At 45.3% G+C, this 60948-nt stretch overlaps 2 pseudogenes; one reads left to right on the forward strand and one right to left on the reverse strand.

Moving 5' to 3' along the window:
• Window positions 1-38297: 38297 nt before the first annotated feature.
• Window positions 38298-38416, reverse strand: LOC135052064 (5S ribosomal RNA; annotated as a pseudogene).
• Window positions 38417-38545: 129 nt separating this feature from the next.
• On the forward strand, window positions 38546-38664 carry LOC135052065 (5S ribosomal RNA; annotated as a pseudogene).
• The last annotated feature ends 22284 nt before the right edge of the window (window positions 38665-60948 follow it).

Here is a 60948-nt window from a genome sequence, read left to right on the forward strand (position 1 = left end):
TGCTCTATGCTGTGTCCTGCTGTGCATTTGGAGAGAGAGTGGGTGCTCTGTGCTGTGTCCTGCTGTACATTCGGAGAGAGAGTGGGTGCTCTATGCTGTGTCCTGCTGTACATTCGGAGAGAGAGTGGGTGCTCTATGCTGTGTCCTGCTGTACATTGGAAGAGAGAGTGCTCTATGCTGTGTCCTGCTGTACATTTGGAGAGCGTGGGTGCTCTATGCTGTGTCCTGTTGTACATTTGGAGAGAGAGTGGGTGCCCTATGCTGTGTCCTGCTGTACATTCGGAGAGAGAGTGGGTGCTCTATGCTGTGTCCTGCTGTACATTTGGAGAGTGGGTGGGTGCTCTATGCTGTGTCCTGCTGTACATTTGGAGAGAGTGTGTGCTCTATGCTGTGTCCTGATGTACATTTGGAGAGAGAGTGGGTGCTCTATGCTGTGTCCTGCTGTACATTCAGAGAGAGAGTGGGTGCTCTATGATGTGGCCTGCTGTACATTCGGAGAGTGAGTGCTCTATGCTGTGTCCTGCTGTACATTCGGAGAGAGAGTGAGTGCTCTATGCTGCGTCCTGCTGTACATTCGGAGAGAGAGTGGGTGCTCTATGCTGTGTCCTGCTGTACATTTGGAGAGAGAGTGGGTGCTCTATGCTGTGTCCTGCTGTACATTCAGAGAGAGTGGGTGCTCTATGCTGTGTCCAGCTGTAAATTTGGAGAGAGAGTGGGTGCTCTATGCTGTGTCCTGCTGTACATTCGGAGAGAGAGTGGGTGCTCTATGCTGTGTCCTGCTGTACATTCGGAGAGAGTGTGTGCTCTATGCTGTGTCCTGCTGTACATTCGGAGAGAGAGTAGGTGCTCTCTGCTGTGTCCTGCTGTACATTCGGAGAGAGAGTGGGTGCTTTATGCTGTGTCCTGCTGTACATTCGGAGAGAGTGTGTGCTCTATGCTGCGTCCTGCTGTACATTCGGAGAGAGAGTGGGTGCTCTATGCTGTGTCCTGCTGTACATTCGGAGAGAGTGTGTGCTCTATGCTGTGTCCTGCTGTACATTCGGAGAGAGAGTAGGTGCTCTCTGCTGTGTCCTGCTGTACATTCGGAGAGAGAGTAGGTGCTCTATGCTGTGTCCTGCTGTACATTCGGAGAGAGTGTGTGCTCTATGCTGTGTCCTGCTGTACATTTGGAGAGAGAGCTCTATGCTGTGTCCTGTTGTACATTTGGAGAGAGAGTGGGTGCCCTATGCTGTGTCCTGCTGTATATTTGGAGAGAGAGTGGGTGCTCTGTGCTGTGTCCTGCTGTACATTTGGAGAGAGAGTGGGTGCTCTATGCTGTGTCCTGCTGTACATTTGGAGAGAGAGTGTGTGCTCTATGCTGTGTCCTGCTGTACATTTGGAGAGAGAGTGGGTGCTCTATGCTGTGTCCTGCTGTACATTTGGAGAGTGGGTGCTCTATGCTTTGTCCTGCTGTACATTTGGAGAGAGTGTGTGCTCTATGCTGTGTCCTGATGTACATTTGGAGAGAGAGTGGGTGCTCTATGCTGTGTCCTGCTGTACATTTGGAGAGAGTGTGTGCTCTATGCTGTGTCCTGATGTACATTTGGAGAGAGAGTGGGTGCTCTATGCTGTGTCCTGCTGTACATTTGGAGAGAGAGTGGGTGCTCTATGCTGTGTCCTGCTGTACATTTGGAGAGTGAGTGGGTGCTCTATGCTGTGTCCTGCTGTACATTTGGAGAGAGAGTGGGTGCTCTATGCTGTGTCCTGCTGTACATTTGGAGAGTGGGTGGGTGCTCTATGCTGTGTCCTGCTGTACATTTGGAGAGAGTGTGTGCTCTATGCTGTGTCCTGATGTACATTTGGAGAGAGAGTGGGTGCTCTATGCTGTGTCCTGATGTACATTTCTAGAGAGAGTGTGTGCTCTATGCTGTGTCCTGCTGTACATTTGGAGAGAGAGTGGGTGCTCTATGCTGTGTCCTGCTGTACATTTGGAGAGAGAGTGTGTGCTCTATGCTGTGTCCTGCTGTACATTTGGAGAGAGAGTGGGTGCTCTATACTGTGTCCTGCTGTACTTTTTCCATCTGTCTAGTGTTGCAACAGTGATGATTGGTTTTGGCAGGTTGGAAATTATCTCTGTGAAAACATATTAAGGCTTTGACTTAGAATAGGCTGCAGCTCTGGCTAAAATGCCCACAACATACCTACAGAACGGCTGTCTTACGTGGGAATGCACAGATAACACCCGTTAACGATAAAAGTCGCTAGATGCGCCCGCATTCGGACAACTGAGAATCAGGCTCACTATCCTTCATCTACTCAATGATTTCATAAAGGTAAGTATAGAAATTAGCCAATTTTCATTATTATTACATTTATCTACAAGGGCTAGCCAGTAGCTAGTACATAGTTACGTTGTATACTCATTCCTACAAAGAAAAGAAAAACACTGCTTAAAGCGAAATTCATCGCATTTCTTGCTGAGCGCGCAACTTTTCACTGTTTCACGCCACTTGTCATCCTCTATAAAGTAAATGACACCCAATACAAGTCAACAGTTAATACAATAAACTTGATTTTGTGGCTTCTCAATATAAACTTCAATTACAGGGAATGGGCAGACTGACTTGTGATTATTACCAATCATGAAAGTCACCGCGTAGCAATAAACACCCCAGTGAGACGGCAATGTAATGCCCGGGTAATTGTACGCTTATATCAGATTTATATTGATTTTTAACAAGTATGTTTTAAAATTTACCCCACTTCAGGCATCAAGTCATCTATTGCCTGAGCATTATAACACCTCCAGGGTAATGACAACTATAAAACAACTTGGTTTTATTACAGTTCTGAATTACAGTAGAATGGGGAGGGGGGGGGGGGGATTATGAAGTTATACTCTCCTTCTATAAGAATACAGTATACATTGTATATACGGGACATTGGTTGCTTGCCTATTGACTTCTTTATCTGATTATTTACCCGGTTCTCTGTAGCCCAGTAAACTTGGGGAATTTGGGCCGAATCCATTTGCCATCCCACAAGTCACAAAATGCATAGAAACCCATCTTATAAACTTGACAAGTTCCATTGTACATTCATTGATGGCATTCATGGAAGATACATTTGGAAGAGCCACAACATCAAAAGGATTGTCTGCTTGTAACTGTTTTCTAAGCCAAATTTTATAGAAAAAAAGCCAAACAAGCAACAAACAAATATAATTTCTTATTTACTGTCTGGCCCTAAAAAAATAAGTGGGGAGACGGTTGGGATTCAGGGATGATTAGAGTCATTGTTTATGAAGAATACAATTCCTGAGGAAATGCAAAGTGTAGTTTACCAGGAACTTTACCATGTAAAGTGGTCCCACTAATCCGGGCAGTCAAAGCCGTCGTTGACAAGCCCTATGTAGACCAGGCACTTCTGAAGACTGTGGGTGCCCTTGCTGTCCATCCAATCATTTAGAGATCATCTGAATATAAAAAAAAATCTTTGCTCTCTGACAATCATTTCCCTGCACCATAAAAACATTCACTCATGTACTGCAAACTGTGAACATACACAATGTAAAATACCCACCAGGGCCGTGGCAGAGCATTAATCCAACTTGTGCCAACCCAGCCCCTGAAAAATGTGACATTGTCACCGGGACAAGGAAATAGCTGACCATCCGGGGCTTTGCAGTGGCTTACTAGGCTGCACGGTGTGTCACCCTGCTTGCCAAATGCAGGTGCCGAGAAGGCAACGGTTCTGCCTCCTAGGCCTTTGTGCCCTGGACAGCGGCACTGCTTGCCCACCTCTAGTTACAGGCCTGAAATCCAGTTTGCATTTTGTAGAGCCGGCAGGAGACGTTGGAGGAGAAAGCAAACCTAGTGCTCGCTGTAAATAGTTGAGGATACTGTATTTGGATATTTGGAATTTTTTTTTTATTTTTTTTATCACAACTGTCCATTAGAAAATCATACAGCACCAGGGGCAGTGCAACTCCTTTTACACCAAAATAAATCAGAGTCATGCTGAAAAAGGGTTATTAATATATTTCCTACAGCTGTAATGCAGTCGGTGATAAAATAATTTGAAAAATCAATATAGCTTTTATTTTTTATTGATTTCCCATTAAAATAGAATTCCATTATTCTGTTTTCATACCAAGAAAGATGTGATAAGAATTGAAAGGGTAAAAAAATATATAGATATATAACCTATCTTGATTGAATAAGCGGCAACAACAATTGAGCGCGTTTAAAATAACAGCGGAAAGAAAATGCATTTAATCTGTTGAATTTTCAGCGTGCCTTTGCAAAGCCGCCTTTGGTATTATTCATGTCAGGCCAATAACAGCTGTCACGGGTAGCAAGGAAACCTTGTTTAGCAATGCATGTAGCCAGAATACCCAGCAAGTCTGAGGCCAAGCAAGGTTATTTAATATCTATGCTAGCATTGCAAGTTTGTTTACAATGTAATGCGTGGCTCGTGGGCATACAGCGGACCCTTACACTTCACAAGGACATCAAGCTTTTCTGAATTTCTTGGAAACATAAATAACTTTTCGCTGGTTATAGGCAAGGTCGCTGCGTGAACTTCCAGTGCGTCTGACTACAGAAAGGAATCTGTCTCTGCATTTATAGGCAAAAGAGAGAGCGTAGGGGTAAATAGTTATTTTCACTAGAAGGAAAGGGGCTGAAAGATGTATAAAACAACAAATTATATTGCCACTTCTACATAATAATCATTGCTAATTTGTAAGACCCCCAAAACAGGTCGTAATAAAACACTCAAAATGTTGACACCATCAAGCTGTCGACGCAGTCAACTGGCAACATGTGACATTCCGACGCGAGGTCAAAAAGTCAAATTGTAAGGGTGAGAGGTTAGACTGAAAATTGAGAATCAACATTATGTACCTGTCAACATTTTAAGCGGCGGCATTTTTTCGCGTTGACATTCTGGACATGTCGACAATTTGTACCTAGAATGAATAAGAGAATTAATAAATAATGTGCTGTTTCGATATTGTGAATGTCAGCAAAACATACAGCACCTCTTTGCTACTCCAGACTGAGAGACATGTGTGCAGTTGTATTGGATATGTGTGTATAGCATTGTACCGGCCCTTTAGAGTCAGACTTATCATCGGGGGTCGCACTTACTTCTACCACCAGTCCGGACCACCGGCACATTCCTCACGTCCTTTCTCCCAGTCCTGTCTCCTCAACCTTCAAAATATTGCAAGAATACACCCTTATTGAATTTAATGACAGTTAAGTAAGCTACAATTTTACGCGTCAGTAAGAAGGTGATCAGTAAAATGTATCACTCTAATGGCACTATTATAACACCCAGAAACCTTACACCAGTCATTGTGACATTGTTTTGGCTTGTGAATCCCTTACTGAGGCCCTTGCAGAATCAGCTTTAGCTAATGATCAATAACGATACTAGCCGTCAGTAAACAATTGTGTGTTTTTTTTAAATGTCAGTAAATAAAACATCCCAGAGTTGGCAGCCCTGCAGTGAGTTCAGGTCTTTCCATCCAGCCGCAGCGTAGCGCACACCAGGCAGTAACAGGCTGTAAGGAAGAGATATACTGTAACAACGTGCGCCCGACCAGACTGGTCCTTACATCATACTCAAAGCAAGTCACAAAAGTATCATACGGTCTGTCTGACAAAGTGCCATCCGCTAGCCAGAGTTCTAAATCCCGGTCAGAGCTACGTACAGCTCCAGCCGGCGCGTCTTCACTTCTGACGAGCACTGTCATATCTTGTTTCCATTCCTTTATATTAATATTCCTCGCTCTCCCCATGCTCCATAGCACTTAACCAGCCACTCTGCTCTGAAGCCGGCTGACAGGCGGCTCGGCCTGCTTTACTGCAGCGGGCCTGCTGATTGGGTTTACGGGTCTCCGGGCAATTTGAATAGCTCTCTGCATTTAAGGATACTCCTATTCGCCTACAGACAGACAGTGATCCATCATCTGTAACAAACGTACGGCTAACATCTTTCATGTAACCCTTTCATGAGCACAGAGAATAGTAGTAATTATTATTTAATTTTTTGCACAGATTTATGGTGTTACCTTTAAAATTCATGAGTGGTAAAATGTAAGTGCCTTTTTTCCCCTCTACCAGGTGTTAATCATATGCTAAGAAAGGTACTTAATCTTAATCAGAGGAGTCCTGCTATAATTCCGCTTACTTTAAGAACTAGCTGTGCTCAGTGATGGATGACGTGCCCCAGGGGCAAATATGGACTTATGGCCTTCATTTCGGCCGGCAACTGCCTTTGCCTGGTTTAATCTCTTGCATGTAAATAATAAATGCATAAGGAAGGGTTATGCACAAAAGCAGAGGTCAGTGCAAAAATAACTGCTTTCTCCGTTGTGACGAGGGTGTCCCTATTTTTTTGTGTGGGGGGGAGCGCCATTGTATCGACTAGTACAAATGCACACAGCTAACTAGCATGAAAAATTGTGCTAATTGTGGGGGAGGGGTGGCATATATTTTTCTCATGCCAATAAGCAGATCTGTTTGAACATACTGGTTTATTCCATGTCTAGGTTGGACAGGGCCACCTTTAGGGGGGGACTGCAGGGACTCTAGTCCCAGGTTCAGACTGTAATGGGGCCCACATGGCCATGGTATGGATTGGAGCATACTGCAGGCTGCAATAGAGTGACAGCGCTGGCGGTATTTTGAATTTGAGCCATCCTCAAGCCAACTGGAGCTCATGGACCGGCAGCTAATCAGGAGCGGCCGACGGCGATGTCCCTCTATGGCTGACTGCTTCAGACTACTTCGCTGTGCAGCTGCTGTGGACCTGGCCATCCACGGTCATGCTTAAGGATGTCACTTTATGTCCTGTGGCCTTGTCCCAGGACCGGCAACCGTTGCCCAGAATTGTAAGTTGTGTGTGTTGCCGCAAGAGTGAAAAGTGTGGGTGGTGGGGGGCCCAGCCTATTCTGGAAGTCCCAGGTCCCACATTTTCTAAAGTTATTGTTTTAATACAAAAACGCACAATTTAGTTAGTCGGACAAGATTTGGTGACGGTATAGGAAGATCAGAGATGTTCGGAGTTGTTCCCAAAAATGCATTTTTACACCATCTTGGAGATGGCAGCAATTGGCCCAACTGGAGTTGTTCCAAAAATTCAAACTGGTTTGAAATCCTATTGAATTTGATTTATTCAAAAATCTTCTGCTTGTTTGCGGCACATTTCGCAGTCCGTGGTTGCTATTCTTTAAATTGTTGCCTGTTTGAGCTTTAATTGTGAGTTTCCTGGTTGACTGTTTAAATTGCAATCTTTTTTAAACAAGATCACACAAAGTAGCCATAGAAGGTGTATATTCAAACCCACACAAATGTGGATGAAACCAACTTTGCCCAAATGTAGCTGATATCTTCTAGAAGTTCCTACGCCCATTTGCAACATTAAGGGCGTTTTGATGAAACCACTTTGAACAAGTTTGTGCACCTCCAGCCAGAACTTTTCAATGAGAAGCCCTTTAGAGTGACGGCACATTAGTATGCACACAAATTAATGGAATAAAGAACTTAAAAAGTAAAATGATGACACTTGAAAGGAATGCAGATGCCCCGTTACAATCATAAACTATATAAGACACAAATGAAGAGCAAGCTGAATTGTAGAACAGAGCAACGGAGGTGTTCACCAATTGGCCAGTGACGGCAATCGCACATAAAATAAAAACCCAAATAATGCGGCATGTGAGAACATTTTTTGGTAGGTCATAAATGACCTATTTTGCACCCAAAGTTCAGGTCCATATTTCGTTGACCTCAATTAAACAACTCTTCATGAGAAAAATGTTGCATTCCTTTTTTTAATTTTCTTAATGCGCTTTGGTGTTTGTAAGGATAATGTGCACTTTTTTTTTTGGAAATAGGGCACCCAGAATCTGTACTTGGGCTTCATCCGTCAGCCCATATATTACCATAGGGTGTCTGCGTCCTTTATAAGGCGTCCAAGTTACTATATATAGGCTGAACCTTGTATGCACAACCTGTCAATCACTTGTTAAACAAAGAGGAAAAAATTGAGTGTATGCCGGACGGAGCAGAATTACTCCTGACGAGGGGAAATAAAAACCTAAACATTGCAATGAGATGTTTTAGCAAAGTACCCTGACTGTCAGTCTTCATATAAGTTGCAAGTACTCTCTGTAATAATGCGTCACTTAATTGCATGTGTCATTTCCCCATATAGTAGCACGCTGTGATGTGGTTCAGCATCGGTAACAGAGACACAGGCAAGCGGGCACCGAGTCATTTACTAAACACAGGGCAGAACACATCTCTGATCACTATTCACCAGAGTGCCCGAGAGACCCCATGGTGGCTCTTTATGTTCATCCGTTGGGTTTTAAGTACAGAGCGCATGCAAATAGCAAGCAATATCGTTCATCTGTTTTCTATATGGTAATGCTCTTGATGCAAGCAGAGTCTCCTGTCGTCTCCTTAGCACAACTTTCCATTAATCACCACTTAGTCATCAAATAAGAATAAGAATGAAACAATAACTGACATAAAACAGTAATGCTTAGCGTTACAGAAAATAAAAAGATTGTCCGCAACATTTATTAAACCCTTTAAAGAGTACAAGTAGGGGTGTCAAAAGAGATTAAAGGGTGTATTTTCTCATTTTCGTGTTCTAGATATTCATAGTTCACGTACAGGGATGGGTTCTATGAACTTTTAGTTTCCTGGGACCAGTGTGCTCCTACGAATGTGCCGTCTGATGAAATATCAACATGATTAGAATAATGAAAAGACATAATGTCTCGGTGAAGCTACTTTATTTTATTTGTAGCGGCTGCGGTGTCATCTTCTGGGTCCAGTGGTTAAGTGATTATACCTTCCAAGGGGTGTCATGAACTGGTTCTAGCAGTAACTTACCAGAACCCCTAATCCTACCTTTAACCTCCCCCCCCCCCACAATAACACTATCTCTTCTACTAGTACCTAACCCTCCCCCTAGTGCCTAACCGTAACTCTCCCCTCCCGCAGCCTAATTCTAACTTTCTCCCTAGTGCATAACCCTAACCCTCCTCTCCCATTTCCTAACCCAAACCCTCCCCTTCCATATCCTAATTCTAACCCTCCCCCAAGTGCCAAAACCTAACTCTACCCTTCTGCAGCCCAACCCTAACCATGCCTCCCGTAGCCTAACCCTTACCCTCCTGCAGCCTAACCCTAATGTTTCCATTAGTGCCTAACCCTAACCCCTCCCTCTGGTTGGTTGGTTGGTTGGTTGGTTGGTTGGTTGGTTGGTTGGCTGGTTGGTTGGTTGGTGGGTTGGTTGGTTGGTTGGTTGGTTGGCTGGTTGATTGGTTGGTTGGGAAATGAAGTGATTACTGTTTGCCACCTTGAGATGGAGCAAAGTACCCCTCTTCAGATCTTTGGCCTCTCACCGAAGTCCTCCTCATACACTCATGCAGGAGGCAGTAAATGGTGACCACAACATACTGACTAATCAACAAATATCTCCTATATATCACTGGGTAGGCAGCATTGGGAATCAGGGTTGGAGTTACAAAGGAAGTAGGGATTACATCTAGTTTGCCCTGCCAAAAACCAAATGCAGTGCAGTGGGGCTGCATCTTCTCACCTCTTCCAACTTACTGATGCTCCCAGTAGTGATCAGGCAATGGCTGAATGTATACCTGGTTATCTGTGTCGGTTGCTTATTGGTTACTAAGGGGTCTATTTACTGAGCATTGGATGGAGCTAAAGTGGACTGAGATAAAGTACCAGCCAATCAGCTCCTGTCATTTTTCAAACCCAGCCTGTGACATGGCAGTTGGGAGCTGATTGGCTGGTACTTTATCTCCGTCCACTTTATCCCCATCCAAGGCTTAGTAAATAGACCCCTAAAAGAGCAATTAAGGACCCAGTAAAGGGAGCTTCAGTAAACCTGAGAAGGTGGCAAATCGCTTCATCTATATGCAGGCCCTTACAAAATGTTGTTATGGGGCTTATAACAGTCCAATTCTAATATTTTTGGTTTGTGTTTCGTTTTTTTTTAGGGGAAAAATAATAATAAATTCTTTATTTTCCTATGTGGGGCAAGTTTCTCCCATAATTTCACAGTAGAAATGCCAATCAACCACACAAAGTATTTTAAAGAGAATACAAGCCAAAATCTATAATCACAATGGCCCTAATTCGGAGTTGATCGCAGCAGCAAATTTGTTAGCAGTCGGGTAAAACCATGTGCAGTGCAGGTGGGGCGGATGTAACATGTGCAGAGAGAGTTAAATTTGGGTGGGGCGTGTTCAAACTGAAATCTAAATTGCAGTTTAAAAATAAAGTAGCCAGTATTTACCCTGCACAGAAACAAAATAATCCACCTAAATCTAACTCTCTCTGCACATGTTACACCTGCCCCACCTGCAGTGCACATGGTTTTGTCCAACTGCTAACTAATCTGCTGCTGCGATCAACTCTGAATTACCCCCATATATGTACATATTAATGATGCATGTGACCTGCCAAAGCTGGCTGCTATAGAGGAATCGCAGAGACCATACTGTCAGGGGTATTTGCTGAGGCGTCCATTAGCTGATCATGTGCATGAGAGGTAATAAATATATCAGCAGTCGTACAGACGATTATGCAGATGCAAAAATATTGGTTGATTACTTGTTCCCCGGAGAGGCGCGTATATGTTCCAAGCTGTAATAACTGCCATGCAAATGAGCACATCGCACCTCTTTATATATTCCAGTAGGTGCGCAGTCATTACCGCCTAAGACTTATCACCTGCTGAAGGTGCGGATGCTGACACCAGCTTGTTAGCATTTGGGAACTTGAGGGAATAAACTTAATGTGGTTACCTGAAGGCGGCAAATAACATTAATGAAGAACTATAGGGTGAGCCTGAGCCGTGAACGGCTGAAGCGAAAAATCACTTCCTTCTGAAAAATAACATAAAATCTGGCACCTTCTAAGGAGGACCAGGGAAGCTGTTGCCATAGTAACCAACCAGCTTTCAGCTATCCTAAATCTAGTACATCATTTAAAATGATAGTTGAAATTTTATTAGTTGCTATGAGCGACACCAACCGGTCAGTAGTGCCTTGTGTCATAGTGATGTCACTATTCCGGGGCAGACCTAGGAGATGGCGCCTGGCACAGTGCCAGAGTCTCTGCTATATTTCCAGCTAGTCCCTTGGAAATAGGGCACTGACGGCCACTCTGCCAGATAGAAAATCAATGGGACCACCAGTTCCTGGAAAACTGATATTGTGGACATTGGTTCAGCACACAAAATGGCTGCCTGCAACTGAAGCACCTTTCCCGGGCATGTAGTCAGTATGTCAAGAATCAGACTTTCAGCATTCAGAATGTAGGCACCAGCACGTCAGCATCGACGTCATGTCAATAATAGACACGTCGACAGTCACAGTGTTGACATTATAGATTTAGGCTCCGGTTTAGAGTTAGGGTTAGAGGTAGGCTATGGTTAGGGATATGGTAAGGCTGTGATTAGGGTTAGGGTATGGTTAGGACAATAAAACTAGGAAAATATTATGTTGACATTCAGACTTTGTCGACATTCTGGTGTTAACATTGTGATGTCGACATTTAGTGCAACACCCCATTTTCACAGCAGACACAAGTTATAATCTTGCTTTTAAATGAATGCGGGGGTTACAGGGAGATAGGAGCTGGAAAGGGATAAGGTTATCTGTGAAAAAAATATTTCTATCCAATTATATTGCAATTACTAATCCTATCTAATTCTGCATTTATGATAAATACAATTAAAAGTGTCTATTTACAGCCAACAAATTATAAACATTTAACATTTCAGCCGCGTCTCATTACTTTCATCAGAGGACAGTATTAATCATTTTTGTCCTAATGATTTCATATTCCATTTCTCTCTATCAGCAATTGTGAAAGTTAGACTTGTTTGTGAATTACAACAGTTTCCAGGTACTGTGATACTTAATAGGGTATTCAATTATCCACAAATATGCGCGCTCCCGTTTTTTGACCTATTTAATTCCAAACAGGTTTCATGTGAAAATTGTTGCAGTGAAAAGTATAGGTGAAAATGGGGAAATCAGCCTGTACCCCAAAAAATGCTAAACTAACATAGGAAAACAGAAGAGAAGTATAGAGATCACATTTGGGGGACTTAAATTGTGTGAAATGGCTGTTCTATGCATTTTTTTTTAAATGCAAAAAAAAAAAAACGATAGAAAGCAAGTTTTTTGTGCAAAATAAATGCTCTTATTAAATTTGAGGTACATGAAAATGGGTATAAGTATATATTTGGGTCATTTTAGGGTACTTTAAAAAAAAAGTGGAAACAGACCAATTACTCCCACCTGCAAGCCTAAAAACACCTGTCCCACTCATAAAGCACCCCAATATACTTGTCCCATACCTTGAACCCCAATTTCCATCAAAATGACATGTCATTATTGGCCAATTAAAAATAATTAAAAACTTCACGTACCTAATTAGTCATTAAGGGGAGTGTCCCAGGGGTTCTGTACCATATCCAAACATTTTTACCTTAACATAGTAACTTTTGCCAACTTTTCACCTGCTCAGAGTAGGTGAAGTGAAATTTGTGAAAAACTTATCACCGATAAATATCCCCCAAAAATTGAATAGGCTGTAATTGCGTTTCGCAGGAGATGATGAAGCAAATGCCAGTGAGTTGGTCGTAAAATCAGTGTAATTTAAAAAAAAACACGCAAAAATAGTGTCTCTGCGAATATGCTGAAACGTGCATCCCAGTCTTATTGCAAAGTACGCATTCGCTTTTAGCAGTCAATAAAACGTTAAGACCTCTCCATCTCACGTGCAAAATGATATTGCTGAAATACCGTGTGACTCAAAATGGTAATTTATGGCGTACATCGGAGAAAGCGCCAACTTGTTGATTCTGCGTGGCGCACAACGTGGCTGTAATGCGGGCAGCCGGTAAAGCCTAACTTACTACTTTATGCTAATGTGATATTCTGTATGGGTCCGTGTGTCTGCAAGCTGGAAGCCTTGGCGTCCTCGCTTATACACCGGCTGCTGCAGACACCATCATTAGTAGCCCCATGCTAGGCACGACAGATCCAACAAACACGGGCTTCCCTGCCCTGTACGCACAACCCGGAGTCACACGGAGCTGAGATACTCGCCGTCGACACTCTCACGCTTCAGGGTGATTATGTGCTGTTGCATTGTCACCGCTCAGTTCCCGCCCCGGAACACCCTAATCACAGGAAGACAGATCTGGCCAAGTGCCGTCCAACTCAGAACAGGCTGGAGCACATGCGCTCTATGCAAAAGCTCGCCATCTGCGCCAATGAACAGAGATGTGTCCGACCCACCCTGCACCCATATAAGTATACTTACCTACCCAGAGTCTCGTTTCGCACGGCGATGTAGACTGAAATCAGTGGGAAAATGGTGCTGCTGCCATTTTCTCTGTGATTTACACATGAAAGGTAGATAATTGCCCTTGGGTCAACACGCTGGCACCATGTTACCAGCAATCTGTGCATTCCCCAGACAGGAGGGGGCCACTCAGAGTCTGCACACCTGACCCCTCATCTCTCAAACCGTCCCTGGGTGCTACCTGATTCAACCACCACACAGTCAATTTCTAGGGGCCCATAGCTGCCTGAACACTGGGGAAGACTCTCTGCAAATTACCCCAGCCTTGACTTTTGCTCTGAGGTCCTTGCTTTGGGCTCCGTCAAGAAGCCTCTGAGATATCATGACCCAAGAGTGCAGTATTAACATCACAATGCAGCTGAGTAGAAGTTTTAGTTGGTCAAGCCCTTCACCTTCTTCGCCAGAGGTGTCTGGACCCAGAGACGTAGCACTGCAGGGTACCACCGAGCATCTTGTGGCATTCACGGTGTCTTGTCACTTCATTCTTGCGATATCACGACCGGATTGGACAAGGACTGCCATAAGGCCATGCCCCCATAACTTGCAGCATGCCCGTTACAACAAGTGGCCACGCCCTTTCCTCTGGGAAACTGCACTGGAGGAGCACGCTTGCAAAGGGCTTATTAGATAGACAAGACTTAGGCCGTCAGTCATTAGGTCGACCACTATTGGTCGACATGCATTAGGTCGATATGGAAAAAGGTCGACATGAGTTTTTCAAAAAATTGTAAATTTTTAAGACTTTTTCATACTTTACGATCCACGTGGACTACGATTGGGAACGGTAACCTGTGCCGAGCGCAGCGGTAGCAGAGCGAGGCACCTTGCCCGAAGCATGGCGAGTGAAGTGAGCCATGTGACCGGACACGGTGCACTAATTTAGGTTCCCCATCACTTTAAAAAGAAAACGACCCCCAAAAAAGATAAAAAAAAACTAATTTCAACCTTTTTTTTCATGTCGACCTAGTACGTCGACCTAATGACCCATACCCCTTGCAGAGAATGCCAGGGCTGCTTCTTGCACCCAGTTTAAGCCTGGCCAATAGAATGAGATGAACTAGGACTTTCAGCTACCATTCCCTCGGTGGATAAATGTCCTTTGAATAATGATCTTTGTTTTTCATGTAAGTAAAGAAGCCGTTGTGTCAGACTGGAGTCAGAGGTTCACTGGGCCAATTGCCACGTTCCGTAATATAGATTTCAGCCGAGCCGGTGTGTAAATATTCCGTCTTGTCATTTGCAAGTGCACGGAGAGAGCGCTTTTACAGAGCACAATTCAACGGTTTCCATCAAGTCATCCGGAGACAATGCGTTTAAGTAGTAAATTATACATTGTTCCTTCTTTAAATGTAAATCAAACCAAACCATGATTTTTTAATTTACAGAGCAAAATAGAGAAAATTACAGTGTCTACCATGTGCGCGCTTTCCCCGCGCTGTCACAAGCCAATGTCAAAAAGAAGTAAATCATCATTTGCGTTGTGTGCGTTTTAGTTGCCGGGCGAAGCTGTCTGAGTCGCTGTGATTAGCGGGGTGGGCTGCCGGTGTCTCTGTTACAGTCAGAATGCATGAAGGTTAATGGGATAAAAAAAAATAATAATAATTGTCTATTCCAGGAGCTGGGGTGGGGGCTTGTCCTGGTGGGAACAGGCTGAGTTGACATCTGTGAGACAAATTATACTCGGGATGATGAAATATGTTTTAACAGTAGGTGTCTGTCAGTTATAATCATGTAGCCCTGGAAACCCCGCTATTAATAAACAGGAACGTGTTTCTTACCAGTATTTGTTAAGAATAGTTACCTAATTTACTAAGAATAGCAGAGAGCAGAATAGTATGGACGCAACGCCGTAAAATATATGTTCACTGCAAAGACATCCGATAATATGTCATCCAAGAACTAGGGCTTTTAACTGTCATTTTTCAAACCAGGCCCAGCCAATCAGCTCCTAACTGTCATGTCACAGGCTGTTTTGAAAAAAAAAATGACAGTCAGGAGCTGATTGGCTGGTCATTTATCTCTCCTTATGCGTCTTGGATTTATCACTTGTTAACGCTTAATACATTTGGGCCCCAGTCTGTAATATGACAGTTAGGAGCTGATTGGCTGACACTTTATCTGTGTCCACTTTATCTCTCTCCAAGGTTCAGTACATAGACCCCTATGTAACATCAATGCTTGATCTATGAGCAGATGCATGTTGTATGTAGGCTACGGGACACAGAGGTGATCGATGAGCTCCCCTGCCCCCCCCCCCCCCCCCTACCCCTCACCCCTGGTCCCAATACAAGGGTCTCATTCTGCGCTTCTGTGCCACTGCTTGTCGTTATACTTTAGGAACACAGTTGCAAGTAAAAAATAGTTCCAAAAGATGGCACTGTATGGGGTAAATTTACTAAGGTGGGAGATTTTTAGAACTGGTGATGTTGCCCATAGCAACCAATCAGATTATATCTATTATCTGCTAGAAGCAGCTAGATAAATGGTAAGTAGAATCTGATTGGCTGCCATGAGCAACATCACCAGTTCTAAAAATGTCCCACCTTAGTAAATTTACCCCTATGGGGTAAATTTACTAAGGTGGGACATTTTTAGAACTGGTGATGTTGCCCATAGCAACCAATCAGATTATATCTATTATCTGCTAGAAGCAGCTAGATAAATGGTAAGTAGAATCTGATTGGTTGCCATGGGCAAAATCACCAGTTCTAAAAATCTCCCGCCTTAGTAAATGTACCCCTATGAGTTTCATATACATTTGAGAAGAATAGGAATAACCACCCCTGAATCTGGGATAGCCACTCTTACTTAAAAGGTGGTCGAATCCAAAAACAAGTCCCAAAGCCTGGATGTACAGATGGAGCCATGCTCATCTATCCCTTTAATAGGAGTAATTGAGCCAGGGCAATCGTACTTAATCCCCTGATTTAATGACTTAATCCCTTGCTGTATTGTTCTCTCTGTATTGTATTGCAGCTGAGAACAATAGATGAAAGGCTTATGCTAATAAGCCTTGGTGCACCTAGGCGCAGCAGGGAAGGCTAGATGAGTGAGGCTCCCTCTGTAATGAAAAGTCCTTTCTATTCACACGAACACCCTGGATTAGAAGAATCTCTCATTCAAATACACCTGGAGTGGTATTTTACAGGACAAAGCTTCACCGTGCATCTATTGCACACCCATCCAGAACAAAAGATCAAAACCAGTCCCGGATACCGATGTAGATGAGGGCATCTACTAGTCCAGAGAGCAGTCCATCAGAGGGTTTTATCAATCAAATAACATGTTTGGACTCGCAGGTCCTTCTTCAGAAATGTCTTCTGAAGGATACCACTCCGTGTGGTTTATACATTCTTGTATATATTCTTAATGTGAGTGTTTTGTGTTATTAAAAATTGATCCCTATCTTGTAACAGTGTTGCACTATGGGTTGTCCTCTGTGTTTTGGATTGAAGGTTTTGTAGTTATCAGTCCGTGTGGTTTCTACAGGCTTTAAAGAAACATTTGAACTGTGAGTGTGCTGCGTATAAATAATCTTGAAAGATCAACCAAATGGAATTTCACCGTGGTCCTGTGTTTTTCTGTTTTTATTTGAGATAAAAATTCATCAAGGAACCAGGTGTATTTGACTGGCAGCATCTTCAAATCTAGGGTGTTTGTGGGAATAGAAAGGACTTTTTATTACATCCAGACTTTGGGACTCCTTTTGGATTCGACCACCTTTTAAGTAAGAGTGGATATCCCAGATTCAGGGGTGGTTATTCCTATTCTTTTCAAATGTATGTGAAACTCATTTGTCGCCATCTTTTGGAACCATTTTTAAGCTCATTGGGGGTCACTCCGAGTTGATCGCTCGCTAGCAACTTTTTGCAGCGCTGCGATCAGATAGTTGCCGCCTATAGGGGAGTGTATTTTCGCTTTGCAAGTGTGCGATCGCATGTGCAGCCGGGCGGTACAAAAACATTTTGTACAGTTTCTGAGTAGCTCAGCACTTACTCAGCCGCTGCGATCACTTCAGCCTGTCCGGGGCCGGAATTGACGTCAGACACCCGCCCTGCAAACGCTTGGACACGCCTGCGTTTTCCCAAACACTCCCAGAAAATGGTAAGTTAACACCGACAAACGCCTTCTTTCTGTCAAACTCACTGCGATCGACTGTGCGAATGGAGTCTTCGCTAAATCCATCGCCCAGCAGCGATCCTCTTTGTACCCGTACGGCACGCCTGCGTATTGTGATGCATACACATGCACAGTTTTGCCGATCGCAGCGCTGCAAAAAGTTGCTAGCGAACGATCAACTCGGAATGACCCCCACTGTGTATATCACTTGGGAATTTGGTAAAAATCCCATGTTCTAATGGAGGCAGCTTGTTGAGATTGTCTGCGCAATTTTGTCAACATCAATTTCACTAAAGTCGCATGGTTTTCAAGTGATGCGTTTAGCGTACTGACACTCGGGATGCCGGCGGTCATGTGGTCAACGCCGGAATCCCGACACCACTTGGAATCCTGGTGCCGGAACACTGGAGGTTAGGGTTAGGCACTAGAGGGGGGGGGGGGGGTGGTTAACCATAGCCGCCAACACCCGGCTCTTAGCCCTAGCCGCCACCCCAGGCGGGTTAGGGTAAGGGACAAGGGAGGGGTAAAATAATTACCCCCATCCCCTGTCTGCATTTTTATTGTCGGGATGCCGTTATCACCATCCCACCCGCCGGGATCAAGTATCACACCCGGTTTACAAATGTATGCTACTGTAATATCTGTTGCGTCACTTGTGTTCTTTATATATTAGGAAAGCATTTTGTGATATCTGCACACTATATAGTGCCATGCATCTCCTATTCCTGTCCCTGCCTCCTCCCGTTCCATTCTCCATAACGCTTGCTCGCGATCCTGTTTTGTCTCTTTGCTGCACCGCCATTGGCTCCTACTTTTTATCAGTTGCCAATCTTATAACAATAGCACAATGCCTGGTGGAATTGGGACTAGATGGCTGTCTTAGTAAAGGTCCAATGTATGTACCGAAACGTTGACTAGAAAGAGTTTTAAATAAACATATACCGTTTTATCTGCGAGTCTAAATTGTATTATGTGGAGCAGCCTGAAGGTGTTGGACCTTGGACCCCTAATGGAAGTCTGCATGTTTACAGGTTTAAATCCTCTTTAACCCTATGGATGTTAGCAGAGGGAGCAATATCCCAGTAATATTAGTAAGAGATTACGGAAATGTACAGGAATATATTTACTGGAAGGTTTCAGAGCCGTATAGATCCTGTTCCTACCTCCTACATTAATGTATACATAGTTATTCCTTTCATGCCCTCGGCAGGTACTGCACAATCTCCCAGGCTTTTCTTTAACCTGACTTCAACAAAATATTTATTCATCCAGAGCCGACAAAGGAACCGTGAGGTGATAAATTCATTCATTAAGGGGCTGAAAAGACTTTGACTGCAGAAAGTAATTTTACTAAATGTAAAAAGGTAACTGTAAATTGTGCACAGTGTGAAATCCATCTAAATAGGTTTGGAACAGAAGAGGGAACCAGCTGAGGGGTCATGGTTTGTCCTAGAAAAGTACAGAGGTATTACCACCAGAGGCACAAAGTGTATGGTTGCTGTAAGAGCCATTCTGGAAGTCACTTTGGAATTTGCAAATTGACAGCTTAACTGTAAGGAGGCAACGTAAGGTCTGCAGCACTAAACTGAAGCAAAGTGATGGGCACAAAATATTCATTACTATGTGCATTGCCGGCTCTGCGACCACCTACCGATGTGTTATTTCATCTTTAGTTAGGCGTAGTGTCAACAGTTCACAAATGTGCACACAAAATAGTCCATTTAGTAAGCAGTGATTGTGGGGTTTTTCTTGCAATTTTCCGTCGATTTTGAATATCAGAGTTTTACTAAACACAAATCCGACGGAAAATCCCAAGTGACCCAACTAGACTGCACTAGAACTTCGGTCCATACACCAATGCAGTGGCAGCATGTCGCATCGTAGGGGGCGGGGCAAAGCATAAAAAAGGTATGGGGGTGTGGTTTCCACAATTGTACTATAATGGCCAGCCCCCCCCCCCCCCCCCACTCCTGATATAACTGCAGAGGGTTATCGTTTTGTACAGCCGGGGGTGTGACTTTAACGAAATTGTGTCACTTGGTAAGTGGGCGGTTAACTAGCAGCAGTAGCTGGCTCCAGGAGCCACATCTCTGGTAGGCTAGGTGCACCATTTGATTTTCGGGAGCCTCGCGGCCATTCTGGGAAAGTAGACAAGTATGATAGAACTGATAGAAGTTGCTGAAACTTCACAGTATAATAATAAAAAACAAATGCTTTGGCCCCCTGACCCCTCTACCCCCCAAATCCATAACCACCCCCCGGACCTCTCTAACTGGGCAGGTGTTGGAAAAAAAAGGAGGTAATTCGGTGTGGGGCTCACCTTACTTTCCAAAAGAACAGCACTAGGAGACACACAAATTGGGGACCCCCTGCAATAACATTAATCAGCCCCAAACTGGTCAGTCCATTAATCCCTTGGAAAGTTAGGACCCCCCCCCCCCCCCAAAAAAAAAAAAAAAAAGGGTTCCACTCTCATGAGGGACAACCACCTGGGCTTTGGGATGGGTGTAATAAAGAAATAAATAGTAAAATAATATTATTCTTTACAGGGAGTCTACAAGTCCTAACAAGTCTGCCCAGGCATGGTGGCACTTGTCGAACCAAAAGTGCCAGCATGCCTGAACATTAAGGGCCTGCTGGTGCTTGTATTCCACCAGTAAAAAAAATTTTTTATGACAAGACAGACACACACATGCACACACTGAATGTTGTATATATTTATTAAATAACCAATCCCTCCACACAGCCTTCGAACATGACCACATCCCTGGATTTTGTATTAAATGGGAGAATGAGAGAAGTGTGGGTTTATTTATTTCACCCCATACCCAAAGCCTGGGGGGGGGGGGGGGAGATAATACAAGTCTAGACAGATGATTCGCTGGTAGCAAGCGAGGGTGGACCAATCAACTCCCCCGATTCTGTAACTCTTTTGATTTGAATTCAAACAAAGTTATAATGGAGACTCAGGGGGCCAATCACAGTGCATGGAATGTACAGAAGCCAATCAGAAAGAATCAACATTGTCACTTGTCATCGTTTTATAACTGACCTGTTCAGCTTCGCGGACTTCATGATGTGGATTGTTCTAGAGAAGAGATAACAAATCCCTTTAATTTGTACCTATAATACCCTGACAATAACAACCTCAAGATCAGGGGTGGAGGTACTGGAGACAATGAAGGGGGGGGGGCTGTGTGCCAAGCTAAAATCTTTGCCCTGGGAGAGCGATAGCCTAGTTCCTCAGTGCTGCTGGGATTGGGGTGTTTGTACTGAATGTACTGTAAGTGGAGGGGGGCACCAACAACTAAATTTTCTCACCTGTGCCACTGGTCCTAATCCCCATTACGACCGCTGTCCCAAGACCATTGCATCACATACGCAGTGCGGCTCTGATACCTGCGCAGTAAAATAACATCATCCGACTGCGAAAATATTGGTATTGCGTCCACCTCTGAATTATGCCCTAGGATATACAGAAGATAAGTGAATACCTGCGGCATTGCTTATCTGTATATGTATGTTTTACCTTGCACAGGAGAACTGTAATTAGGAAGAACACATTTCTAAGTGCAATACGTCACCTTTAATAAAAACATATAGTAATATAACAGAGATACGTGTAACAAAGACAGTCCTAGTGTCCGCACACTCCCTGGCTACAACATAAATATTCAGGATTATTATTAAAGATAAATGAACCTTATCCGAACACTATTTTAATAAAACTTCCCCTGGAGCTGCTCAGTTGACTTCTGAATTATTAAAACGGTGATTACAGGGGACCAGTCCCAAATGCAGATATTTCTGACCTTTGTTCTCTCCCCCCCCCCACCCATAACTCACCCCCACTCCACAGCCCCCTCCTCACACTCCTGGGATTTACAGTATCTTTGGCTAAACTCAGCGAGACACGAGGTTGGCTCCACGTAATATGTTTTAGTGTTTTATTGCTAAGGGACTAAGGGCTGCATTTATTTTATTACAGTCGCAGGAAAAAGTAAGTGTTCTTCACAGCATCAAGCTTTGTATAATGTGCAGATTTGTAAAACAAATCACTGCCGGACTGGTTTCACAGAGCTCCAAACAAAGTCACGTAGCCTTTCTTATAATACATTACTAAGTGCCACCTTCTCTAGTAACCCATAAAACATAGATATAGATTTTATTAAAGCAGTTTGTAGAATATAGACTAACATTTTTATATGATGTCCAAGCATTGCGTTGCACATGCGCTATTCACAGCGTGTCAGACCAGCGGGGGCACCGGGGTCAGTGACACAAAAGCAAAAAATGTGCATGTACAAAAATGAGGCGTGGCCTTGTAGAAAGGGGTGGGGCCCCATGAGAATCCACCCCCCCAACTGATGTCACTGCAGGAGTGTGGACTTACGGGAAGCCCCCCCCGAATACCTCACTTTTGGGGCATACCCAGCAGCACCCCAGAGACTAGTGGCAGGCTCATTCTCAATGACAGGAGCCGGTTGGTGCGGGAGACTGTCACACTGCAGCACCCGGCCCCTGTCACTGCAGAGGAGTCAGCATTTTGGTGTTACCCCTTGGAAGGGTGCGGCCCACACACCCCTCCCCCCAAACCCCACTTTTGATGCCTTTTTGTGCCAAACTTCTCTACATAGCTTTAAACAAGCTCTCCAATGCTATTTCTTCATTCAATTCTTTCAGTTCTCATCCTAACCCCAGCGGTGCCGAGAGAGGGGGGGGGAGAGGGTACAAATTTCTCCGGGCCCAGGTCTGATGGAGGGGCCCAGTGAGGGTCCAGTAGGGGCCCTCCCCCTTACCTGGCAGCAGCAGCTGCAGATCTTCTCCTCAGCCCACCACACGCTGCTGTGTACTGGGCTGCAGTGTGGCCATGGAGGTGCTTAAAATACTATTTTTTCAGTATTTTTTTCTAAGGATACATGACCACACCTCCTGTGATTATTCCACGCCCCTTGAAAAGTACCTGGGCCCAGCCCAGCTCTTGACTGCCCTGCCTAACCCACCACTCTATGTTCCTTGATCACCGTCACTCTCCTCTGTGTCACCTGTATGTCTGCCCCTCCCCTTTAGAATGTAAGCTCTCACGAGCAGGACCCTCTTCCCTCATGTGCTTTTATTTCCTTCATTTATACCATCATCTCCTCCTCACTCTCAACAACAGCAGCAAACCTTTATGTTCAGCCAGTTCTGCATCTAGTGGTACTATGGGGGTGATTCCGAGTTGTTCGCTCGCTAGCTGCTTTTAGCAGCATTGCACACACTAAGCCGCCGCCTACTGGGAGTGTATCTTAGCATAGCATAATTGCGAACAAAAGCTTCGCTAATTTTCTCGTAACGATTACCCCGCAGTTTCTGAGTAGCTCCAGACTTACTCAGCCATAGCGACCAGCTCAGTCCTTTTCGTTCCTGGTTTGACGTCACAAACACACCCAGCGTTCGCCCAGCCACTCCCACGTTTCTCCAGCCACTCCCGCATTTTGGAACTCGAACGCCTGCGTTTTTCCACACACTTCCATAAAACGTCCAGTTTCCGCCCAGAAACACCCACTTCGTGTCAATCACACTACGATCACCACAGCGATGAAAAAGCTTCATAATGCCGTGAGTAAAATACCTAACTTTTGTGTAAAATAACTAAGCGCATGCGCTCTGCGAACATTGCGCATGTGCAGTTAACAGATAATCGCAGTATAGTGAAAATCGGCAACGTGCGAACAACTCGGAATCACCCCCTATGTGGTTATATAGTGGTTATATAGCTTGTGTCTCATGTTCTGTAAGTCTTTTGCTTTTTTATTTCTTCCTTTACATGCACTGTCTCTGCTTACGTACTTTGTAAGGTGGCAAACTTGTGGCACAATATAAATAAATGTGTTTTTTTTATTATCTACAGTATATAATAATTGTAGGAGGCCTGTCCAGTCCTCCCACTGTGAGGAAGACTGGACAGACAGAATTATGAGGGGATGACCAGCCGCAAAAGTAAGAATGGGAGTTGGTGGTGGGGGGGGGGGGGGGTGAAGCAACGTCTGTGTTTGAGGTGGGAAGCTGCTACAGAGCTGGAGGGGGTCAGGGTGCCAGCCACAGAGCGTATGGGGTGGAGCGTGTGGGGACCAGACTGAGATGACCAGGCATATGGCGCCATTATTCTAGTAATAATAATAAGATTTTACTTATGGATGCTGGGGACTCCGTAAGGACCATGGGGAATAGACGGGCTCCGCAGGAGACATGGGCACTTTAAGAAAGAATTTAGATTCTGGTGTGCTCTGGCTCCTCCCTCTATGTCCCTCCTCCAGACCTCAGTTAGAGAAACTGTGCCCGGAAGAGCTGACAGTACAAGGAAAGGATTTTGGGAATCCAGGGTAAGACTCATACCAGCCACACCAATCACACCAAATGAATGGAGGATCGGGCGCTAACAGGTGCTGCGTTTCTAATGCTGCTGCTATAACATTAGGGGGTAGTTACACCCCAAACCATATACTCAGAGAAACACAAAAACAATAGCAGCGCTAATTAAATGTTATAACAATTAAAAATAAGAAGGATTGAGTGGCAAGTTAATTCCACAATTTAATAAAATTAAAAATGTCGGCCTTTTCTATAAAAATGGATATAAATCCACAACCAAACAATTAAAATCAATACATAAGGGTCTGATGGTAAAGATGACTGTCTATTACATTGACATCCGTTCCTGATAAATAACCTGGATATTGTAGCAGATAGAGATAGACTGACAGCGCAGTCACACCAATGCACTTTACCCAAAAACCGCTAGAGGAGTAGTCCCTTTGAGAATGTCTCTGATGTTTTTGCTCAAAATCAACCAGATTCGGGATCCTCATTTAGCACGGTGTCCTCTTGGTCAAGATGGGGTAGATGGTGCTCCTTAGTCGTGGAATAATTGTCTCAATTGAACTGCAGATGGCAAAGTCCAGTGTTTGGTCCGGATGTAGTTTAGCAGTCAAAATAGCGTGATGATTGACCCAAGTAGCCTCCTCCTAACGCGTTTCACTGCAAGGCACTGCAGCTTTATCAAAGGTCACCTTTGATAAAGCTGCAGTGCCTTGCAGTGAAACGCGTTAGGAGGAGGCTACTTGGGTCAATCATCACGCTATTTTGACTGCTAAACTACATCCGGACCAAACACTGGACTTTGCCATCTGCAGTTCAATTGAGACAATTATTCCACGACTAAGGAGCACCATCTACCCCATCTTGACCAAGAGGACACCGTGCTAAATGAGGATCCCGAATCTGGTTGATTTTGAGCAAAAACATCAGAGACATTCTCAAAGGGACTACTCCTCTAGCGGTTTTTGGGTAAAGTGCATTGGTGTGACTGCGCTGTCAGTCTGTCTCTATCTGCTACAATATCCAGGTTATTTATCAGGAACGGATGTCAATGTAATAGACAGTCATCTTTACCATCAGACCCTTATGTATTGATTTTAATTGTTTGGTTGTGGATTTATATCCATTTTTATAGAAAAGGCCGACATTTTTAATTTTATTAAATTGTGGAATTAACTCACCACTCAATCCTTCTTATTTTTAATTGTTATAACATTTAATTAGCGCTGCTATTGTTTTTGTGTTACACCAATCACACCGTATAACTTGTGATAACTTACCCAGTTAACAGTATGAACAATCACAGAGCATCAGATAAACTCTGATGCAACTATAACATAACCCTTATTTAAGCAATAACTATATACAAGCATTGCAGAAGAAGTCCGCACTTGGGACGGGCGCCCAGCATCCACTACGGACCACGAGAAATAGATTTACCAGTAAGTAAAATCTTATTTTCTCTAACGTCCTAGTGGATGCTGGGGACACCGTAAGGACCATGGGGATTATACCAAAGCTCCCAAACGTGCGGGAGAGTGCGGATGACTCTGCAGCACCGAATGAGCAAACACAAGGTCCTCCTCAGCCAGGGTATCAAACTTGTAGAACTTTGCAAAGGTGTTTGAACCTGACCAAGTAGCCGCTTGGCAAAGCTGTAATGCCGAGACCCCTCGGGCAGCCGCCCAAGAAGAGCCCACCTTCCTTGTGGAATGGGTCTTAACTGATTTAGGCAGCGGCAACCCAGCCGCAGAATGAGCCTGCTGAATCGTGTTACAGATCCAGCGAGCAATAGTTTGCTTTGAAGCAGGCGCCCCAAGCTTGTTGGAAGCATACAGGATAAACAAAGATTCTGTTTTCCTGACCTTAGCCGTTCTGGCTGCATAAACCTTCAAAGCCCCGACTACATCCAGTGACTCGGAATCCTCCAAGTCAGTAGTAGCCACAGGCACCACAATAGGATGGTTTATATGAAAGGATGAAACCACTTTCGGCAGAAATTGTGGGCGGGTCCGCAATTCTGCTCTATCCGCATGGAAAACCAGATAAGGGCTTTTATGTGACAAAGCCGCCAATTCTGACACACGCCTAGCCGAAGCCAAGGCTAATAGCATGACCACCTTGCACGTGAGATATTTTACTTCCACCGTTTTGAGTGGTTCAAACCAGTGTGATTTCAGGAAACTCAACACCACGTTAAGATCCCAAGGTGCCACTGGAGGCACAAAAGGGGGCTGAATATGCAGCACTCCCTTTACAAACGTCTGAACTTCAGGCAGAGAAGCCAGTTCTTTTTGAAAGAAAATGGATAAGGCCGAAATCTGAACCTTAATGGAACCCAATTTAAGGCCCAAAGTCACTCCCGACTGTAGGAAGTGAAGGAAAAGGCCCAGCTGGAATTCCTCCGTAGGGGCATTCCTGGCCTCACACCAAGCCACATATTTTCGCCATATACGGTGATAATGTTGAGCCGTCACATCCTTCCTAGCCTCTATCAGCGTAGGAATGACCTCATCCGGAATGCCTTTTTCTGCTAGGATCCGGCGTTCAACCTCCATGCCGTCAAACGCAGCCGCGGTAAGTCTTGGAACAGACAGGGCCCCTGTTGCACAAGTCCTGTCCTAGAGGCAGAGGCCACGGGTCCTCTGTGAGCATTTCTTGCAGATCTGGATACCAAGTCCTTCTTGGCCAATCCGGAACAAAGAGTATTGTTCTCACTCCTCTTTTCCTTATGATTCTCAGCACCTTGGGTATGAGAGGAAGAGGAGGAAATACATAGACCGACGGGAACACCCACGGTGTCACCAGTGCGTCCACAGCTATCGCCTGAGGGTCTCTTGACCTGGCGCAATATCTCTGCAGCTTTTTGTTGAGGCGGGATGCCATCATGTCCACCTGTGGCAGTTCCCACTGACTTGCAATCTGCATGAAGACTTCTTGATGAAGTCCCCACTCTCCCGGGTGGAGGTCGTGCCTGCTGAGGAAGTCTGCTTCCCAGTTGTCCACTCCCGGAATGAACACTGCTGACAGTGCGCTTACATGATTCTCCGCCCAGCGAAGAATTCTGGTGGCTTCTACCATCGCCACCCTGCTCCTTGTGCCGCCTTGGCGGTTTGCATGAGCCACTGCGGTGATATTGTCTGCCTGAATCAGAACCGGTTGGTCGCGAAGCAGGGACTCCGCTTGACGTAGGGCGTTGTATATGGCCCTTAGTTCCAGGATGTTGATGTGAAGGCAAGTCTCCTGACTTGACCACAGCCCTTGGAAATTTCTTCCCTGTGTGACTGCCCCCCACCCTCGGAGGCTTGCATCCGTGGTCACCAGGACCCAGTCCTGAATGCCGAATCTACGACCTTCGAGAAGGTGAGCACTCTGCAGCCACCACAGGAGAGACACCCTGGCCCTAGGGGATAGGGTGATTAACCGATGCATCTGAAGATGTGATCCGGACCACTTGTCCAGTAAGTCCCATTGGAAGGTCCTCGCATGGAACCTGCCAAAGGGAATGGCCTCGTATGATGCCACCATCCTTCCCAGGACTCGAGTGCAGTGATGCACTGACACCTGTTTTGGTTTTAACAGATTCCTGACCAGTGTCACGAGCTCCTGAGCTCTCTCTATCGGGAGATAAACCCTTTTCTGGTCTGTGTCTAGGATCATGACTAGGAGAGGCAGATGAGCTGTAGGAACCAAGTGCGACTTTGGAATATATAGAATCCAGCCGTGTTGCCGTTACACTTCCAGAGAAAGTGATACGCTGTTCAGCAACTGCTCTCTTAATCTCGCTTTTATGAGGAGATCGTCCAAGTACGTGATAATAGTGACACCTTGCTTCCGCAGGAGCACCATCATTTCCGCCATTACCTTGGTGAATATTCTCGGGGCCGTGGAGAGACCAAACGGCAACGTCTGAAATTGGTAATGACAATCCCGTACCGCAATTCTGAGGTACGCCTGATGAGGTGGATAAATGGGGACATGAAGGTATGCATCCTTTATGTCCAGAGTCACCATAAAATCTCCCCCTTTCAGGCTTGCAATGACCGCTCTTAGCAATTCCATCTTGAACTTGAACCTTTTCAGGTATATGTTCAGGGATTTTAAATTCAATATGGGTCTGACTGAACCGTCTGGTTTCGGGACTACAACATGGTCGAATAATAACCCCCTCCTTGTTGAAGGAGGGGAACCTTGACCACCACCTGTTGAAGATACAATTTGTGAATTGCAGTTAACACTGTTTCCCTCTCGTGGGGGGAAGCCGGCAGGGCCGTCGGTGAGGGGGCATCTTCTCAAAGTCCAGCTTGTATCCCTGAGACACAATATCTATTGCCCAGGGATCTAACAGGGAGTGAACCCACTTGTGGCTGAATTTACGAAGGCGTGCCCCCACCGGGCCTAGCTCCGCCTGTGGAGCCCCAGCGACATGCGGTGGATTTTGTAGAGGCCGGGGAGGACTTCTGTTCCTGGGAACTAGCTGTGTTGTGCAGCTTCTTTCCTCTGCCCCTGCCTCTGGCAAGAAAGGACGCACCTCGGACTTTCTTGTTTCTTTGTTCGAAAGGCTGCATTTGATAATGTCGTGCTTTCCTAGGCTGTGCAGGAATATAAGGCAAAATATCAGAATTACCAGCTATAGCTGTGGAGACCAGGTCCGAGAACCCTTCTCCACACAATCCTCAGCCTTCCATATGCCTCTTAAGTCGGCATCATCTGTCCATTGCATATTCTACAGGACACCTCAAGCAGAAATCGACATAGCTTTGACTCTAGGACCCAGTATAATCATGTCTCTTTGGGCATGTTTTATATATATATATCTCTTAAGACAGCATCTTTAATATATATATCTCTATATATACATATATATATATATATATATATACATACTAGGGTCTCAATCTCTGCTGATAAGGTACCTGTCCACGCTGCCACAGCGCTATAAACTCATGCCGACACAATCGCCGGTCTGAGTAGTGTACCAGAATGTGCACGCTATCTGCAGGATCCCTGAGAATAGCTGTTACATCAGGGCTACCTTTTGGGCAACCGTGACACCCTAGGGGAAGATTCCCATCATATCCTGGCCCTAGTGGGGAAAGGATACTGCCTGAGAATTCTTTGTGGGAAACTGCAGTCTCTTGTCTGGAGATTCCCGCTCTTTTTCATCATGAGAGGAGGGAAATTTACCTCAGCTTTCTTACCCTTAAACATGTGTACCCTTGTGTCAGGGACAGATGAGTCGTCAGTGATATGCAAAACATCTTTTATTACAATAATCATATATTGAATACTTTCCTGCCATTTTGGCTGTAACTTTGCATTATCGTAGTCAACACTGGAGTCAATCTCCGTGTCGATATCAGTGTCTATTATTTTGGATAGTGAGCCTTGAGAGACTCTAAAGGTCTCTGCGACATAGGGACAGACATGGGTAGATTCCCTGTCTGTTCTCTAATCTTCTGTGCAATAAATTCACCTTAGCACTTAATTACACATATCCAAACAGGTGTCGGCATTGTCGACGGAGACACCCTCTCACACACATATTTGCTCCATCTCCTCCTTAGGGGAGCCTTTTACCTCAGACATGTCGACACTCGACACACATGTACCGACACACCACACACTCAGGGAATGCTCATCTGAAGACAATTCCCCCATAAGGCCCTTTGGAGAGACACTGGGCCAGATGTACTAAGCCTTGAAAAGTGATAAATATCACGGTGATAAAGTACCAGCCAATCGGCTCCTAACTGTCATTTTTCAAATACAGCCAGTGACATGGTAGTTAAGAGCTGATTGGCTGGCAGTTTATCACTGTGAAATTTATCACTTTCTAGGCTTAGTACATCTCCCCCAGAGAGAGAGTATGCCAGCACACACCCCAGCGCTATTAACCCAGGAATAACACAGTAACTTAATGTTAACCCAGTAGCTGCTGTTTATATTGATTTTTGCGCCTAATTATGTGCCCCCCCCCCCTCTCTTTTTACCCTCTTCTACCGTGTAACTGCAGGGGAGAGGCTGGGGAGCTTCCTGTCAGCGGTGCTGTGGAGAAAAAACATGGCGCTGGTGAGTGCTGAGGAAGAAGTCCCGCCCCCTCGACGGCGGGCTTCTGTCCCGCTTTCATGTACAATTTTGGCGGGGGCTCATACATATATACAGTGCCCAACTGTATATTATGCAAACTTTTGCCAAAGAGGTCTCTAATTGCTGCCCAGTGCGCCCCCCTGCGCCCTGCACCCTTACAGTGACCGGAGTATGTGGGTGTAGTGTGGGAGCAATGGCGCACAGCTGCAGTACTGTGCGCTACCTCATATGAAGACTGGAGTCTTCTGCCGCCGATTTCGAAGTCTTCTTGCTTCTTTCACCCGGCTTCTGTCTTCCGGCTCTGCGAGGGGGATGGTGGCGCGGCTCCGGGATCGGACGACAAAGGGTGAGATCCTGTGTACGATCCCTCTGGAGCTAATGGTGTCCAGTAGCCTAAGAAGCAGGACCTATCTTCAGAGAGTAGGGCTGCTTCTCTCCCCTCAGTCCCACGTAGCAGAGAGTCTGTTGCCAGCAGAGCTCCCTGAAAATAAAAAACCTAACAAAATACTTTCTTATAGCAAGCTCAGTAGAGCTCACTAAGTAGCACCCAGCTCGTCCGGGCACAGATTCAAACTGAGGTCTGGAGGAGGGACATAGAGGGAGGAGCCAGAGCACACCAGAATCTAAATTCTTTCTTAAAGTGCCCATGTCTCCTGCGGAGCCAGTCTATTCCCCATGGTCCTTACGGAGTCCCCAGCATCCACTAGGACGTTAGAGAAAATATAATGTAATAAACCGGGTCCTAAAGTGTTGCTCTGATTTTACTCTGTAGCCTCAAGGGGAAATAAACGATGATAAAGCACAATGGGAAATTTCCTTCTCCTGAATCACAAACAGCAAAGCCTACAAACTTCAACCAATGGGTCATATGCATGGGTCAAAGATTTAAAAAAGTAAAAGCATTCCATGTCAGTTATTCCTGCTGCGACATCAATGTCTACGACCTTGTGTGAAACACGTTATTATATGAAACAAAGTTTATACAATTGATCTTGTTTCTACTAAAAAAAAAAAGATATTTTTGCAAAGCACTGAGCGGATATGAAGCTGTTATCTTGTAAGGTCCTATTGTTCTGCACTGATAGCAGAATAATAGACTGTTATGTACAGTAGCCACCCTGTCTATGGCTGGATAACGATTGTGGCTCTTCTACAAGTCCAGTTAACAATTCAGTGACTGTCACACGGTTATTACTAAATTACTAGCTTTGCCGGAATGTGACAGAATGATGGCGATTTGCTGACATTTGCTGGGCGGTGTTAGCGGCACAGGTCAGCACAATGCCTCTCATTGATTAGCAAAGCAGGGAGGCGCAAGGAGAATGTGTCCTGCCGCAGTCTGGAAATTGTGAAATTAATTGCAGCTGTCTCACATTTCATCGTTTACGTTTAAATTCCGAGGCAAGTGGTAAGCAACTAGACCAGAGAAGACAGCAACGTCCGAATGCTTATCACTGTGCCTGCCAGGCAATACAGACTTTCTGTGCGCTGGGTGGCTGCAGGGAACGTTGCCTGTGAAGGGTTTAGCATGTGTTGCAAAACAACATATCATAAAAGTAATTATTTTCTCTTGAAAGGGAATATGTATCAAACCTTCGCAAGAGTGCAATTGGAGAAGTCGCTCATAGCACCCAATGAGCTTCTAGCTATCATTTATCTACTACATTCTACAAAATTATAGCTAAAAGCTGATTGGTTGTGGTCCCATTCCCCAATTAATACACATATAAAATAGGGTATAGAAAAGGAAACTTTTGTGTCTCTTGCCTGAATGTTGTTGTATTGTTTGTACATAATTGTGGAATTCCTGTATGCATGCAGGGTCACTCAGACAGCCGTGGGTCCAAGTACTGAAGGGGGTGTGGCCAAATCTGGGAAGTGTGGCCAATGCCCCCTCCAAGAAAAAAAGTAGATGGTAAATCCTCTGCTTATTGCCTGCAGTAACTGGCCTGAGCCCCTGCAAGTAGCTTACACCTGGGTAATTAGTGCCCACCTTTCCCCCCCTCTAGGTGCCCCCATATATATATATATATATATATATATATGAGTCAGGTGGCTACAGTAACTAACAAGCCCCCTCTTAGGGAAAATCCCAAACTCCCCAAAATGTACAGATTTACAATCTCTAAAAGTACAATTGGGCAGTACGGATGGTGTAATGGTTAGCATTACTGCCTCACAGCACTGAGGTCCTGGGTTCGATTCCCACCATGTCTCTAACTGTGTGGAGTTTGTATATCCTCCCCATACTTGGGTGGGTTTCCTCTGGGTACTCCGGTTTCCTCCAACAATCCAAAAATATACTGGTAGGTTAATTGGATCCCAGCAATATTAACCCAAGTGTGAATGTACATGTGATAGAAAATATAGATTGTAAGCTCCACTGGAGCAGGGACGATGTGAATGGCCAGATATTCTCTGTAAAGCGCTGCGGAATATGTGTGCGCTATATAAATAACTGGTAATAAATAAATGCTAAATCTCTTGCATCTGCTTATAATACTTTTTTTTGTAATACATATTATGCTTAAATCAGCAAAAATGGGGGGTCATTCCGAGTTGATCGCTCGCTGCCGATTTTCACAACACAGCAATCAGGTAAAAAAAAACAGCAAAACTGCGCATGCGTATGCGCCGCAATGCGCACGCGCATTGTTCGGGCACAAAGAACATCGGGCACAAAGAACATAGTGAAGATTCCATTCGCACAGCCGATCGCAAGAAGATTGACAGGAAGAGGGCGTTTATGGGTGTCAACTGACCGTTTTCTGGGAGTGTTTGGTAAAACGCAGTCGTGCCCAGGCATTTGCAGGGCGGGTGTCTGACGTCAATTCCAGGACCTTCATCGCTGCAATCATCGCACAGGATAAGTAACTACAGGGCTGGTCTTGTTTTGCACAACATGTTTTTGAACCGCTCGGCTGCACAGGCGTTCGCACACTTGCAAAGCAAAAATACACTCCCCCGTGGGTGGTGACTATGCATTTGCACGGCTGCTAAAAGTAGCTAGCGAGCGATCAACTTGGAATGACCCCCTATATCGGGTAGCATGGCTGGCATAGTGGTTAGCATTTCTACCTCACAGCTCTGAGATCATGAGTTCAATTCCTGACCACTGCGCTATCTGTGTGGAGTTTTTATGTTCTCTTTGTGTTTGTGCGGGTTTCCTGCTGTAAATGACTATTCTATGTAAAGTGCTGCAGAATATATAATTGACTGTTAATAATAATATTATGCTGGTGCTTATGGTAGACTGACATCTATGAAATCATACTACTCTTATAGTATTTAACGTGGATTTTTAAAACATAAGCTTTAAAATTATTGAATAGAGTAGTTTGTTTTACGTCTGAGGTGCCGGGAAGGAAATATGGGTTAGTACAGTAAGTGTAACACTCCGTGAATTGGCCCCTAATACTGTACAATTGAATTCAGCACCTTGGACAGCTGCTCAGGAGCTGCTCAAGACAGGAATCACTCCTGAGCAGCTGTCCAAGGTGCTGAATTCAATCGCACAGTGGGGGTGATTCCGAGTTGTTCGCTCGCTAGCTGCTTTTAGCAGCATTGCACACGCTAGGCCGCCGGCCTCTGGGAGTGTATCTTAGCATACCAGAATTGCGAATGAAAGAGTAGCAGAATTGCGAATAGAAATTTCTTAGCAGTTTCTGAGTAGCTCGAGACTTACTCCTACACTGAGATCAGCTCAGCCCGTTTCGTTCCTGGTTTGACGTCACAAACACGCCCTGCGTTCGGCCAGCCACTCCCCCATTTCTCCAGACATTCCCGCGTTTTATCCTGGCACGCCTGCGTTTTTCCGCACACTCCCAGAAAACGGCCAGTTTCCGCCCAGAAACACCCACTTCCTGCCACTCACACTCCGATCACTTCAACGATGAAATTTCTTTGTTTGGATGTGAGTAAATCTACTAAGTTTTGTGCTAAAATAGTTAGCGCATGAGCACTACGTACCATGCGCATGCGCATTTTTGCCTTAATCGCTCCGTTGCGAAAATCGGCAACGAGCGAACAACTCGGAATGACCCCCCGTATTAGGGGCCAATTCACGGAGTGTGGAATGATTTGTCGACACTCATAATGATGACATAAGAATGTAAAACATTGTTACAAAGTCAGAATGCTTAGTATGTCATCATTGACCAAGTCGGCATTCATCATACTGATTAAATGTTGATATGATATGTCAACATATTGTCCCTGCTGATTTACCTGCTCCCGACGGCTGCATCGGCTCCACCAATGTTTTATGGGTCCTGGTGGTCATATGACTGTCAGTTCCAGTGGTCATCTGATGGAGTGGCGTTCCGGTAAGTACACTGGTCCCATCCATAGTCCTAATCGGCATTTCACACGTTGAAATTGCAGTTGTCAATATTGTGAAAATGTCAAAATTCTAAGGGCGAGATTCAAATGATTTTCCCACTAGCAGCCACTAGATGGCATCGAACGCAGCTATTCTAATTTAGCACCGTTCGGTCGTGATCGGCTTCCGACGTGTACAATGCAGCTTCCATCCGCCGGGGGTGGTCAGCTGAAATGTGGGAAAAGGGATAAACTATTGGGCACCCAAATGGCACTTTTCCCAATTGGACTAGTTTAGTTGGGTTTAGTCGCTTTACGCGGCTAAACCCAACACTAATGGGCAGAACCAGTGCAATTGTGGACATTAATTGTATATCACCGCCTGCAATCTCCCATCACTTTAGACGGGAGATCGGGGGCGATAGCATTTGAATTCCCACCTATGACTGGTGATATGTTGCCTATCGACATTTAACAATATTGACATCATAACTTTATGCTGTCAAGGTAATGAATATTGTTACTGTCAGACTAATGAGTGCATCCTCAATTCACCAGTCTGCCAACCTTCCGCTTATTGTACCTAGTGTATCACTCAATTCAATGGAACTGCCAGTGTGAGAGGCTTATATCAGATGCTGCTTCTCACCTCTATGGGGGAATTCAAGTGTTGTGTGTGCAGGGGGCCACTAGATGGTGCCCAACAGAGCAATTCATGTGTTGCTTCATTCAGGAGCAAACAGCTGTCAGCACTGAAATTACTGATATATATATATATATAAGATAGATAGATAGATAGATAGATAGATAGATAGATAGATAGATAGATGATGAGATAGATAGATAGATAGATAGATAGATAATGAGAGAGAGAGATATGAGATAGATAGATAGATAGATAGATAGATATGAGGTAAATAGATATGAGATAGATATGAGACAGACAGACAGATATATTATTGATAGATAGATAGATAGATAGATAGATAGATAGATAGATAGATAGATAGATAGATATGAGACAGACAGATATGAGATAGATAGATAGATAGATAGATAGATAGATAGATAGATAGATAGATTTGAGATAGATAGATAGATAAGTATGAGATAGAAATGAGATAGATATATAGATAGATAGACAGATGGACGGACTGATAGATAGATAGATAGATAGATAGATAGATAGATAGATAGATAGATAGATAGATAGATAGATAGATAGATAGATATGAGATAGATAGATAGATAGATAGATAGATAGATAGATAGATAGATAGATATTAGATAGATAGATAGATAGATAGATAGATAGATAGATAGATATGAGATAGAAATTAGATAGATAGATAGATAGATAGATAGATAGATAGATAGATATTAGATAGATATAAATTAGATAGATAGATAGATAGATAGATAGATATGAGTTAGTTAGATAGATAGATAGATAGATAGATAGATAGATAGATAGATAGATAGATAGATATTATATGTTGCAGGATATAATATTTGGAAGCACAAAGTAAAGACACAGACCCTCCCTGTAGTTGCAGCCAGCAAAGTGCTCTGAGTCACACATACTTGTGAAGGCTTTATCTAATTTCCAAATGACTTTATGCCCAGTAAAATGCTGTTTTTATACCAATTAATAATTCAGCTAATAACACAATTAAGGAATTTGCCACTTGCTGGGAGCCATCTGATAGCAGCTGTGTTGGGAGGAGATGGATGATGTGTGTATTCGTGTCTGCAGGAGTAGGAATGGGCAGATATTCAACTATAGAATGTTTTTCTGGAAGTTCACATTGACTCAGATATGTGTTGGTTTTGGGCTGCAGTGTAGACTGAGTATGTAAAATTAACCAGCAATGGATGTTTTTTTAAGAACGCACTGCACAAACAGTGACTCTTCATATCTATTGATCCTATTCTGGAAAACACGTAGACTTTGCTTATTTAACACGGTGAGGTGTTAAAGAGCTAATAGCATTTGGTGTATTATTTCCATAAGTATTCATGAAGATACACATTCAGATAATCACAAAATAGGGGACTGCTATTGGAACAGGCTTGAACTGTGGCCCTCATTCCGAGTCGTTCGCTCGGTAATTTTCTTCGCATCGCAGCGTTTTTCTGCTTAGTACGCATGCGCAATGTTCGCACTGCGACTGCGCCAAGTAATTTTGCTATGAAGATAGTTTTTTTACTCACGGCTTTTTCTTCGCTCCGGCGATCGTAATGTGATTGACAGGAAATGGGTGTTACTGGGCGGAAACACGGCATTTTATGGGCGTGTGGATAAAAACGCTACCGTTTCCGGAAAAAACGCGGGAGTGGCTGGAGAAACGGAGGAGTGTCTGGGCGAACGCTGGGTGTGTTTGTGACGTCAAACCAGGAACGACAAGCACTGAACTGATCGCAGATGCCGAGTAAGTCTGAAGCTACTCTGAAACTGCTAAGTAGTTTGTAATCGCAATATTGCGAATACATCGGTCGCAATTTTAAGAAGCTAAGATTCACTCCCAGTAGGCGGCGGCTTAGCGTGTGTAACTCTGCTAAAATCGCCTTGCGAGCGAACAACTCGGAATGAGGGCCTGTATTCATTCTTTCCTACTGGAACTGAGAGGGGCACAGCTCATTTGAGATTTGTTACCCACTTCTGCTTGTTCAAACCTTCATTGTTTTTAATCTCCATTTTAACGAATATTTTATTCAAATCTAATAAATCCATGTGTTTATTATGTGACCTTCTTCTCTCATATATGACCACCTAGCGCTATCATTGTTCTTCTACCTATATTGTGTTTTGGGGGTCTGACCAACCCCTTTGCTTAGCTGCTGTGTTGAACCTCCCCTTCCAGCGCCAGGAGTACATTCACCCTAGGGTGTTTTTCTCTCCACTTTGCATTCTTACTGATTCGTGGGGGCAGCAGAATTGCTCCAGCAGTAAAGTATCCACCGCCACATATTGCGGGAGTTGATACTTTATTATCTGGGGCCACAATTGATAGGACTCCAAGTGTATAATGGGAAAGTAGTAATGAATCAGTGTTGTCCACACTTAGTAACTGTCAGTCACTGGATTGTACCAAGTAATTTTCCCAACAATGTACAGTAACAAGTAAGAGACCATGGGAGTCTATTTACAAAGCCTTGAACGGAGATAAGTACCAGCCAATCAGCTCCTAACTGTCATGTCACAGGCTGGGTTTGAAAAATGACAGTTAGGAGTTGATTGGCTGGCACTTATCTCCGTCCACTTTATCTCCAATCTCGCAGAGTAGGCATGATTCCGCACCAGTTTTGAAGGTTTCAGAAAAGATAATAATAATAATAATAATAATAATAATAGTAGAGTACCAGAATAGCATATAATATGTACGAATAATTCATTTCTGATAAATATGTCTGGTGGTGCACCCAGAGTCAGGGACAAGCTAGAGAAAAGAGAAAATACAGAAGACTCTTGTGTGGGTGCACTCTTGTTGTGAATTGTTAATATGAAAATATTAAAACATAACTTTTATTATCTATAATTTTAAGAAAAAATCCACCCTTCTTTAATCCACTACAGTTGATTCAATAAAATATACTATTGCCCATATAGCCCCCCAATATCCATGAGAGATATAATACTTGGTTGATGGAGCTATTGGGAAATTTAAGTCTCACTAAAAGGTTAGAATTGTTCTGGTTAGTCTATATTATTAGACTTCAGGAAGGATGCAGACACTCAGGCTCTACACCCTGATCCTATCCCACCAGCACAAGCTCAGCTTGTATTAATAAGACCTCCAACGGTCATAGATCCAAAATATTATCAGGAGTATAGGTCCTTGTTAATCTTGACAGATGTCAAATTTGTGACATGTCAAGGAGAACGGTACTGAGAGGAGTAAAAACAACAGTGATACAGATCAACTAAATGAGTAATAAGAAATGATTGAAGAACATGTGGTGATCCTGCTGTTGGTTTAGAGTCTAGAGGGTCACGAATTACAACACCGGGTATTCCCTGGGGGTCACCCTCACAGGTACTGACCCAGCCCACCACCGTTTTGCTTCCAAGATCGGACGAGATCGGGCTCTGTCGGTGGGGTATGGTAGTATTCCTTGGACCTTCTATATCAGACTCACCAATGAGAGTGCACCTAAGGAAGATTAGGGAGAGAGATAGTAAAAGTGATAGTAATCTTCCTTAGGTGCACTCTCATTGGTGAGTCTGATATAGAAGGTCCAAGGAATACTACCATACCCCACCGACAGAGCCCGATCTCGTCCGATCTTGGAAGCAAAACGGTGGTGGGCTGGGTCAGTACCTGTGAGGGTGACCCCCAGGGAATACCCGGTGTTGTAATTCGTGACCCTCTAGACTCTAAACCAACAGCAGGATCACCACATGTTCTTCAATCATTTCTTATTACTCATTTAGTTGATCTGTATCACTGTTGTTTTTACTCCTCTCAGTACCGTTCTCCTTGACATGTCACAAATTTGACATCTGTCAAGATTAACAAGGACCTATACTCCTGATAATATTTTGGATCTATGACCGTTGGAGGTCTTATTAATACAAGCTGAGCTTGTGCTGGTGGGATAGGATCAGGGTGTAGAGCCTGAGTGTCTGCATCCTTCCTGAAGTCTAATAATATAGACTAACCAGAACAATTCTAACCTTTTAGTGAGACTTAAATTTCCCAATAGCTCCATCAACCAAGTATTATATCTCTCATGGATATTGGGGGGCTATATGGGCAATAGTATATTTTATTGAATCAACTGTAGTGGATTAAAGAAGGGTGGATTTTTTCTTAAAATTATAGATAATAAAAGTTATGTTTTAATATTTTCATATTAACAATTCACAACAATAGTGCACCCACACAAGAGTCTTCTGTATTTTCTCTTTTCTCCCACTTTATCCCCAACTAAGGCTTAGTAAATAGACCCCAAAGTATTGTAGCTTAATAATTGTAAACTGTAGCTATATCCAAAATACAAGTATACTTATATTTCATTTCCTGTACAATAGACTCATCCTAACGTTAGTTTCTCTTTGTTTTGTCTCCATAGGTAAGTGGCCATTCTATGTACCTCTCTGAGATTCTGTTGTCTCATGGACTCTACCTGAAGGTTGACAGTAGGTTGCTGTGCTTATCTCTCCTGCCTAATTATTTGTGTTGATAAATCAGATTAGTTTTGTGCAATTGTTTGGTATCACGTTTGAATAAACGTACCTGTAGCTGCAAGTATATTCCTGTGTGTGGCATATTATAATTGCATTTTGGAGCAATCAGATGTGTCCTGTGAAGTAAAAAGAATCTAAGGCATTGATTGATTGTAAAGTGAACAGCAGGGGGCGACTATTGGAGGATGAGTCAATTTCATTAGGTCACAACCTATAAATGTATTCTGCTAACACAGTGAATATGTAACATTACCTGGAGGTTAGGGTTACATTGACCTGGGGGTTAGGTTGGCCTGGGGGTTAGGGTTAGGTTGGCCTGGGGGTTAGCATTAGGTTGGCCTGGGGGTTAGCGTTAGGTTGGCCTGGGGGTTAGGGTTAGGTTGGCCTGGGGGTTAGGGTTAGGTTGGCCTGGGGGTTAGGGTTAGGTTGGCCTGGAGGTTAGGGTTAGGTTGGCCTGGGGGTTAGGGTTAGGTTGGCCTAGGGGTTAGGGTTAGGTTGGCCTGGGGGTTAGCATTAGGTTGGCCTGGGGGTTAGCGTTAGGTTGGCCTGGGGGTTAGGGTTAGGTTGGCCTGGGGGTTATGGTTAGGTTGGCCTGGGGGTTAGGGTTAGGTTGGCCTGGAGGTAAGGGTTAGGTTGGCCTGGGGTTTAGGGTTAGGTTGTCCTGGGGGTTAGGGTTAGGTTGGCCTAGGGGTTAGGGTTAGGTTGGCCTGGGGGTTAGCATTAGGTTGGCCTGGGGGTTAGAGTTAGGTTGGCCTGGGGGTTAGGGTTAGGTTGGCCTGGGGGTTAGGGTTAGGTTGGCCTGGGGGTTAGGGTTAGGTTGGCCTGGAGGTTAGGGTTAGGTTGGCCTGGGGTTTAGGGTTAGGTTGTCCTGGGGGTTAGGGTTAGGTTGGCCTGGGGGTTAGGGTTGTGAGCACCTGCGAGATGTGACGAGGGTGGGGAGTGAAATGCAGGAGTGTCGAGATTATATTGGGGGGTGTCTCAGTATGCATTTACTAAGGCTCCAGCGATACACTTCCAACTGACATACTGAGCAACCATACGGTGGATCAAATAAACGACGGTGCAAGCAACGAGCGACTTTGTACGCATGTGGCGGATTTGAGATGCCACACAGCTGTGGCGTTTGCATATTTTGCCACTACCGCCGCCCATGGAATAACAGTCGCTACAGGATTTGCATTCACTGAATCAGGTCCTACAGTAAGTGCGGTTTGTCTAAAGAAAAGTGATGACTTTCATCCACAGGCAGGAATATAATAAACTACCTGCAATGCCCGGCATTGCCTGGATATTATATATATGATTGGCTTTTCTCTCTGTCTCCTCTTTCCCTCCTCTCTTTCATTCCACCCTCCCCCCTACCCCCCCCCCCCCCCCCACACTCTTTCTTTCTTCCCCGATGATAATTTTTATCAGCCGTCAATTATATTATATACAGTAGATATAATTTTGCCTGAAATGGGCCAACACAAGAGTGAATGTTTCGGGTTCCGGGGCAGTGTATGGTTTTTATATTAAGTAGTTTTATGACAATCAGTTCATTTTGTAACCTTATAGTTTTGTAAGAGCTAAAAAAAAAATTAGAGATGCCTAGAAAATGGAAATATTGTTTAATTTAATATTAGTTGTTGTTATTATTATTATTATTATTACTATTATTAATGTTGCTGTTGCTGTGTACTTTTTATTCAGTGCATTGTTCCAAAATGTCACTTTTTATTAATATTACTTTTCAAATATTATCCTGTGTGAGAATCGGTCCAAAGAATGTAAAATCCCAAACGCCGCTGACTGGATAACACTGCTTTCTCCCGCCTCTGTAGTGATCCAGCACAGTCCAAAATTCAAACAGGGGAGCCGCACCGACTGCCACTATTTAAATTATGGACTGTGCTGCAGCCCCACCTCTGGGGCCGTCACTGGTTATAGGGAATCAACTATAAGTTACACCGTCACGTTATTATGACACCAGCTAATAGCCAGAGTAACCGCCGTGTGCAGCACGGACAGCAGCTAGACGGGCCGAACTGTCATGTTAGACACACGTCTGGTAGCCCCCAGGGTCATTGTGACGGTGAGCTGCTCCGCTGTAGCATGTCGGTCGGCCCTCACGCACCTTCATAGCCGACGTTCACCTCTCACATCAGTGGCACGTGGTGCTCCACAGTTTCCATGTTGGTTATTCGCAATGGTGCCATTTGTCCAGTCACGATACACTGTCACCGCAGCAGCACGCGGACAGGTCACACACTGCGCTGTGTCAGAAATACCGCCACCCTTGGCCCGAAACTGATAATCATCCCTTTCTGCAACTCGGATAAAACGCCCTTTTTACCCATGACAGCAACGAGTGATATGTGTACAGACGGCTTATCGCACACCTCATATACCCACAGGGCCGGATTAAGATTAGTAGGGGCCCAGGGCAACGGATGTTTTGGGGGCCCCTACCAGTAAAGTTGCTGGCAAAGCCCCGTCCCCGACACACACACACACACACACTTATACTTGCAAAGACACGTACAGCACCGAGTGTCCAGCGGCACCGCACTACAGAGGAGGAGCTTAAATAAAACTACAGCTCCCAGCATCCCTTGTGCAAGGGCTGCTGGGAGCTGTAGTTTTATTTAGAGATGCTCCACCATGTAGTGCTGTGCTGCCGGACACCGCCGCTACCCCAAGACACCGGCGCTAACCCCCTGTTCTGGCAGCACTGTCCCCAAAGCAGTAGTGGACAGCGCCGCCAGAGCACATACGGTGTTGCGGGATCGTGGAGCAATCCCGTCAGACTGTGCAGGGAGGAGCTCCTCGGCGGCCGCTGTTAATTATACGCTATGTCAAAGCGTATCTTATGTATTTTGGGGGTCATTCCGATTTTGATCGCACGTAGCAACTTTTTGCTGCCCGTGCAATCAACTAGACGCCGCCTATGGAGGAGGGCTTTTTTGCATAGCAAGGCTGCGATCGCTTGTGCAGCCCTGCTATACAAAAAAAGTTTTGTGTAGAACTAGACCAGGGTAACAGTTACTTACCCTGTGCTATCGATCCAGCGATGCAGATCCCGGAATTTATGTCAGACATCCGCCCTACAAACGCCTGGACACGCCTGCGTTCACCGAACCACTCCCATAAAACGGTCAGTTGACGCCCCGGAGCGCCTTCCTCCTGTCAATCTTCTTGCGGTCACCGCTGCGACCGCAAGCCTTCGTTTGCAGCGTCGCTGCTGTTGCCGGGCAACGACGCGCCTGCGCAATGCGGCCGCCGCGCATGCGCAGTTCTGACCAGATCGCACGGCTGCGAAGAAGTGCAGCGTGCGATCGGGTCGGAATGACCCCCTTTATACACTGTGAAAGCTCCGGAACTGAGTGAACGCATGTACGGGCAATACGCAGTTGCACACAAATACACTGCATGTACACTTACAGCAACACAGATGTAACTGCCTCGTAACAGAATAGTCTCACGTCGGTAAAGGTCAGTGAGCGCATGTTTGGAGAACTGTGGGCTATGGCGCTACGCCTATATACACCGTTACTCTATTACTGGTACTGTATGTGAGAACTCCATCACTCTCATTAACTATAATAGACTTCTGCAACAAAATTATCGCATCACTTCACTAAGTATGGACAGAGCTGTCAGCCAGGATGGAGATAAGAAAATATGAAGAATAACAAACAGCAGCAGCAAAATTACATGAAACCTCCATTTAGTGCCAATTTGTGCTATTACTTCAGCTACAGTATATTCATTTGACAGTTTGACAAAATCATTCATTCACTTTGGCCCTCAGGATGTTCCCTAGCAGATTACAACTTTCAATCAATTTGATTAAATTCAATTGACTCACTTCAGACAGGGATGCCCGTAGGTCACGCCCGTTAATAGCCATTGACCACACCGCGCTGCATTAATTGTAAATACACTTCATTATTCTGTAACGTTCTTCTACCTCGGCAATACATCGCTCTGTTGCTGGAAAGTGCACCCTCTGTGAGGTATCAGTGCTCCATACACATTGGGTGTTCCAAGAGGGCGCACTGTACGCAGGAACGGCTCTATGCTGGGACAGATGTATCCGTGAGATGCACAAATTTACCTACAGTGGGAATTCTGGCTTTCATTATGGATTCTGGTCACCAAAGAGACAGGAACTAAAGTAGCAACTGCTTAATTCACACAAATTGGGTATATTAACCTACCCTAATTTCATTGACGTTCATTGACCAGCAGAATGTTGCAGCACCACATATAAAAGGAGCTTCATATCACTACTACTCTGTGATGCTGGGTACCCTGCTCCTCCCACTATATATCTCTCAGTCTGTGGCATCCGGCTGCCTCCATTCCCCTCCTCACATCATGTCACTGCCCCTTTCACATGCAGTCCTGTCCTCACTGACACATCCCTCATCTCCTTATATACTCTGTGCTGCTGGGGATCCTGCTCCTCCCACTATATAACTCTCAGTCTGTGGCTACCTACTGTCTCCATTCCCCTCCTCACATCATGTCACTGCCCCTGTCACATGCAGCCCTGTCCTCACTGACACATCACCCATCTCCTGATATACTCTGTGCTGCTGGAGACCCTTTTCCTCCCACTATATAACTCTCAGTATGTGGCTTCCTGCTGCCGCCATTCCCCTCCTCACATCATGTCACTGCTCCTGTCACATGCAGCCCTGTCCTCACTGACACATCACTCTTCTCCTGATATACTCTGTGCTGCTGGGAACCCTGCTCCTCCCACTATATAACTCTGTCTGTGGCTTCCTGCTGCCTCCATTCCCCTCCTCACATCATGTCACTGCTCCTGTCACATGCAGCCCTGTCCTCACTGACACATTACTCATCTCCTGATATACTCTGTGCTGCTGGGGACCCTGCTCCTCCCACTATATAACTCTCAGTCTGTGGCTTCCTGCTGCCTCCATTCCCCTCCTCACACCATGTCACTGCCCCTGTCACATGCAGCCCTGTCCTCACTGACACATCACTCATCTCCTGATATACTCTGTGCTGCTGGGACCCTGCTCCTCCCACTATATAACTCTCAGTCTGTGGTTTCCTGCTGGCTCCATTCCCCTCCTCACATCATGTCACTGCCCCTGTCACATGCAGCCCTGTCCTCACTGACACATCACTCATCTCCTGATATACTCTGTGCTGCTGGGGACCCTGCTCCTCACACTATATAACTCTCAGTCTGTGACTTACTGCTGCCTCCATTCCCTTCCTCATCACTGGTCTCCTGATATACTCGGTGCATCTATGGTCATATCAATCTCGCAGATTTTACTATTCCCACCTACAGTCATAATTTCATCACTGTGAATACACATTATATACCGTATTTGTTACTGTGCTTTATGGGTCAGTTCTACACCCGCATTATGGTTTCAGATTTCTTTGGAAAGTTCATATTACAACATGCAGAAATGTTCATAAGCTTATACAGAGAGGAAAGAGACTACTTCCAAACAAATGTATGTCTCATGTCGTCATTTTTACCTGTATCAGACCTACAATTTGCTTAGTGAGTAAGAGAACCTCCCTAAGATTGCATCATCCCAGCAATTCACTGTCACATAGGCCCTCATTCCGAGTTGTTAGCTTGTTATTTTTCTTCGCATCGCAGCGATTTCCCGCAAACTGCGCATGCGCAATGTTCGCACCGCGCCTGCGCCAAGTAAATTTGCTAAGAAGTTTGGTATTTTACTCACAGCTTAACGAAGAAATTTCTTCGTTCTGGTGATCGGAATGTGATTGACAGGAAGTGGGTGTTTCTGGGCGGAAACTGGCCGTTTTATGGGTGTGTGTGAAAAAACGCTGGCGTTTCTGGGAAAAACGCGGGAGTGGCTGGAGAAACGGGGGAGTGTCTGGCCGAACGCTGGGTGTGTTTGTGACGTCAAACCAGGAACGAAACTGACTGAACTGATCGCAGTGGCAGAGTAAGTATCGAGCTACTCGGAAACTGCATAGAAATTTCTGATCGCTATTCTATTCGCTATTTTGCGAATCTTTCGTTCGCTAATCTGCAAAGCTAAGATTCACTCCCAGTAGGCGGCGGCTTAGCATGTGCAATGCTGCTAAAAGCAGCTAGCGAGCGAACAACTCGGAATGAGGGCCATAATGTTTTGTTTTTTTGCAATTACATGTAATAATAACCCAGGCTACTGTATTCACATCTAAGCACGATTACACATTCCCTAATTTATTATCCTTGGGGGTAATTCTGAGTTTATCGCAGCAGGAATTTTGTTAGCAGTTGGGCAAAACCATGGCCCTCATTCCGAGTTGTTCGCTTGCTAGCTGCTTTTAGCAGCATTGCACACGCTAGGCCGCCGCCCTCTGGGAGTGTATCTTAGCATAGCAGAATTGCGAACGAAAGATTAGCAGAATTGCGAATAGAAAATTCTTAGCAGTTTCTGAGTAGCTCCAGACTTACTCCTACACTGCGATCAGCTCAGCCCGTTTAGTTCCTGGTTTGACGTCACAAACACACCCAGCGTTCGCCCAGACACTCCCCCGTTTCTTCAGACACTCCCGCGTTTTTCCCAGAAACGGCAGCGTTTTTTCGCACACACCCATAAAATGGCCAGTTTCCGCCCAGAAACACCCACTTCCTGTCAATCACACTACGATCACAAGAACGATGAAAAAACTTCGTTAGGCCATGAGTAAAATTCCAAACTTTTGTGCTAATTTACTTGGCGCAGGCGCACTGCGAACATTGCGCATGCGCAGTTTGCAACTAATCGCTCCGTAGCGAAAAAAAATAACGAGCGAACAACTCGGAATCACCCCCCATGTGCACTGCAGGGGAGGCAGATATAACATGTGCAGAGAGAGTTAGATTTGGGTGGGTTATTTTGTTTCTGTGCAGGGTAAATACTGGCTGCTTTATTTTTATACACCAATTTAGATTTCAGTATAAAGTATAAACACACCGCATCCAATTCTAGCTCTCTCTGCACATGTTATATCTGGCCCCCCCTGCAGTGCACATGGGCCCTCATTCCGAGTTGTTCGCTCGTTAGTTTTTTTTCGCAACGGAGCGATTAGTTGCAAACTGCGCATGCGCAATGTTCGCAGTGCATCTGCGCGAAGTAAATTTGCAAAAATTTAGCGAGCGAACAACTCGGAATGAGGGCCTTTGTTAGCAGTTGAGCAAAACCATGGCCCTCATTCCGAGTTGTTCGCTCGCTAGCTGTTTTTAGCAGCATTGCACACGCTAAGCCGCCGCCCTCTGGGAGTATATCTTAGCTTAGCAGAATTGCGAACGAAAGATTAGCAGAATTGCGAATAGACACTTCTTAGCAGTTTCTGAGTAGCTCCACACTTACTCGGCATCTGCGATCAGTTCAGTCAGTTTCGTTCCTGGTTTGATGTCACAAACACACCCAGCGTTCGCCCAGACACTCCCCCGTTTCTTCAGACACTCCCGCGTTTTTCCCAGAAACGGCAGCGTTTTTTCGCACACACCCATAAAACGGCCAGTTTCCGCCCAGAAACACCCACTTCCTGTCAATCACATTACGATCACCAGAACGAAGAAATTTCATCATTAAGCCGTGAGTAAAATACCAAACTTTTTGCAAATTTACTTGGCGTAGACGCACTGCGAACATTGGGGGTCATTCCGAGTTGTTCGCTCGCAAGCTGCTTTTAGCAGCATTGCACACGCTAAGCCGCCGCCTACTGGGAGTGAATCTTAGCTTATCAAAATTGCGAACGAAAGATAAGCAGAATTGCTAATAGACACTTCTTAGCAGTTTCTGAGTAGCTCCACACTTACTCGGCAACTGCGATCAGTTCAGTCAGTTTCGTTCCTGGTTTGACGTCACAAACACACCCAGCGTTCGCCCAGACACTCCCCCGTTTCTTCAGACACTCCCGCGTTTTTCCACACACTCCCATAAACGGCCAGTTTCCGCCCAGAAACACCCACTTCCTGTCAATCACATTACGATCACCAGAACGAAGAAAAAACCTTGTAATGTCGTGAGTAAAAAACCTAACTGCATAGCAAATTTACTTGGCGCAGTCGCACTGCGGACATTGCGCATGCGCATTAGCGACTAATCGCTCCGTTGCTACAAAAAAAAATAACGAGCGAACAACTCGGAATGACCCCCCTTGCGCATGCGCAGTTTGCGACTAATCGCTCCGTTGCAAAAAAAACTAACGAGCGAACAACTCGGAATGAGGGCCAATGTTCCTGCTACGATCAACTCAGAATTACCCCCCCTTGTCCAGTCATTTGCTGCAATAAACTCTTCACCAGGTGTAGATTAATACGAGAGGCCAAACACTGCACAGTTGGGGTGGAGTGTATTGCAGCAAACACTTTAACGAGGCTAAACAGAGACTCAGTGTTATCATGTGACAAATCACAGATTCATTTTTTTTTGGGGGGGGGGTTATTTCCTGGGCTCCTCAATTAGTAACAAATTGTGAATTTACAACGGAACCACTGAATTGTGTATCACATGCCTGTATCACACAGAGAGCCGGCCCGTTATACATGTACGGTATACAGATGGCTCCATGTTTATCTTGACCTTTAATAGGATTAACTGAGACTGGGCAGTCGGACTTAACCCCCTGCTGTAATGACTTGGGTGGTCATTCCGAGTTGTTCGCTCGCTGTCAGTTTTTAGCAGCCGTGCAAACGCTATGCCGCCGCCCACTGGGAGTGTATTTTAGCTTAGCAGAAGTGCGAACTAAAGAATCGCAGAGCGGCGGCAACGTTTTTTTGTGCAGTTTTAGAGTAGCTCAATACCTACTCAGCGCTTGCGATGACTGCAGACTGTTCAGTTCCTGTTTTGACGTCACAAACACGCCCTGCGTTCGCCCAGCCACGCCTGCGTTTTTCCTGGCACGCCTGCGTTTTTTCGAACAGTCCCTGAAAACGGTCAGTTGACACCCAGAAACGCCCACTTCATGTCAATCACTCTACGGCCAGCAGTGCGACTGAAAAGCTTCGCTAGACCCTTTGTGAAACTACATAGTTCGTTGTATTAGTACGTCACGCATACGCATTGTGCCGCATACGCATGCACAGAAGTGCCTTTTTTTGCCTCATCACTGCACAGCGAACGAATGCAACTCGGAATGACCCCCTTAATTCCCTGCTGTATTGTTCTCTATATTGTATTGCAGCTGAGAACAATAGATGAATGGTTTATGTTAATAAACCATGTTGTACCTAGGCGCAGCAAACTAGCCAAGATAACCGTGGACCCATCTGTATGTAACCATGACTCCTACGCTCATGTTCATTATATCATTGAAGCATATATTATACTGCAGCATCCATGTGACCTTTCTTGTCTCATATTAATGATCTGTGCTCCGGTGGCAGAGTCTTTCGGCCTTAATCTCATCAGCTCATACTGGGAGAAGCACAGCACTCCCCATTGCAAGCTGCACTGAGCAGTAATTCTGTTTAGGCCTTACTACGTCCTAATGCAAGGTACGGCTTCTGTGTCTAATTGAGCCCTGAAATGCTTTAATCTAATTGTAATCCACTCACAGGGCCATACTAATAGCTCTCCAATGGGATTCCTGTATGCGTTGGGCCTGGAAATACAGCCATTACCGTAGATGTCCCTGGTAGTAAAAGATATTTTCCTGGAGCTGGTTTATTGGGATATAGAACTTATTTGCTGACACCAGTACCACGTGCAGTACCCGGTATTTTTTATTGCACATTTTGACCTATTTAGTAGCCACGTCAACGGGCAACGGTAGTTGACGTCATTGGTGGGCGTCCACATACCGAACCCGCCAGCCAGTGGTGCTGCACGTGACACTGGTGTCTTTGGTATGTTTTTTTTTATCCCGATGACAGATTCAATTTGGAAACGTTGGTGCACTGACCTGTGTTCAGAAGTAATGGCCTCGTTAGCCTAGGATGGGACCTTTGACTCGTCTTCACTTATACTGTTTGTCACCCACAGATAAATATTCGGAGCAGATTAAACCCGATGAACCTATATTAATTGTTGCATGCCAAATAGGAGGCGATATTGCTCTGAGCGGTGCCTGCTTGTTGGCACTGCGACATAGTGGTATCAGCGTAATATTGGGGCCTATTTTTCAAAGTGCCGGAGATCCCCAGATACTCTGAAAAGAGACATTGCTGCAAAATTTAGGGAGCACTTATCACAGCCTGCGATGGCCATTACCAGGTATAGCCAGCGTTGACCAATGGATGGAGATCGCCAGTTATAGCGTCTCATGAGCGTGATATACAGTAGGTGCATAAATATAGTACGGCTAGATGAGTGTGATAATATAAAATATTTAAAAGTGACATAAAACGGTGTGACAGAAATATAGATTCTGAAGTTCATTTAGCAAATGATAGACATGAATTTATACATACAGACTTGGGCATATCTGGCAATTGCAACAACTTACGACCAGGGTCGGATTTATGGGTCAGGGTCCCCCTAGGTACAACAGTAATAGCCTCTACCTTCCGCTTCATTTTGTTCTTTTCGTTGTTTGATTACAAGGCCTCAGAATCAGAATCACTTTTATTGGCAAGTATGGGGGTCATTCTGACCCGTTTGCTCGCTGCTTTTTGTCACAGCCGAGCGAACGGGTCCCTGGAATGCGATCGCCTCTGCCTGATTGACAGGCAGAGGCGGTCGCTGTGCGGTTGGTGGCGGAATGGCGGCGTTTGGCCGGCGTTTCGTGGGAGCGGTCCGGTCAGCGCAGGCGTGGCCGGACCGAACGGGGGGCGGGCCGCAGCGGCTGCGTGACGTCTCACGCAGCCGCTGCAGGACGGGGAGCAATGAGTAGCTCCCGGCCAGCACGCTAAAGCTGCGCTAGCCGGGAGCTACTCTTGAAGTGCAAAGGCATCGTCGATGTGCGATACCGTTGCACTTCTGCAGGGGGGGCCGGACTGACATGCGGGGTGGACTAGCCCTGTGCTGGGCGTCCCCCCGCATGTCAGGGAAGATGATCGTAGTTGTGCTAAATTTAGCACAGCTACGATCAACTCGGAATGACCCCCAATATCAGTACCGAATACAAAGTACACAAGGATTTTGTTTCCGATAACCACTGCTCTCAGACAACACAAAAGGACAACACAATAGGACAACAACGACATAATGCAGCATAACACAACACAGAGAAGGGAAGCATGGCAGTGCTAGAGTAGCATCTTCTGTGTGAGGTTGTGGGGTGGTCTAGTCAATAGTCGAGTTCAAAATGATAGTTGCCTGGGGAAAGAAGCTGTTCCTATGTCTGGCAGTCCTCACTAGCCTCGAACTGTACCGCCTGCCAGACGGCAGCCATCGGAACAGGTCATGGGTGGGGTGGGAGCGGTCATTGGTGATCCTTTGGTGATTTGGTGAAGGCCTCATTTGGTGATTGGCAGCTCAATAAAATAACATAAGCTATGAGCGATGACATTCCATTTTATCTTTCTTTATACAGAATATAAGTAGTGTGCGCATATACCACCTGCCCAAACTCCACTCAAGATGGCGTCCCACGCGGTACAGCGGAAATATTTAGTAGTTACTGGTAAATTTCGGACTGACGTTAATAAAACAAGCCAGAGCCGTAACTAGACATTTTGGTGCCCGGTGCCAGGAAGAGCACCGGTGCCCCCCTCCCCAAATTTAAAATAGGGACAGCCATTGGCATGCGCATCAATAAGTGGGCGTTGTATCACAGGGAAGAGACTTGGCCACACAATAGTAGTACCTATAAATCAAATTTCAGGGATAGAGTGTCAGCTCTTCAGTCCTAAAATAAAAAAAAATGCTACTGACTCCTGCAGGTGAAGTGGAACTTTTGCTGCTACTGCCCCTGAGCAGGCAGAGACTGGGGTAACAATGGTGCCCGCGCAGCGCTGTAGTAGCAGCAGCAGCAAATGTGGCACCAGTTCACCCTATGAGGTGCTGTGTGTGCCGGCCACCACTTGGGTGACAGGCCCCTTTCGCTCCCCACACCCAGCAGGACTATATCCTTGGCAGAGCCGGATTAAGACCATGGGGGGCCCGGGGCACTTAAGATAGTGGGGCCCCTAATAGAGAAGGCAGAAAAAAAAATATATATATACACACATATACATATATATATACACACACATATATATATATATATAATGTGAACAGCTGCTCCGGCACTCCACTTAGTCCAATGCTGGACTGGTGCTGCTCTGGTGCCCTCCCCAACCGGGAACCGGTGGTATATAGCAAAAAGACGAGGCGGCACTCAGAGGCTTGTAACTGCAATCATATATTTGTGCAAATGGTGCAAGTCATATCAACGTTTCGGGGACCTTCCTGAAGAAGGGGACTAGGTCCCCGAAACGTTGATATGACTTGCACCATTTGCACAAATATATGATTGCAGTTTACAAGCCTCTGAGTGCCGCCTCGTCTTTTTGCTATATATATATATATATATATATATATATTTGCCTCCCCAAGCAGCACACCCCCTGCCACACCGCAGATCGGATCTCTCTTCCGATCCGATCTGCGGTGCTGTGCTCCCCGGCTCCCGTCCTCACTGCAGCAGCGGGCGCACAGACAGGACAGCTGAGCTGAGCGACGGCTCAGCTGTCCAATAAAGTATGAATGAAGCAGCCTGCCGCTCAGTCATTGGCTGGGCACGCAGGCTGTTTCATTGATACATTATTGGACAGCTGAGCCGTCGCTCAGCTCAGCTGTCCTGTCTGTGTGCAGCTGCTGCAGTGAGGACGGGAGCCGGGGAGCACAGCACCGCAGATCGGATCGGAAGAGAGATCCGATCTGCGGTGTAGCAGGGGGCCCTTTTGGAAAGGGGGGCCCGGGGTACGTATCCCCCGCCCCCCCTTAATCCGGCTCTGATCCTGGGGGCCTAACGTTCAGGCCCTCATACCTGGCCTTTCCTAATCCACCCACACAGTCCCTCCCATGCCTCACTCAACCAACTTTGCATCCTCCAGTGAGTGAGCAAAGAGACCTCTTGCTCTTGGCCAAACAACTGCTACAGCATCCACTACTGCACAGTCGCTTCCTCACACCGGGAACCTGCCTCGACAAGACGGAGGACCGGAGTTTAAAGGGAAGATGCTGGGCACAGCGCCAGAGCCGGCCCTAACCAATATGATGCCCTTGGCAAGATTTTGGCTGGTGCCCCCTAGCACCACCACTAGTTCCGCCTCTGACCCTGCACCCCTTTCTCAGCACCATCATCCCTCACCCATAGAAGTCCTCATTTTGGTGTTTCTACCTCCTATATTTTAAATAGGAACAGTGCACACATTCGGCGCACAGCCCAAAAAGGGGTGTGTTCTTGCTGGCGCCTTACACATTATGCCAACGTTTATTAATGCCCTTATACACATAATGTCTCTTACATACTGTATGCCGTACATTATTAATGCCCTCATACACATAATGACACACACAGTGCCTCTTACACATATGCCGCACATTGGCCCTCATTCCGAGTTGTTCGCTCGCTAGCTGCTTTTAACAGCAGTGCAAAAGCTAAGCCGCCGCCCTCTGGGAGTGTATCTTAGCTTAGCAGAAGTGCGAACGAAAGGATCGCTGCGCTGCAACAAAAAAAGATTGTGCAGTTTCAGAGTAACTTGAGACTTACTCCTAGCTAGCGATCACTTCAGACTGTTTAGTTCCTGGTTTGACGTCACAAACACGCCCTGCATTCGGCCAGCCACGCCTCCGTTTCCCCCGCCACGCCTGCGTTTTCATCTGGCACGCCTGCGTTTTTCCGCACACTCCCTGAAAATGGTTAGTTGACACCCAGAAACACCCACTTCCTGTCAATCACTCTGCGGCTAGCAGTGCGACTGAAAAATGTCGCTAGACCTTGTGTGAAACTATGTCGGCTTTTGTGCAAGTACGACGCGCGTGCACATTGCGCACCATACGCATGCGCAGAAATGCTGATTTTTTTGTTTTTGCCTGATCGCTGCGCTGCGAACAACGGCAGCTAGAGATCAACTCGGAATGACCCCCATTATTAATCCATTTGTACACAAGACACACATAGTGCCCCTTACACATATGCATTATATATCTGCATACGAAATACTACACACAGAATATAGGCATGCTGCATTTTAATCAGTAGAAGCTGCTGGTGCCCCTAGACGTACCAAATGCCCTAGGCATTTGCTTGGTTTGCCTATCCCTAGGGCCGGCTCTGCGCAGCGTGGTAATATCTCAACAGGTGCCTGGCAAACAGAGGTGGTGGCTTGCTCCTCCCCTCAGGGCTTTGTGTGGCGCACACTCAGCACCACTCTAGTTCTGTCTCTGAAATAAGCAACCAGGTGCTGCCCCCAGCACGTGGTGCCCCTAGGTACGTGGTTCATGTGCCTATTGGGAAATTCCCCAGTGCTTAGAACTGGGGAGGCAGAAAGGGGGAGGTAATACAGGCCCAGTACTAAAGGGAAAGAGAAAATACCTGCTGCTGCTGATGATGATGATGTTGATGATAATGATGACATGCCATAAACGAGTACTTATGCTGCCAAAGCAGAGCTGTACAGTTTTGCAAACAGGTGGAAATGCGCTATATTTTCTTACAATCTCCATAGCGTATATTTCAGTGGATCTGCTTTCTAGTTTGGGTAACGTTTTCCTTATTATTATTGCTTGCTACAATGTCTCATCTCAAATTCAGTGGTGCTGAAGTATTTATAAATGTATCAGATGGGAGATATTATACGGTCCTCCTTTTATTTTGTCCTCAGGATTCATTCTGCAAACGTCATGTTGATATTTTTAGGTTCTTGTGTTAATGAGCAAAATATAATTGTGATTCGGTTACAGCAGCACCAATATAAGCCATCACTTTATGCGCAAGATGCGTCTCCCTCTGTGCGTGCTGACCCGCTCCCTGACCATGCAGCTGGGCCTACAGGATTCAGGAGAGACGCGCGTAACTCTCCCATGCGCACATATGGCGCAGCAGAAGGACTCAATGAGCACAGCATATATTTTTGGCAAATGATGACTACACAACAAATGTTCACCGTAAACGTTGTCTTTTACTCTTATCAATCTGTGACAAACGAAACTGGTGGATTATTTCGTTCTTGGAGAAATTGTGTCGTCCTTGGCTCGTTTCCTCCGTTCTTTCGCAAAGGATTTATTTTAGAGAGTAATCAGAACGCATTCAGAGATTCGCTTCCACGTCCAGCCGTGGAAATGTTTTGGCTGTGGCTACAGAGTCTTGCGAATTCAAGGGGGTCTGCCAAGCAAATTGTCTTTGGTGTGCCAGTCACTAAATAAAGGGAGAGCCGGCAAAGCCTGGCACATATGCCAGTAAAAGCGACGCATCCGTCTTATTGTGTTAGCAAACCAATCTGCTGCGGTTGTCAGATGTGTTTGTATTTTGCCTGAGTGACTCACGCTTGTCGGTTTACCAAACATGAGAATCATTGATTGATCTTGGGCATGTTTATGTGTAATGTACCTGACGCCTGCTGACAAACAAAGCTTTCATTGTTGAATTGTGAAGCAAATATGGCACTTTCAGCCAACGATACACCGAGAACGTGCGTTGCATTGTGTTATCGTGTTACCCTGCATCAGTTTCAGACAATGGGGTAAATTTACTAAGATGGGAGTTCTAGTTAAGATGGGATGTTGCCCATAGCAACCAATCAGATTTTACTTCTCATTTATCTAGCACCTTCTAGAAGATAATACCTGCAATCTGATTGGTTGCTATGGACAACATCCCATCTTAAACAGAACTCCTATTTTAGTAAATAAATATACCCCAATGTATAACAACAATGTAATCCAAGGAAGAGACAGCGCTCCAGGAAATTGCACTAAACATATTAGATGATATAGTTGCAGAAGCAATATTCATGTGTAGGTTGAGGAAGGAACATGGGCCCTCATTCTGAGTTGTTCGTTCGCTAGCTGCTTTTAGCAGCATTGCACACGCTAGGCCGCCGCCCTCTGGGAGTGTATCTTAGGTTAGCAGAAGTGCGAACGAAAGATTAGCAGAACTGCTCGCAAATCTTTTCGAGCAGTTTCTGAGTAGCTCCAGACCTACTCCTAGCTTGCGATCACTGCAGACAGTTTAGTTCCTGCTTTAACGTCACAAACACGCCCTGCGTTCGGCCAGCCACTCCCCCGTTTCCCCAGGCACGCCTGCGTTTTTAGCACACTCCCGGAAAATGGTCAGTTATCTCCCAGAAACACCCCTTTCCTGTAGAGATGAGCGCCTGAAATTTTTCGGGTTTTGTGTTTTGGTTTTGGGTTCGGTTCCGCGGCCGTGTTTTGGGTTCGACCGCGTTTTGGCAAAACCTCACCGAATTTTTTTTGTCGGATTCGGGTGTGTTTTGGATTCGGGTGTTTTTTTAAAAAAACACTAAAAAACAGCTTAAATCATAGAATTTGGGGGTCATTTTGATCCCATATTATTATTAACCTCAAAAACCATAATTTCCACTCATTTTCAGTCTATTCTGAATACCTCACACCTCACAATATTATTTTTAGTCCTAAAATTTGCACCAAGGTCGCTGGATGACTAAGCTAAGCGACACTAGTGGCCGACACAAACACCTGGCCCATCTAGGAGTGGCACTGCAGTGTCACGCAGGATGTCCCTTCCAAAAAACCCTCCCCAATCAGCACATGACGCAAAGAAAAAAAGAGGCGCAATGAGGTAGCTGACTGTGTGAGTAAGATAAGCGACCCTAGTGGCCGACACAAACACCGGGCCCATTTAGGAGTGGCACTGCAGTGTCACGCAGGATGTCCCTTCCAAAAAACCCTCCCCAATCAGCACATGACGCAAAGAAAAAAAGAGGCGCAATGAGGTAGCTGACTGTGTGAGTAAGATTAGCGACCCTAGTGGCCGACACAAACACCGGGCCCATTTAGGAGTGGCACTGCAGTGTCACGCAGGATGTCCCTTCCAAAAAACCCTCCCCAATCAGCACATGACGCAAAGAAAAAAAGAGGCGCACTGAGGTAGCTGACTGTGTGAGTAAGATTAGCGACCCTAGTGGCCGACACAAACACCGGGCCCATTTAGGAGTGGCACTGCAGTGTCACGCAGGATGTCCCTTCCAAAAAACCCTCCCCAAACAGCACATGACGCAAAGAAAAATAAAAGAAAAAAGAGGTGCAAGATGGAATTGTCCTTGGGCCCTCCCACCCACCCTTATGTTGTATAAACAAAACAGGACATGCACACTTTAACCAACCCATCATTTCAGTGACAGGGTCTGCCACACGACTGTGACTGATATGACGGGTTGGTTTGGACCCCCCCAAAAAAAGAAGCAATTAATCTCTCCTTGCACAAACTGGCTCTACAGAGGCAAGATGTCCACCTCATCATCACCCTCCGATATATCACCGTGTACATCCCCCTCCTCACAGATTATCAATTCGTCCCCACTGGAATCCACCATCTCAGCTCCCTGTGTACTTTGTGGAGGCAATTGCTGCTGGTCAATGTCTCCGCGGAGGAATTGATTATAATTCATTTTAATGAACATCATCAGCAAGAGAGAGGTAACATCAGCAACACAGAGGTAGCCACAGCCGTGAACTACCGTACTGTACTGTGTCTGCTGCTAATATAGACTGGTTGATAAAGAGATGTCGTAGTATGTATGTATGAAGAAGAAAGAAAAAAAAACCACGGTTAGGTGGTATACAATTATGGACGGACTGCCGAGTGCCGACACAGAGGTAGCCACAGCCGTGAACTACCGTACTGTACTGTGTCTGCTGCTAATATAGACTGGTTGATAAAGAGATGTCGTAGTATGTATGTATGAAGAAGAAAGAAAAAAAAACCACGGTTAGGTGGTATACAATTATGGACGGACTGCCGAGTGCCGACACAGAGGTAGCCACAGCCGTGAACTACCGTACTGTACTGTGTCTGCTGCTAATATAGACTGGTTGATAAAGAGATGTCGTAGTATGTATGTATAAAGAAGAAAGAAAAAAAAACCACGGTTAGGTGGTATACAATTATGGACGGACTGCCGAGTGCCGACACAGAGGTAGCCACAGCCGTGAACTACCGTACTGTACTGTGTCTGCTGCTAATATAGACTGGTTGATAAAGAGATGTAGTAGTATGTATGTATAAAGAAGAAAGAAAAAAAAACCACGGGTAGGTGGTATACAATTATGGATGGACTGCCGAGTGCCGACACAGAGGTAGCTACAGCCGTGAACTACCGTACTGTGTCTGCTGCGACTGGATGATAAATAATGATATAAAAAATATATATATATATCACTACTGCAGCCGGACAGGTATATATATTATATAATGACGGACCTGCTGGACACTGTCTGTCAGCAGAATGAGTTTTTTATAGAATAAAAAAAAAAACACCACACAAGTGAAGTCACACGACGAGTGTTTAACTTTTTCAGGCAATCACAATATAGTATACTACTAACTATACTGGTGGTCAGTGTGGTCAGGTCACTGGTCAGTCACACTGGCAGTGGCACTCCTGCAGCAAAAGTGTGCACTGTTTAATTTTAATATAATATGTACTCCTGGCTCCTGCTATAACCTATAACTGGCACTGCAGTGCTCCCCAGTCTCCCCCACAATTATAAGCTGTGTGAGCTGAGCACAGTCAGATATATAATATATACATAGATGATGCAGCACACTGGGCTGAGCAGTGCACACAGATATGGTATGTGACTGTCTTGTACTCCTGGCTCCTGCTATAACCTATAACTGGCACTGCAGTGCTCCCCAGTCTCCCCCACAATTATAAGCTGTGTGAGCTGAGCACAGTCAGATATATAATATATACATAGATGATGCAGGCATGCAGCACACTGGGCTGAGCAGTGCACACAGATATGGTATGTGACTGAGTCACTGTGTGTACCGTTTTTTTCAGGCAGAGAACGGATATATTAAATAAAACAACTGCACTGCTGTTGGTCACTGTGGTCAGTCACTAAACTCTGCACTCTCTTCTACAGTATCAGCCTCAGGTCAATCTCTCTCTCTCTCTCCTAATCTAAATGGAGAGGACGCCAGCCACGTCCTCTCCCTATCAATCTCAATGCACGTGTGAAAATGGCGGCGACGCGCGGCTCCTTATATAGAATCCGAGTCTCGCGAGAATCCGACAGCGTCATGATGACGTTCGGGCGCGCTCGGGTTAACCGAGCAAGGCGGGAAGATCCGAGTCGCTCGGACCCGTGAAAAAAAACATGAAGTTCGTGCGGGTTCGGATTCAGAGAAACCGAACCCGCTCATCTCTACTTTCCTGTCAATCACTCCCCGATCACTGGTGCGACTGAAAAGCGCCGCTAGACCTTGTGTAAAACTGCATAGTTTTGTGTGAAAGTACTTCGCGTGTGCGTACTGCGGCCTGTACGCATGCGCAGAAATGCCACTTTTTCAACTAATCACCGCGCTGCAACCGAAAGCAGCTAGCGAACAGCTCGGAATGAGGGCCATACTAAGGGAATGATACTGATTTGGCAGCATTGTCAGTAATCACGCAAGTTGTTGATGTTGCACATGCCGTAACTAAATGTGTGCGGAGTGTGCCACCGCACATAGTGCTGCAGGGTAGAAGGCTCTGTTGGCGGCACTTGTTTATAATCTTTTTTAACTACTTTCACTTGCAGATTCCCCCCTTTTTGTCGCCTGATCCCACGGACCGTACCAACATATCGGGTACCTTCCGTTACTAATACCTATACAACATTCATGAACTTAACTTGATAGCTCTTTGTTATTCAGTCACACTGTCCTGTATTACATTTCAAGATGCTGGCATACTTGGGATTCAAACCCATCACCTGTGGCATTGCAGTCAGACACTCTATTCATTGAGCTATCTGCCCTTACATACTGTAGAAGGGTAGATAATTCTAAGCTAGAGAATTCTAACTATTTGAAGCTTACCTTGTACTTTGTGAAAAAATGATTAGCATTGCAGGTACTGTAAGCAGATCTACAGTACGTAGTGTGTGGCTGCAAGAGATTGGATGTTTAGCTGCACACTACATACAGATGCAGCCACGCTAATCGTGGTTCCGTCTGTGCCGAGACGCGCACTCACCCCATTCACTTTAAAGGGAGCGTCTCTGTGCACTCCCGTAGCGGGGCTAGGCGCCGGATCGCCTACTCCCGCCGGGAGTGCACGCCTGCGATGGAGCCACACTAGATCAGTGCAGCTCCATCTGTAGATCTGCTCAATTACAATGCTAATTATAATAATTAATATTATTATTGTTATTTTGCAAAGTACAAGTAACTTCATGTAGTTAGAAATCTTATAGTTTTTATGCAGAATCAAATAGCTCAGTGAGTAGGGTGTTTGACTGGAATGCAACAGGTTACAGGTTTGAATCCTGGGTATGGCAGTATATTCAAATGTGTTATCTAATAAAGGGTACTGTAACTGAATAATAATGAACTCTCAAGGTAAGTGCATGAATGTGGTATAAAGAGGATTTGTGTCCAAATCCATTTTCTTGCAGTGGTCTATAAATGTGTGTGAATAATATGTAATATGAAATGTGGGAAGGGGCATCATAGCAAGGGCTTTCTCTGGGATCAATTTTTTCATATACCTTCTCCACGAGGCATGCGGTTGATGTCCTCTCTGGCACAGGGCAGCAAAAAGCCTACTTATGGCTTTGATGTTGCGTCTGAGTCAATAAAAACTTACACAGCACGAGTTCTACTGTTAGTACACAGAGAGTCCCAGGATTACATGAGATGCACGGATTCAGAAATGTATTGGACGCTCCTGGGCAGTGATCGGGAGGTGGCTATTCAGACACATGTTGCAGATGTGGTTGCATACACAGACGGTTAATCACTTGCATTGGAGGCCGTACTAAGATGGATATTCTGCAGCTAGCATGAGGCTTCAGCAAGTTTTGACCAGCGTCCAATGGTGGTGCCTGAAGACGGACAAGGTAAGCGTCTCAATCAGACGCACGGCTGGACTCCAAGGAATAGATGGCAATATCCTGGAGTGCCATCTGTTCCTTGGAGTATATACAGTATAGTTCCAGTTAATAAATAACCTAGACCACCAGTGCACTTGTTCAATACAAAATGTAGAAAAAGTATCTAATCTGTCAGAAAACCAGCCCATAGAATACCATCAGAAGAAATGCAAAAAAATGGAAAGATACTTATTGTTCAAGAAGAGTTCCATAGTAGGGTTGGCTGACTCCAAAGATTGGGTCCTTGTGAGATCTTCAGTTTCACTCTGAGACACCAGATGTTCAAGTATCCGAATAATCTAGAAAGAAGGATAAGGGGTGGTTTCATTGTGTAAGAACCTAGTTTTATTTAAACTTACAGCAAATGTAACGCAGGCTTGGAGGAAACAATGAGGGCCCGTCTAGCCCTATAGGTAGTGCTGATACCTCACTTCTTCGCATCACTCTATCAAGTAGGTTGACATAACTCAACCTCAAG

Source organism: Pseudophryne corroboree, chromosome 2 (assembly GCF_028390025.1).
Source record: "Pseudophryne corroboree isolate aPseCor3 chromosome 2, aPseCor3.hap2, whole genome shotgun sequence".
NCBI lineage: Eukaryota > Metazoa > Chordata > Amphibia > Anura > Myobatrachidae > Pseudophryne > Pseudophryne corroboree.